Consider the following 71587-nt stretch of genomic DNA (forward strand, 5'->3'; position numbering starts at 1 on the left):
TGTATCTGAGAAACTGGTAACGTAGACTCTGATGTCGGTTTTACATGGAAATCTCTGAAAAGTGAATCCACCTGTTTTTTACACACAAGAGCCCCTAATAAAATATGTAGCAGAGCTTACAAAAATAAGAACAATTAAATAAGTGCATTCACCTTCTCTCTGTCATCCAATGAATGGCCTGCAACTTCCTCTGTGTTTTTCTTGGCCTCTTCTTCATACTTGTATCTGCTGGTCAGGTATTCCTCTGCCAAAATACTTTTACAAGACATTTTAATTCAGATAAAATTAATGTAGGTATATGAATTCACCATACACTAATATACAGTGCCCTCCACTATTATTGGCACCCCTGTTTAAGATGTGGTCGAGGACTTCCAAAAATTCTCCTTTTTTTTTTAAACAACATAGAACCCAAATGCAAAAAAAGAGAAAAATCCAACCTTTTATTTAAGTACATTACTTATTAAAAAAAAACTTGAAATCATGTGTCCCACAATTATTGGCACCCCTAACAATTCCGCTGAAGATTTTAATTGATTTTTTTTTTTAGATATTTTTCTGTAGTTGCTAAAGTTGGTCAGGGTATCTAGGAACTTTTAATTAGTAATTCATGACTTCCTGTTTCCCTGGGGTATAAATATGACGTGACACAGAGGCCTAATTCTCTTACCCATTTGTCAACATGGCAAAGACAAGAGAACACACCATTCAAGTAAGGCAGATTTGTGTCGACCTTCATAAGTCAGGCAATGGCTACAAGAAAATAGCCACTCACCTTAACTTGCCCGTATCTACAGTCAGAGGAATCATTAAGAAGTTTAAAACAACTGGAACAGTGACAAACAAGGCTGGAAGAGGTCCCAAGTTTATCTTACCACAACGCACAGTGAGGAGGATGGTAAGAGAAGTAAAAAAAAGTCCTAAGCTCACTGTCACAGAATTGCACCAAAGAGTGGCATCTTGGGGTCACAAAGTCTCCAAAACAACCATCAGACGCTCTCTACATGCCAACAAGCTGTTTGGGAGGCATGCAAGGAAAAAGCCTTTTCTCACTAACACTCACAAACGTAAACGTCTGGAGTTTGCTAAGCGGCACTGGGACTTCAACTGGGATCGTGTGCTTTGGTCAGATGAGACTAAGATTGAGCTTTTTGGCAACAAACACTCTAAGTGGGTCTGGCGTAAAACAAAAGATGAGTATGCCGAAAAGCACCTCATGCCCACCGTGAAGTATGGTGGAGGATCTGTGATGCTGTGGGCCTGTTTCTCTTCCAAAGGCCCTGGGAACCTTGTTAGGGTGCATGGCATTATGAACGCTTTGAACTACCAGGACATTTTAAATAAAAACCTGATGGCCTCTGCCAGAAAGCTGAAGATGGGTCGTCATTGGGTCTTTCAGCAGGATAATGAACCAAAACATGTGGCAAAATCTACACAAAAATGGTTCAGCAGTCACAAACTCAAGGTCCTCCCATGGCCATCTCAGTCCCCAGACCTCAACCCAATAGAAAACCTGTGGGGCGAGCTAAAGAGGAGAGTGCATAAGAGAGGACCCAGGACACTGGATGATCTAGAAAGATTGTGCAAAGAAGAATGGTCAAAGATCCCTCTCTCTGTGTTCTCCAATCTTGTGAAATGTTATAGGAGGAGATTAAGTGCTGTCTTGTTGGCAAAAGGGGGTTGTACAAAGTATTAACAGCAGGGGTGCCAATAATTGTGGGACACATGATTTCAAGTTTTTTTTTTTCTAAATGTGTGATTTTTTTTTTTACACCAAAGTAATGTACTTAAATAAAAGGTTGGATTTTTCTCATTTTTTGCATTTGGGTTCTATGTTGTTTTAAAAAAAAGAAGAATTTTTGGAAGTCCTCGACCACATCTTAAAAAGGGGTGCCAATAATTGTGGAGGGCACTGTATATAATACACTACTTTCATACTTTTCATTTTTGATTTTAGAATCAGAGTTAACACCATCGTTGTATACAGTGTGGTCATCAAACAACTTGAAGCCAACCTGTCCAGTGGATCTTGGGGTTCAGGAAGGATGAGCTGATGAACTCCATCCACAGCATCCAAGATCTCTGTCACACCCTGGCTCTGGGACTCTATATGTTGAGCCAGGGTGTGTTCATTCTATGTGGTTTATTTCTATGTTGGGGGTTCTAGTTTGTCGTTTTCTATGTTTGCCTTAGTGACTCCCAATCAGAGGCAACGAGTGTCAGCTGTTGGCTGGTTGTCTCTGATTGGGAGCCATATTTAACTGTCTGTTTTTCACTTTGTGTTTGTGGGTTTTTGTTCCGTGTTCGGTCATTGTCACCGTGGACGTTACGAGTCGTTTGTTGTTTTGTTTATTGTGTATATTATCACTGAAGATAATAAATAAACATGTTCGTTCATCACGCTGCGCATTGGTCTACTTCTCTCCCTGACGATCGTGACAGAAAAACCCACCGTACCAGGACCAAGCAGCGTGTCCAGGAACAGGCAGACTGGACATGGGAGGAAGCGCCAGGAAAGGAGATGGAGAGGCTGGCGATGGCCCAGGTGGGCAAATCGTGGTCCTGGGAGGACATGCTCGGGGGCAAAGGGCCATGGGCAAGGATTAAGGCCCTGGCGAGAGAGGAGCAGCGGCGTCAGCAGTGTCATCGTCGGAAGGACGAGAGGCAACCCCAAAAAAATTTTAGGGGGGGGCACACGGCATGGGCGGCTGGGCAGCAGGAGGCTGCCACAGGGCGATTTGGAGAGGAGGCCACCGGGTTTGGGGGCCCAGAAGGCAGGTTGGCGGAGCCTGGAAGGAGAGCGGAACCAACGTCCCGTACTCAGGCATGGGACGGGGCAGGTTCCGCGGTATGCGGAGCGGCGTTCTGTGCCACGAGTTGTCCGGCATAGTCCTGTACGTCCTGTGCGAGCGCCCCGCACGTGTCGTGCGAAGGCGGGTATGCAGCCAGGGCGGAGTGTGCCGGCTCAACGCTCGTGGTCTCCAATGCCTCTCCGCGGTCCCGGATATCCTGCTCCAGTGTCACGTGCTGTTATGCCAGTACGGGTACACAGCCCTGTACGTCCTGTGCGGATGCCTCACACAGAGTGTGTGAGGGTAGGCATTCAGCCAGGACGGGTTGTGGCCGCTCTTCACTCCAGGTCTCCTATCCGTCTCCACAGCCCGGTTCGGCCTGTTCCTGCTCCACGCACCAAGCCTACGGTGTGCGTCGCCAGCCCAGTCCGGCCTGTCCTTGCTCCACGCACCAAGCCTACGGTGTGCGTCGCCAGCCCAGTTCGGCCTGTCCCTGCTCCACGCACCAAGCCTACGGTGTGCGTCGCCAGCCCGGTCCGGCCTGTTCCTGCCCCTCGCACCAAGCCTACGGTGCGAGTCGTCAGCCTGGTCCAGCCTGTTCCTGCCCCTCGCACCAAGCCTACGGTGCGAGTCGTCAGCCTGGTCCAACCTGTTCCTGCCACTCGCACCAAGCCAGGGGTGCGAGTCGTCAGCCTGGTTCAGCTCGTTCCTGCCACTCGCACCAAGCCAGGGGTGCGAGTCGTCAGCCTGGTCCAGCCCGTTCCTGCCACTCGCACCAAGCCAGGGGTGCGAGTCGTCAGTCCGGTGAGGCCCGTTCCGGCTCCACGCACCAAGCCAGGGGTGCGAGTCGTCAGTCCGGTGAGGCCCGTTCCGGCTCCACGCACCAAGCCAGGGGTGCGCATCGTCAGCCCGGTCCGGCCCGTTGCTGCTACACGCACAAAGCCAGGGGTGCGAGTCGTCAGTCCGGCACAACCCGTGCCTGGGTCATCGGTGCCAAATCAGGTACCGCTCAACTGCTCCACTAAGGAGCTGAAGCCTACCGCTCCTGCTACGTCCAGTCCAGCTCCAGCCAGCGGGGCCAGACCGGACCAGGGGCGCTATGGGGGGTTTGTTGGAGGGTGGTGGGCAAGCCCGGAGCCAGAACCGCCGCCGAGGAGGAATGCCCACCCAGCTCTCCCCTATTTTTCTCTGGTTGAGGCGCGGTCGCAGTCCACGCCTTTAGGGGGGGGTACTGTCACACCCTGGCTCTGGGACTCTATATGTTGAGCCAGGGTGTGTTCATTCTATGTGGTTTATTTCTATGTTGGGGGTTCTAGTTTGTCGTTTTCTATGTTTGCCTTAGTGACTCCCAATCAGAGGCAACGAGTGTCAGCTGTTGGCTGGTTGTCTCTGATTGGGAGCCATATTTAACTGTCTGTTTTTCACTTTGTGTTTGTGGGTTTTTGTTCCGTGTTCGGTCATTGTCACCGTGGACGTTACGAGTCGTTTGTTGTTTTGTTTATTGTGTATATTATCACTGAAGATAATAAATAAACATGTTCGTTCATCACGCTGCGCATTGGTCTACTTCTCTCCCTGACGATCGTGACAATCTCTCTCATGGTTATCAAATATGTTGTGGCAGATACAACCCACACTGTTTATGTTACAGTGGTACACCTTTGTCCACATTGAGGATTTTACATAACTGAAAAAAGCATCAATCAACTGGATAGAATTAGAACATGTATGACATAGGCAATAAGAATAAACACTGTCTTCCATGTTTTCATTGTGTAGAAGGATACAGGTGTGACAAAGCGCACAAGTGGAGGTTTGACGGGGTAGTCAGCCCCAAACTGACAGTACAACTCAAAGACTCCATCCTCATAAGGTGTATCAGGAGGGCCTTGCATGAGAATCTTCCAAAAATGCTGAAAGGTATGGAATCAGAGGGGTTCAATGTTTTAGACAATATTGTGCAAAATGATTCAAATAATAACCAACTGGTCATCTGGATGGGAGGTTGATTTGACCACTTTACAGTCAAGCAAACAAACCAATAACTTGAGGCTGTTACTGTCACGGTCCATATAGAGTATATCAAGCATTAACAATGTTATTATAAATCATTATGAAAAGTATATTTATACTAAGCGTTACCAGATCAATAACACTTAAAACAATACCCCAATAATGTTTACTTACTAAAGTCTGACTCTGAAGGCAAAACAGTGCAGAATGGGTGTGGGTCACAGTGCAGGCTCTTCAGCTCTTCCAGAAGGCGTTTGTCCTTCTCTAAAAAGCAGCCGCTCTTGGATTCCTGGATCTTCTTTTTCAATGCACTATTTTGTGACATATTAGTTTTGTTAGAGCAATAAAGTAGTGTACCTCAATTTCAACATTATATAAATGCTTCTTGAATAGTAGTTAGTAGTGGAAGTAAATGACAGTTTGCAATGGAATTGGATCCCAGAATTAAATGCTGATAATGGAATTGCACTTACCTCTCTGTCCCAGTCACTTTATAATTTAGTCGACTTGGCAGAGCAACCTCTGGCTTCTCATCATAACCTCGGTTGGCGAAGAGAGCAACTAGAACTTTCTGTAGAGGCAAATGAGCATTGTTCAGTACAATTTAATATCAATGTTATTAACTTCCATATTTAAATAAAATAAAAATGTATTTGTCACATGCAACTTTACCGTAAAATGCTTGCTTCCCAACGATGCAAAGTTTTAAAAATCATACAAATAGTAACACAAGAGGAATAAAATACACAATAATTAAGCTATATACAGGGAGTACCAGTACCAGATCAATGTGCAGGTGTGAGAGGTATTTGAGGTAGATATGTACATGAAGGCAGGGTAAAGTGACTAGGCATCAGGATAGATAATAATAAGGTATTTGAGGTAGATATGTACATGAAGGCAGGGTAAAGTGACTAGGCATCAGGATAGATAATAATAAGGTATTTGAGGTAGATATGTACATGAAGGCAGGGTAAAGTGACTAGGCATCAGGATAGATAATAATAAGGTATTTGAGGTAGATATGTACATGAAGGCAGGGTAAAGTGACTAGGCATCAGGACAGATAATAATAAGGTATTTGAGGTAGATATGTACATGAAGGCAGGGTAAAGTGACTAGGCATCAGGATAGATAATAATAAGGTATTTGAGGTAGATATGTACATGAAGGCAGGGTAAAGTGACTAGGCATCAGGACAGATAATAATAAGAGTAAAATAAAGTAAAGAGTAAAATAAAGAACAAGAATCGTATTATTTTATATAAAATACATGGAAACATTTGTCCTATTTGAATAGGTTTCATTTAATAGATCATACCTCGCTCCGAATGTAGGATGGGTCCAATTTCTTCTTCAGCTTCCTCATCTCCAAAGACAGAACGGTTTCCATTTCAAAGAGCTTCAGACCAGCTTTACTCATCTCTGGTTTGAAACAACACCCTCCTACCAGACATGGATGGTTTGAAACAACACCCTCCTACCAGAATCTCCAGAGTCTCTGTAAATGTGTGGAGTTTTAACTGATGAGTCAAACTTCACCAAGCCAATGACATTATGAAAATCGTACGCCATGCTTCTAGTTGCGAAGTTATCAAAGAGCTGTTTAACAGCATCCAACCGTGTTATTTTGTCATCAGAATCATAGCATGTCTCGTTCATGGAGGAGCTCGAATCCACTAGCACCTAAAAGGTTGGATGGAGAAGTATTATTTAGCTATAACAAAACGGAGGAGCTAACTATCTGTTATATTGTATACCTTTATTACACCAACATTGATCGTTTTTGGCTAGCATCTTTATCATTCAAGGTATCTATCTGTAAAACCATTGGCTGCTCCTTGGTGTTTGCCAACATCTCATAATTTGAGCCATAGAAGGGGGTCAAACTTGCCAAGTGTCAAAACTGACCTTAGCTTAGATGCAGATATATAAATATATGCAAATATAAATATCATTAATTATATATTGTGGCGTACCGCGGACAAGCCACCAGGCTGAGTCTACATCACGCGGCGGTGGCTCCCTCATGCTGGACGTGCCAGGTCTCAACGGGTCCTCCCGCCAGGACTAATTGGGGCCGATTGAGGCTGGTGAGTAATCAAGGGGCTGATTGCTCACCAGCCGCACGGGGCTGCCAGGAGGGCAACACACGGGAGGGTTGGAGGTAGTGAGAGGTTGCTACCGGATAGATGTCCTCATGGTCTGCTAGAACCGAGGGGATCGGTGTTCTACCCCAGAGGAGACAGCATTCCCAGAAGGCGGTAACCCGGAAGAGGTCTCCTGGAGGGGACCTGTATCTTTTCTTTTCTTTATTGGTTTAAATAAACACCCTTGAAACTGAGGTGTCACACTTGTGTCTGATCTGTGTAGATCAAACCCCCTGGTCTGCCACAATATATATAATTAATTATCATAAATATGTATCATATATATCAGAATATCTTGAATTACCAGTATGGCCTCTTTAGGAGTCCTGGTGGTCATGAAGGTCAGGTCACTTCTGATGTCTCTCATTCTGGTGAAAATTTTAAACATACAATCAGGAATAAAAGTGCCATGGAACATCACGTCTGGCATTATTTTACATTTACATTTGAGTCATTTAGCAGACGCTCTTATCCAGAGCGACTTACAGTTAGTGAGTGAATACATATTTGTATATTTTCCATACTGGCCCCCCGTGGGAATCAAACCCACAACCCTGGCGTTGCAAGCGCCATGCTCTACCAACTGAGCTACACGGGGCCCACAGTGTACATTCAATACAGTGCAGTGTCCACTTATAACCTTAGCTCTCACACCCTCCCTTCCACAAAGATATACGTCAGTACTTTTCCCATCACCCAGGATTTCTCCATGCATATCATAAGACTTCTTATCAGTCAGGAGAGGCTTTGAGTTATTGGGAGCACACATTCCTATAGTTCACTAAATAATTACACTTCTCATTCACAAAGAGCTTGAACCTAACACCACTTTCAATCTCTAAGGATATCAAAACAATCTATTCATACTAAGAGGATATAATGATATAAAACTGTAATGATATAGAACAGTCATTTACAATCTATCAGATGAAAAACACACACACACACGCACCTGGTACACAACGTAGGTGGTCTCCTCCATCCATGAACACTGATCATCATTCAGGATACAACTGGAGCTTTTGAACTGGACCTGTCCCTTGAGGTACTGGAACAGGATAAGGTACTGCAGGAGGATGTGTCGTCTGAAATTACTGTCACTGAGCTGCAGGTCCATCACCTTCTCGCTGGTGAGGAACTTGGCAAAGTAAACGTGGTCTCCTCCTGCCATCCTCAGCTCTTCCAGCTTGCTTTTAGAAGCCTGCATGTCGTCCAGCTTGAAGCTTTTAAACACTGCCAGCGTCTCGTCTGAATACTTGAGGAAAGTCATCCAGGAGAACTTGTCATAACACTGAACAGGGGTTATGCAGAGTCCAGAACTTTCTGTATAGGTTGTAGTCGATAGGGATGGAACATGGAGCAGGTGCACTATGTTCCTCATCTCCCATCTCCCCCTCCTCCACTTCCATCCTATCCTCTTTCTCCTCTCTGGGCTTCTGGCCAAGAGTGCTCTCTTGCTCATTTTTGTTGAATACTGTGATGTTGTCGAAATTAAACTGGCTCTGCAGGTTCAGACCTGATTTCTCAGACAGGGGAAAGAGACGAGCCAGGAACAGCTGGATCCGTCCACAGAAGACTGTGTTCTGAGACTTGGACAACCTCCTCAAAAGATCATTACACATCCTTAACGAGTAGTTCTTCCCAGCAGTGTAAAAGGAGTTAGACTTCCAGGTGGAGACATTCTCTTCAACAAAGGAGAAGATCTTATCACACTGGTCCAGAGGAAGACAGTCCAGAACATCTCCCAACAGTAGGAAAGGAGTGGTGGCGGAGCAGATACCTTCAGTGACTCCATCAATGCTGAGATAGATGAGAGACAGGAAGTCATCGACGAGTGCTTTCTTTTCCACAATCTGCTCCTCCAGGACCTGCCTCAGAGCTTGGTCAAGGGTGGTCTTCTTCTCTGTATCATTTCCAGTGATCTGGTTGAATGCGTTTAACAAAGGTTTGCTGGTTTTGTTGTCCAACGCACTTCTGTATCTTTTGCATCGTTGAAATTGAATAAAGTCAGTAAAGACATCTTAAACATGACGTTGACATCATGAGCTGTAGCTGCAACAATAGTCTACCTATAGAAATATCATTCACTTCTAGGAGTTTCCATAGGTAGAACTATATTATGGACTGGCTTTCAATAGGTACTATATTATGGACTGGCTTTCAATAGGTACAACTATATTATGGACTGGCTTTCAATAGGTAGAACTATATTATGGACTGGCTTTCAATAGGTACTATATTATGGACTGGCTTTCAATAGGTAGAACTATATTATGGACTGGCTTTCAATAGGTACAACTATATTATGGACTGGCTTTCAATAGGTACTATATTATGGACTGGCTTTCAATAGGTACAACTATATTATGGACTGGCTTTCAATAGGTAGAACTATATTATGGACTGGCTTTCAATAGGTAGAACTACATTATGGACTGGCTTTCAATAGGTACAACTATATTATGGACTGGCTTTCAATAGGTAGAACTATATTATGGACTGGCTTTCAATAGGTACAACTATATTATGGACTGGCTTTCAATAGGTACTATATTATGGACTGGCTTTCAATAGGTAGAACTATATTATGGACTGGCTTTCAATAGGTAGAACTATATTATGGACTGGCTTTCAATAGGTACTATATTATGGACTGGCTTTCAATAGGTAGAACTATATTATGGACTGGCTTTCAATAGGTACAACTATATTATGGACTGGCTTTCCATAGGTAGAACTATATTATGGACTGGCTTTCAATAGGTAGAACTATATTATGGACTGGCTTTCAATAGGTAGAACTATATTATGGACTGGCTTTCAATAGGTACAACTATATTATGGACTGGCTTTCAATAGGTACAACTATATTATGGACTGGCTTTCAATAGGTAGAACTATATTATGGACTGGCTTTCAATAGGTACTATATTATGGACTGGCTTTCCATAGGTAGAACTATATTATGGACTGGCTTTCAATAGGTAGAACTATATTATGGACTGGCTTTCAATAGGTAGAACTATATTATGGACTGGCTTTCAATAGGTAGAACTACATTATGGACTGGCTTTCAATAGGTACTATATTATGGACTGGCTTTCAATAGGTACTATATTATGGACTGGCTTTCAATAGGTAGAACTATATTATGGACTGGCTTTCCATAGGTAGAACTATATTATGGACTGGCTTTCAATAGGTACAACTATATTATGGACTGGCTTTCAATAGGTACAACTATATTATGGACTGGCTTTCAATAGGTAGAACTATATTATGGACTGGCTTTCAATAGGTAGAACTATATTATGGACTGGCTTTCAATAGGTAGAACTATATTATGGACTGGCTTTCAATAGGTACAACTATATTATGGACTGGCTTTCAATAGGTAGAACTATATTATGGACTGGCTTTCAATAGGTAGAACTATATTATGGACTGGCTTTCAATAGGTACTATATTATGGACTGGCTTTCAATAGGTAGAACTATATTATGGACTGGCTTTCAATAGGTAGAACTATATTATGGACTGGCTTTCAATAGGTAGAACTATATTATGGACTGGCTTTCCATAGGTAGAACTATATTATGGACTGGCTTTCAATAGGTACTATATTATGGACTGGCTTTCAATAGGTAGAACTATATTATGGACTGGCTTTCAATAGGTAGAACTATATTATGGACTGGCTTTCAATAGGTAGAACTATATTATGGACTGGCTTTCCATAGGTAGAACTATATTATGGACTGGCTTTCCATAGGTAGAACTATATTATGGACTGGCTTTCAATAGGTACAACTATATTATGGACTGGCTTTCAATAGGTAGAACTATATTATGGACTGGCTTTCCATAGGTAGAACTATATTATGGACTGGCTTTCCATAGGTAGAACTATATTATGGACTGGCTTTCAATAGGTACAACTATATTATGGACTGGCTTTCAATAGGTACAACTATATTATGGACTGGCTTTCAATAGGTAGAACTATATTATGGACTGGCTTTCCATAGGTAGAACTATATTATGGACTGGCTTTCCATAGGTAGAACTATATTGTGGACTGGCTTTCAATAGGTAGAACTATATTATGGACTGGCTTTCCATAGGTACAACTATATTATGGACTGGCTTTCAATAGGTACAACTATATTATGGACTGGCTTTCAATAGGTACTATATTATGGACTGGCTTTCAATAGGTACAACTATATTATGGACTGGCTTTCAATAGGTACTATATTATGGACTGGCTTTCAGAAATGTCTAAGTAGTGCATTTAAAATTTTGATTATGAAAGCAATTCAGCCCTGTACCCTACCTTTTAAATAATGAATCTGGTTATGCTGCCAGGTAACCTACATTATACAGCATTTCACAAGTCTGAAGAATAGTTAAGCACATTTAACTTTTCATGTCCATTACAATTTAACAGGATGAGGTAGATCAGGTTTAAAGCTAGAATCCTTAGTTGCTACATCCATTTTTGGACTTATAAATTAATGATATATACCCATTTATTCGTGAAAAATATAACTTATAAATGCCTCATGAGCTTAGTTCAACTGTCGTCATCTCATCAGGACCCAACATATAAACTTGTTTTACTCCAATGTTTGTAAACAAAGTAAATGTAAACAAACACTGTATAGCCTCAAAACATGGTTACAACTATACTTTTCATGTCATGGATGGTCAGTCCTACCATACATAGCGCTCGCTTTGAATTTGAGAATGGTTACATTACTCCAGGCCCATCCCTCAGCTTTGTTATTGTTTCAATTAAGGATTCCAGCTTTAAGGCCAGAAGTTTGATGGAAAAGATAGTTCAGTTCGTTAGTTGATCAAATGTTTTTCTTCATGAACAGCCCAACAGTTATTGTGATGCTTCATGTCATCGCAAACAAAGTATTTGACTCATTTTCAGATGAGGTACTTACGCATTTGCCAATTCGTCCACATTAAACGTTTTGAATTTCATAGCTAAGCAATCAAAAACGTAGATATCCTGAGGAGATCCTTTTTGTTTACAGATGTAAACACCAAGGTTATCTGTCAAGGAGAGGCATTTGTTAAAATACAACAAACAAGTATTTCTCAAAAAACAACCTGCAACCAATCATTAGATGACAATCAAATGACAATAATAGTCCAGCATTTACAATAACTAGACAGCCGCGGCAGAACGTTTCTATTCTCCTAAAATGGATCATAACTCATAAGCAGAGCCTACTCAGAAATGAACATCTAAACACTACTTAAAGTTTCAAATGTTTTTTGTGTGTTTTTGTTCTACTTTACTTTATTTTATAGAACTACTGATATTGATTACTGCATTGTTGGGAAAGAGCTTGCAATTAAGGCATGTCACTGTACTTGTGCACGTGACAATAAAACTTGAAATGACACCAACACAGACTATGTAGCATCCTTCAAGAGGCCTGGGTACAGTCCAAAATATCAACACATTGGACAACTTTAGTTAATTATTTCCCAATCATTATTTTAGATTCTCAAATGTATGCTAACATCCTTCTACCTAAGGACATTTCAATAGATTTCATTGCAGGAATATCTAAAACATTGGTCAGATTCACACGGAATGTCCCTGATGCATTGTACCAAGACTCAAATTATTCTAGTTATCATAACAAATATTTTGGGAAACAAGGCACAGTAGCCTACTTTCTTCCAAGAGAACGAGACGTGGCCCATTCACTCCAACATCCTTCAACTGTAATGCTGGAGTCACCGTGAGATTAACGTATTCTTTCACTTTTTCGTTCATCTTGGCAAATGTGTCATCGAGATCAATCTGAAAGCTTTAATTTTTATTCAACATTTAGCATTATTATCAACACATATATTTATATTGAACTTATTGTGTGATAAAAGCAATGTAAAGAGGAATCATGCTTTTGGCCAGTCACAAGTCCAGATGAAGCCCACTTAGGGAATGTTTTGATGAATGGAGGCAGACTGAGCAAAATCCTTTCAACATCAGAGGCTCTAGACATTGAAGTCTCTGTCAGGATCTCCACAGAGCAGTTTAGGATTTTCTCTCCATCTTAACAATGGGAAAACAGTATATGATGCAATTAGAGATCATGCTACATACAACTATTAAAAAACACTGAAGTTTGCTGATGTTTCATTTTACCTTTGACTTTCTGCAGAACATACTTTCTTTCAAAGACATCTGGTAACCCAGGTACTCGAACTGGGTCGCAGAAGCGCTCTCCTGGTCGAGAGGTCAAGTCTATCGGTACATAGACCTCATGTTGTGAACTCTCTTTCTAGGGTAGATAGAAAGGTCAAAAGTATTTTTCACACACAGTGGTTTGTTTGATATATGTACACAGTGTTATGGCTGTAAAGTCAAGGTGCAGTATCTCAATTCCCCATTTAAGTTATTTATTAACGTGTTTCATTAGGCTACAGCAGGAACAGCTTTAATCAACAGCATCTCAAAACACAATGGGTATACCTTTGCTTCAGATAACAGGTAGGCCCAGCACACTGGTGCATTCTCAAAAACCTCAGTCTTCAATGATCTTGTCACCTCTTCTTTTGTGGAGGCTTGGCAACAGCTCTCTGAAGAGATTGTACAATCCTTCAACGATAGCAACCTAAAACAAATGTAAACATTTTATGAATCCATTTGTGGACGTATTAAATTATATTATATGTGTACGCTTTTGTGACAAAATATATATCACCTTCTGGGTCCTTGTTCCAATCTCATTTCTGCACAACAGCTGATGCAGACTTTGGGCCAAAGGATTGCACCCACTGAGCTTTCGAATGTATGCAGTCACTTTGTTTAATCCATCTCCAGAACGTTGTTCTCTACTGTTCTGTAAAGATTAGGGGGAAAGCATCGAATGTATTATAGCAGGGGTCGAAGTCCATGTCAGAACCAATGAGACAAAGGAACCCCATTGCACGGTTTGCCTGAGCATGGTCAAACATGACAAGACAGTGTAAATATTGGAATATCTCACAATGGTATATAGTGAAGAAAAGAAAGCACTGAGTCCTTTCTGGGTTTGTTCCACTGAGGGTACGACATCATTCAAGTAGAATTCCGTAGTGTCTGGACGCTCATCAGGGAAGGAGGACAAAGAAAATCCCACAGTTGACTCCTCAGTGATTCCACAATCTAGCAAAGTTTGTCCAACTCCACCGAGTTCACTTCTGCAGAAACATCAATACTGACTTAATAATGACGGCTTATCGTGGCTAGTGATGCTGTGTGAGAGAAAAAGTTGTATTGACACTATAGGTAGTCAAAACATTAGATGTGCTGAGGTTTTTAAATGTATGTGTTTTTTATGCTATCAAATGTATAAAAAATTCCTTAACGATTAAATTAATGAATGAACATAAGATTACTTGTAATGGAGGACATGTGCTGGGATTCCACTTTCACCAGAGAGCCTCTGTCTCAGATCTCGTAGTGTGTCACTTACCAAGTCCACCTTGACCTCAAAGTGTCCCTGTTGATGAAAAGTTTTCATATAAAGTATTAAAGGTAGACTCAGCGAGATGACGTAGATGCACAAAGTAAACAGCATAGTGGGTCAAATAAAGAGCGCAAGGCTAAACTTCTCAGCTGTTTTGGTCCCATAGCTAACGCCTTGGTCCTATAGCTAACGCCTTGGTCCCATAGCTAACGCCTTGGTCCTATAGCTAACGCCTTGGTCCCATAGCTAACGCCTTGGTCCTATAGCTAACGCCTTGGTCCTATAGCTAACGCCTTGGTCCCATAGCTAACGCCTTGGTCCTATAGCTAACGCCTTGGTCCGATAGCTAACGCCTTGGTCCTATAGCTAACGCCTTGGTCCTATAGCTAACGCCTTGGTCCTATAGCTAACGCCTTGGTCCCGTAGCTAACGCCTTGTAGCAGCGGGAATAGAACCTGCACACATACGCAGATACTGTGTGTGAGCAACGTCTTGCATCGCGCTCATCGCAATATCTGCGGTGCTGCTCTTGGCAACATCATTTCGCTGAGTCTACCTTTAAATAAGGGACAGCAATGATTTTACGAAGAAATCCTGGTATCACACCCTTTCATACACACAGGCTACAGTAATAGCTGATTTGTGGTTTATCCTGCATTCACAGTGTGTACGCTCACACACACAGAATGTGGCATTGAAAAACACTTCCCCCACTTCACCAGTCAACGTATAACCATCTGTGTATCGAACGCAGACCCAATAGAGTGCACCAATGTAAAGATGAATTCACCTTGAGCATGATGTGGCATCCAACATTATCCTCTCCTGTCATGTCAGTCGTTTCTTGCAGTGTCTCTAGCAGGGCTGGTCTCAAGTTCTCCTTGGGTGTAAACATGGCATAGAGCTCACGTCCATTTTCAATGTGCCTGTCTTTCAAAGACCCTAATGGGTGAAATGTAAGATGGTCCACGTCATTACACAAGTTTATTTTCACTCAATTTTTACTGAAGTAGACAATAATTGCCAACCCTTTCAAATGGACGCATCAGATCTTCCACTGTGTTTTGGACAGGATCCATGTCTGCATTCTAAATTGTACAAAAGGGAGTAAGGAAAGTTAGTGATGTGACGCTTTTGATTTCTCACCTCTTTCCTATAAGGACTACATAAAGATGGTGTATATCTATAAGGACTACATAAAGATGGTGTATGTCTATAAGGACTACATAAAGATGGTGTATGTCTATAAGGACTACATAAAGATGGTGTATGTCTATAAGGACTACATAAAGATGGTGTATGTCTATAAGGACTACATAAAGATGGTGTATGTCTATAAGGACTACATAAAGATGGTGTATGTCTATAAGGACTACATAAAGATGGTGTATGTCTATAAGGACTACATAAAGATGGTGCATGTCTATAAGGACTACATAAAGATGGTGTATGTCTATAAGGACTACATAAAGATGGTGTATGTCTATAAGGACTACATAAAAACGGTGTATGTCTATAAGAACTACATAAAGATGGTGTATGTCTATAAGGACTACATAAAGATGGTGTATGTCTATAAGGACTACATAAAGATGGTGTATATCTATGACTACATAAAGATGGTGTATGTCTATAAGGACTACATAAAGATGGTGTATGTCTATAAGGACTACATAAAGATGGTGTATGTCTATAAGGACTACATAAAGATGGTGTATGTCTATAAGGACTACATAAAGATGGTGTATGTCTATAAGGACTACATAAAGATGGTGTATGTCTATAAGGACTACATAAAGATGGTGTATATCTATGACTACATAAAGATGGTGCATGTCTATAAGGACTACATAAAGATGGTGTATGTCTATAAGGACTACATAAAGATGGTGTATGTCTATAAGGACTACATAAAGATGGTGTATATCTATGACTACATAAAGATGGTGCATGTCTATAAGGACTACATAAAGATGGTGTATGTCTATAAGGACTACATAAAGATGGTGTATGTCTATAAGGACTACATAAAGATGGTGTATGTCTATAAGGACTACATAAAGATGGTGTATGTCTATAAGGACTACATAAAGATGGTGTATGTCTATAAGGACTACATAAAGATGGTGTATGTCTATAAGGACTACATAAAGATGGTGTATGTCTATAAGGACTACATAAAGATGGTGTATGTCTATAAGGACTACATAAAGATGGTGTATATCTATAAGGACTACATAAAGATGGTGTATATCTCACCTGTGATCTCTTTTGGCTCAGGACAGTGAGGGTATGTGTACCGCAGTTGGAAAGCCTCCATTGGTTTTTGTACAGGCATCGCTCGTTGTGAGGCTCTGAGTCTTTGGATCAAATCTTTCATTTTCTCAAAGCGATTCTTCTCTACTTGACTGAAACCTGTTAGCAAATTATGGGCATTGGACAAGTTGAATGCATGTCTATGGTGAGTGAGACAACCTATTTTTGTTTTTTTAAGTGAATGTACATATGACCAAGCAGAACAGTTTACATATGACCAAGCAGAACAGTTTACATATGACCAAGCAGAACAGTTTACATATGACCAAGCAGAACAGTTTACATATGACCAAGCAGAACAGTTTACATATGACCAAGCAGAACAGTTTAAAGTGGAATAATGCAGTTGATGGCATGATGGGATACTTTAAATCACCGAGTCAGTAACCGGTCTGTGACCTTACCCATTTTGTCTAAATCTTCACCATTTACGCCGTCAGTGAAATCGCTCTCATCTTGGACACCCAAAATGAGGAATTTGTGGTAGTAGGTGTCCAGTCTGTGCTGCTGGAGAAGGTTGTATATGGTATCCATCTAGATAGAACAATCAGGTCAGACATCAAATATTTTGAGAACTTGTTTTGGCACAGGACTTTTCCTCTCTGCCAAATAATCCACTGCACCAAGAAGAAGAGATTGCGTTTGTTTGTAATTCACTTGAGAAAAACTAAGAAATAACGGGGATTGTATCATGTCGACGTCTCTTTATTCTCTAGAGAACTGCCGTTTCTTCACAAACTAAAATGTTTTTTTATTAGTGTTATTTTAAATGTTGAGTATGAACATGCCTCCAACCTGCACTGCATACCTTAAATCACTGGATTTGTACTTAGTAATGGCTGTGACAATAGCTTTGACGGTTTGTTGGCCTTTTAAGTCCTCTGGCCTCATGTTCTGGAGTAGCCTTGGAAAACTGAGTTTTTTAAAGACATTACACATATAGGTATGAAGCAGCTCACACACCTGGGGTGTATTCACTAGGAACCAAACAGAACCTAATAGAACCAAACAGAAGTAAATGGAACAAAACGGGGAGGGACCTACCTGAATTGGTCCAATAGAAACTCTTATTTTTCGTTGCAAAACGTTTTGGACTAATGATTACACAACTGATTAAACATATTGCATTCTAAACTGAAGTCCATGATAAGTAGATTTTTGGAGTCAAGTGTGTTAGTAGTGTGTGGGACAAAAGTGTGTCAATCAGACCCCTGGGGACGGTTTTCCAAAAGTTATCAGATCGGATTACCCCTATCGGATAGGATTAGAATAGGTTTTTTTTAAACTGAAAAATAGGATTCTGATCCACCGGAGAGGGATAAGGATTTGGTCATCCAATCTGACCTTTAATCCGGGATTGTAGGTCGTTCTGTGTTTTTCAAAACTCAAAGGTAGTGATTAGGATAGTTTTGATCCCAAAAATCAGGATTATCTTGATTCCACTAGAAGGGTGGATTTAGAAAGGTGAAAGGTACTACAACCAAGAAATGTCAATGTAACTATGGAGAGGTTGAAAAAACCAAAGGTTCATTATGTTAAATTGACCGCAGTATAGGTAGGCCAATGTGGTCAGTTGTTATATTGAGAAGTGTCAAATAAATGCATCTATTTACTTATAAGTGATATGGAGGCTCTATTATTTTTAATCAAGGTACCTTATTCATGTAGTTTACTCATTTCTGTTTCCTTGACAGTGAATAAGTAGTACCACAACCTGTCCAGTAGATGGCAAGGTGTAGGCCTGTTCAAAGCACTGAAAATCTGGATTGTGATCTTGATATTGTGGTATCTGGATCAGAATGCTCCTATCCAATTATTTTCTGGAAAAACGGCTCAAAAACGGACATATCGATCTTGTCCTGGATAGCAAAAATGAGGATTACAGAATCCGGATCATTCTGATCCCCTAAAATGTTTTGAAAAACCAGCCCGAGGACTGGAGTTGCTCATCCCTGGTCTGGAGTATGCCAGGCTATGCCTTAACCAGGCCTTACCTTGGTCTGGTGTGCATTAGTATTACAGGCCTATATTACATGTCATAATTTTTCATGTTGACATTATGAATCAATGATATTAAATGTGTGCATTTTTACAGTGAGTTTAGCTAGATAAATGTGACCACTTTGAGCGCGCGATAACGTTAGCTAGCTGCGCACCGTCAGGCCCGGCCAGGTAATAATGGACAACTTTTTCAGGAACTATGCAATAATACTCACCTTTACACACTGAAGGCCTGCCATTGGGTCTCTATCATAAGTGACAGGAGTTATATAGCTATGCCTACTCAGTCGGCTACGTTTACACTACGGAGACGAAACGTTTGATAGCTGGGTTCAGCAGCTGCTCGTCTTCAACACAGTATCAACGTTTTGGGGGATTTTCTTTTGTAACTACGTTTTCATTTCCGGATTTCTACACTTGTTTTTACTGTTGGAAATCTGTCGGATTGATCACCAGGGAACTCCTGTCATGATTCCAGTGCGTCTTTGCACGGTGCACACAGGCGAGTCGGAGAGCAGTTCTGTCCTAACTGCGCTGCACTGCAACTGAGAAATAGGACGGTCCTTAGGACTAGTTTGCACTTCACGGATGGTGAATTATTCTGCCGAACGTCTATTGAATAGCTATTGTTTTGGTTTTAAGGAAATTCCTTTTTCATTCTATTTTATTTTCTCATAATGTCAGCCGCTGAAGAGAGGTAAGTATTCCTGATATTGTTGATGGTTTAATTTGTGGAGCAGATTGATTTCATGATTTGGACAACATTGAGTAAATATATTAATTAATATTGCAAACATAATTTATGGTAAAATATGCTGCTGTCTAAAAACACGAATATCTTACTTTCTAGAGAGCAACAACACTTTTGCAGCTATTCTGTTGGTGTAGTTCCTACAATAATTCATGCAGTTTTTTGAAGGGTGCGATTGTGCGCTCCTTCAACAGATTCCTCTATTACAGATAGCTAGCTACTTAAAGTGATTGTTATTTGAAGTTTAAAAAAAATGGATCCTGTGACTGGTGTATCTGATAATATTGACTCATGTAGGTCACCAGGTATAATATCCAATTTGTGAAAAGTGCATGCATTCAAAACAGAGATAATGCCAATGTAGACAGACTAGCTGTCTGAAACCCGTGTTGCCCATTGTTCCTCAAAAGAGTGCATCATGCATTCTTCAGTAATCACTTTTATTGACTAATGGCTCAACAGCTTAATTTTAATGATTAATGAACCACTATCCAATGACAAAATACCAATGGCAAATCCAGCTCCATTTTACATCACTGTAACATAATGTTGTCATTTGCATGGAGCAGTTTCTTTGCATAATTTTTTCTTCAACCTCCTTCCAAGCACATAGTAGGGCTATGAGAATCTCTGCCTCAGCACAATTCCTGCCACCTGATCTGTCCCTGTTACACAACCCATGGTTTATGCAGACTCCCCCCAGAGGATTGGATAAGCCACTCGGAAATAGTACCCCTACTTGAATGGATAGTAGACCCTCTTTCTCCCACAGTGCAGCAAACGGAGATGCAGATTATAATAAGTGTGTGGTCAGTAAGGTAGCTAGATGGACCTGAGGCCTACTTTTCTAGAAACAGTTCTATATGTGTCTTGTTGTGATGTGTTCTCAGTATACAGCACAGGAGGTTGGTGGAACCTTAATTGGGGAGGACGGGCTCGTGGTAATGGCTGGAGTGGAGTTAGTGGGATGGTATCAAATACGTTTGTTTGATGCCATACCATTTGCGCCGTTCCAGACATTATCATGAGCCGTCCTCCCCTCAGCAGCCTCCACTGGTATATAGGTCAGGTTAGAGGTGACGTCCACTAGCCCACACTAGGTCATGGTTTCCTACCAAGGCTCTTAATTCCTGACCTAATTCCCTCTCTGCCAGTGAGCTGTAAATAATGAGTTTTTTTAAAGGTTGGTTTAGTACAACAATAGAACCTTGGAACAGTTTTGAGTGTGCGTTCAAATGTGGGGTGTTTTGAGTGAACAAACTCTGCAGACATTTTTCATTAAATGTTTCATTGGAAGTACAATAGGCTACGTAGCTTTAATCACAGCCTGCATATACAGTAAAATAGCACTCTGAGGTGAAAGGCTTTTTCTCAGGCTAGTTCCTCTTAACATGTCTCTACTGATTTTATTTGAACTGGTACCCTATGCTAACTGACCCTCCTATCCAAAGCCACTTATATTACAATAACTTTAGCTTGACTTACCCAACCTCACCTTGTTGCTCTGTGTACCTCCAGTCCCATGTTGGTGTCGTATATGGGCTGCTCCAAACACCAGCCTCCAGGACCTCTGTGTACCTCCAGTCCCATGTTGGTGTCGTTTATGGGCTGCTCCAAACACCAGCCTCCAGGGCCTCTGTGTACCTCCAGTCCCATGTTGGTGTCGTATATGGGCTGCTCTAAGCACCAGGCCCCAGGGCCTCTGTGGTGCTCCTGATGCCCCTCACTCACCGCTGAAGATCCCAGGTGGGCGAGGGACTGGCAGGGATCCCCCTCTCCATGTGCTCCTTCACAAAGTGAGTCCCTATAGGGCCCCATCCCAATAGCCAAACAATGCATTCTTCCTTCATTGAAGTTATCAATCAAAGATCTGAGATAATTGGATTGGTTAAAGCAATGCGGTTGGAAACCTGAATTTCACTTATCCAAACACACAGGTCATAAGGGAAGAAATTAGGAAGGATGTCTGTTTTTATAACCATGAGGACTTTCCGAAGATGAATGGTAAAAATGTGCTAATGTTGTCAAAAGATACATTGCATCTTACTGTTTAGCTTTATAGTCATAAGCCTACAGGCCTTTCATTTGATCTATGCTCCATCTATCATTTGAGAGACTACAGTCTATTTACATGGTTTGTTTAGCTACTTGTTAACATGTTCAGGGATGTGGGTCACTGTGTCAGGCGCCAAAACCCACTCTCATTAACCCAGAAAGCTACTGAACCACAAAATGACACAAGCCCAAATACACTCAACATTCCTGCACATACCCAAAAGCATGCTCTTAAAGTTAGGTTAATCCTTGCTACTTTCATAGTGAAAAGTGACCCTTGTACACAAGGACAAGTTTCACCCAAGACTGCCTGTAATGACTCAACATTTGAGAAAAGGCAGAGAATGGCTTGAATATCGCTATGTGTATAGGTTAATGTCGGTCACTGTATTGATCAAACAGCAATGGTGAAGAGAGTAATTCTGCTGGAGGTCCATTGGTTTGAAAATATTATGCTCATAGGCAAATCATAACAACAGGAATCCCTTATTTAAGATAGATGCTAGATCAGGCTAAAGTGTAACCTACCTAGTTCCTAGATTAATAGCTGACAAAGACCTATGTTATGGGTCGAAACCTTGTCCATCTAATAACTGTGGAAGTTCTGTATCGAACAGTGTGCCAATACGTTTTGCTTTCCTCTCTCAGGATGGAAGGCTGACAGTGACCCAGGTGACCTCTGTTCGTGGAGCTCTCCCCATCCTGCACTTTCACTACCAGCTGAGCGAGCACCGCAATGCATGCTGGGAGACTGTGTTCACCTCAGACAGCCTCTTCCTGGAGATCCCAGAGGGGTCACTCCCTGAGGGCAGCAAAGAGGGGTGAGGAGGAACTGCCGTCTATCCTCGCTGGCTTTATAATCATGCATACATACACCTGTTATAACCATGCATTATGCCATCGGGAAGGCTGGAATTAAGTCTAAAAAATACATTTTTAAGATTGCCAGTGAAGGGAAATATATATATATATATATATATATATATATATATATATAAAAAATCATTTCAAACAACAACAAATTCTTATTTACAATGACGGCCTACGAAGAGACAGAAGGCCTCCTGCAGGGACTGGGGCTGGGATTTAAAATAAAAATGTAGGACAAAACACACATCATGACAAGAGAGACACCACAACACTACATAAAGAGAGACCTAAGACAACAACACAGCATGGCAGCAACACATGACAACACAGCATGGTAGCAACACAACATGACAACAACATGGTAGCAACACAACGTGACAACAACACGGTAGCAACACAACATGACAACAACATGGTAGCAACACAACATGACAACAGCATGGTAGCAGCACAAACATGGTACAAACATTGTTGGGCATAGACAACAGCACAAAGGGCAAAAAGGTAGACAGCAATACATCACATGAAGCAGCCACAAGTGCCTGTAAGAGTGTCCATGATTGAGTCTTTGAATGTAGCGATGGAGATAAAACTGTCCAGTTTGAGAGTTTTTTGCAGCTCGTTCCAGTCGCTAGCTGCAGCGAACTGAAAAGAGGAGCGACCCAGAGATGTGTGTGCTTTGGGGACCTTTAACAGAATGTGACTGGCAGAACGGGTGTTGTATGTGGAGGATGAGGGTTGCAGTAGGTATCTCAGATAGGGGGGAGTGAGGCCTAAGAGGGTTTTATAAATAAGCGTCGGGTATACAGAGATGACCAGTTTACAGAGGAGTGTAGAGTGCAGTGATGTGTCCTATAAGGAGCATTGGTGGCAAATCTGATGGCCGAATGGTAAAGAACATCTAGCCCAGGGTTCTTCAATTCCGGTCCTGGAGGGCCGAAACACCTCTGTTTTTCATCCTCTCCTTCTAATCAGGGGCTAATTCAGACCTGGGACACCAGGTGAGTGCAATTAACTACCAGGTAGAAATAAAAAACAGAAGTGTTTCGGCCCTCCAGGACCGGAATTGAAGAACCCTGATCTAGCCGCTCGAGAGCACCCTTACTGCTGATCTATAAATCTCCGTAATCTAGCATGGGTAGGATGGTCATCTGAATCAGTTTTAGTTTGGCAGCTGGGGTGAAAGAGGAGCGATTACGATAGAGGAAAGCAAATCTAGATTTAACATTATCTTGGATATGCACTGTATTGGGTGGAGCTCCAGAGGACTACTTTGGGAGAATCCTGCATATTACAGTGTGCATGAATATGTAAGGGAATACAAAGGAGCAACACTTACATTATTTGAGATACCCCCCTCTCTTCTTTCCTCTCTTCTCTTTTATCAGACTCACCAGTCTCCTCATGTTCTCCGAAGAAAAGTTAGGAGTCAGCCATGTGTTTCTGTGGTTCTCCAAAAGCAGAGGGGATCAAGGTATGTCTAAGTCTAGACGTGTTCTTTCATGCGCTTTATATTAGACAAATTATTAAATTAGTTGAATTATTTGTTTATTGATCAAATTAATGTCACTTTAGTAACCTCTAACCGTACTGGTGTTAAAAAAAACAATCAGGAATAATGCAAAGTGCACACTAAAATTGAAAAAGGGAAACATAATTTAGATACTGTCTGAACAGTCACGTTAACAATCCTACGTTTTCTACATCTTTCCAGCGCTCCTTACCAGGACTTTCCACTACATAGGCTTTGAGATTATGAAACCAGGCCACCCTCTGATACCGCCCCGAGCAGATCTTGTGTTTTTGGGCTACTCCATGAGTCCAACATGTCCGGAGTCAGAAGATTAATGCCCTCCTGATCAAACCAAACATCACTAATCTATTGCTCTGGCCCAATAGTCTCTTTTCCATGCCCACCTGACCTTTGTTGTTTTTTTTCTATGGTGGGGATAGGAAACAAGGAAAGGAAGCTATTTAAGCATATTGGGACAAGACCCATCTCTCTCTTCCCATATGTAGTGCTGTAGTCGTGACGGAGAGCAAGCCCTTCATTCTGTAGACCTCTTTGGTGATTGAACCTTCAAGGATAGAACTAAAAAGATTGATCCTGTTAGGTGGCTGCGTTCTTGACCTCTTGCATGTTGTGTCGCCAGTTGCCACAGCTTCTACTGCAAGTGGGACACTCAGTGCTAAAAATACTAACTTATTATTTTAAACTCCACAGTGCAGCTAAAGGTGAGGGACTCTAATAAAACTACAGTGTACCGGAAGAGGGGGCTAAGGGCAATATGGCACATAACATTGGAATCTAGATGTCTGGATAATGAAATCATGGGTATGCGTTCAGGACTCATTAACCCTGGTAGATCTTTTTGTTTTACTGAAGCGCTGCAACAAATGTTACAAATTTTACAATGCAAATGTCTCCGTTGTCTTGAATTGAGTGAATGATCGATGTAAACTCCCATTATTGACATGCAGACTTCAAAGACTCGTTAAGTCAGTGACAATACATCGCTTAACTGTAATGTTGCTCACACTTAAGAGGTTTATCTTAGGTCAGGGGAGCACTAAATACATACATACTGTGTACTAGACTCACTTGACATTCTTCTTGTGCATTCAGTTGAGAAGATTAGGCTGCATGTGTGAAAGCAAGCGCCTACATTCCCCTGTAGCTGATCCAACATACTATACACACATCCCCTTCCTACTTTCTAAACTATTGTGTTCTAGAATTTCTATATACACACACATTTCAGATTTCCATTTTCATGTAATGACACTACAGATGGAATAAAAGTCCTGTTATACCTCTGTTCTTGTCGGTATTGTGTTTTGGCACCAGTTAACAGCCCATGTGTAATGATGTGAATCAAATTATATTGCCTACAAGTATATTGGTTCTTCTTAAGAGAAACAAGGAGATACTAGCTGAACTTAATTTACATTTTAGTCATTTAGCAGACGCTTAATAACAAGTGTTTTGCTACGGTGTACGCTACTGAACATGACCCAGTTCACAACACATTGAAATTCTGTAAACAATCAGGACATACCCTGTGGCCTTAATCTTTCCCTTGCCTTGGCGGGTTACTGAAGTCTTCAAAGTATTTCTGAGAAGTCTGCCTGGATACACAATAATGGTTATCACAACATAATGAAAATAGAGATTCTATCAGTACATTTGGTTTCAATGTTTTAATAAAGAAAAAGACTAACAAGAGCGTAACACGTTACGGGTGTTTTAGGAAAGTATGAATTTGAAACGAGTGTTTATTTGTCCTTCTCCTTCTGTTCTTTGTCTTTCTTGTCTTTCTCTGCCTTGGCCTCTTCGGCCTCGTGTCGTTTGATCAGCTCCTCCACCTCTTTCTGTTTCAGCACCTTGATCTTGGTCTTTCCGTCTTCTCGCGTCAGGGTGGCTATTTCCACTGGGGAGGTCAAGATATCCATGAGTCATAACGTCTATGTTCATATCTCAGGGTGCATTACAGACGTATAGCTTACTATATACATCTCTATACAACATATTTATTATATACAGTATTGTGTGTATAATGTACAACAGCTGATAATGTCTAATGTTTTAGACATCATCATCTTCATCATTTCTAGCCTACTCTCCATAGAACAGCTGTGGATTAGGATAACACCGTCCCACTCTACACAAGACCATCTACAGTCTGGGTTTACTCAGTGTGTTCCAAGGCAGGAGAGGCTCAGTAGTTGTTTAGAATGGTGATGTCCGGTGTGGATCTTACCTTTCTCCGCCGAGAGCTTGCTGACGTCCATGGTCTTGTTCAGGACTTTGACGGCCAACGCCAGGGCAGAGGACAGTGACATCTCGCCCTCTTTGAAATCCTGCTTCAACATGGACACTGCAGCCTGGGGAGGAGAAGATACAACATGATGATTTAGACAACAGGTGGGTCTAATCCTGAATGCTGATTGGTTAAAACCGCATTCCAGCCGGTGTCTATTCCACAGTTAACACCGGCTAAATCTATGACGTTAATGATATAACACCTCAGTACCACTCAATGAGATAATTGTGTCTATTTTCATTGAGATGTAGTATGCCAGTTAGGCAGCCATAAGTCTGATATCCAGCCAAGGGCTGAATTGTTGAAATTTTATGCCACAAAAGTGTATATTTTCAATTCCCAGTCAACACCGTAGCACCATCTACTGTGACGTTTCACGTCTTTACTTTGTGGCAATGCTACTGCCAAAACAATGAATGTGCATTGTGCCAACGTTGACGACAGCAGGCTTACCGCGCTGTTGTTGCCGATGCAAGTAGCCTTCCATCCTCCATAGTTTCCACTGGGGTCACTCTGGTAGAGCTGGAAGCCGTAGTGTTTGTCCCAGCCCATGTAGAGCAGAGACACTCCAAACGGCCTCTTCCCTGAAGACACACAACACATCAAACACAATCAAAAACGTGTGCTGACCCTAACTGTACTCTGTTGCCTCTGGTATGTTCTTTTCACACAGCCCTTTGGTCCAGTATGGTTCCAGCAACTATGGTGGAAGTGTAACCAGGGTGGCGTTTACTAGAGAACCCAACGGAGGTGTTTGTGGCCTCTGTCTATTAGCTAACCTCCAAACTGTGTGTAGGCCTGTTTGATGTCACACAACGCGGTCACCAACTGCTCACAGGGGATTGGCTCCTGGTACTGCAGTAGATATCTGTGTGAATTAAATAACACATACACATTATCTGTCAGATAGACACAGTGATAGATTACTAGGGGTGCCTTGTTGGTCTTGCACTAACACAAACTAACACCATACATGGCTTTGTATATGAATTAATGAACAAATGTGTCACAGGTAGAGACCGTGGACTTTACTACCCTACATACCTCTGTGCTATTAGCCTCAGCTCATTGGTTAGCACGTTAGCATCGGAGGTGATACCGGCAACACTGCAAGCCATGTCTCTGAAACGATATGACACCAAATCAAATCACAGAGCAGTCCATGGGTATAATGTAGCAGCATGGCTGACATCTACTAACAACTGGATTGTGATGGAGCAAAGCATCCCAGCTTCAGAGTAGGAGTGCTGATCTAGGATCAGTTTAGCCTTTTAGATCATAATGAATACGATTACAGGGACAGGGCAGACCTGATCTTAGATCAGCACTCCTAGTCTTGAGACGCTTTATGAGCAGGTCCTGATCTGTCTTGTTGGCATGCTTATAGTAGTGCTACATATAAGCCTGGCAAGGGAGACTATTGTCATACTCACTCATTGAGCTTGTAGATCTTCTCCGAGAAGAAAACCTCATCAAGCAGCTTGTGGATGTTCCGCCTCTCTGCAGCCAACAGTACACCGTCATTTGCTAAAATCCCAAGACATGAGCCGGCGTGGCCAATAGCCTCCATGGCATACTCCACCTGATATAAGCGTCCTGTAAAGCAGCAACTAGAAATTGTTGTGTCTGACATGGTTGGTCAGAGAACACTTGACAGTATAGTCTTGAATGTGATGATAACATTCATTATGGACAGTAACTCGTTATTGGAAAGATAACACTTGCCTTCAGGTGAGAAAATGGTAGTCCGGGAATCATATCTACGAGACTACAAAAATAAATAAGTGTTATCAATTTCTGAAGAAAGCACCCAAGTAAAGGCTGAAAGGTAGTCAACTGCATCATATTAAACATGTACAGGTAACTGCCAAAATAAAGGAAACACATGAGTAAATGAGGGATATAAGATATATTGAAAGGAGGTGCTTCCACACATTTGTAGTTCCCGAGTTAATTAAGCAATTAACATTCCAGCATGCTTTGGGTCGTTTATAAAAAGTACCCAGTTGCCAATTTTTTTGGCTACCATGGCTTGAAGAATAGATCTCAGGTGACTTTGAAAGAGGGATCTCAAAGGAACATACGGGGTTTAAAGGGTGTGTGTCTCAGTCACCAGATCTCAACCCAATTGAACACATATGGGAGATTCTGGAGAAGTGCCTGAGACAGCGTTTTCCACCACCATCAAACAAAACACCAAATGATAGAAGTTCTCGTGGAAGAATGGTGTCACATCCCTCCATTAGAGCTCCAGACACTTGTAGAATATATGCCATGGCGCATTGCAGCTGTTCTGGCGGCTCACCGCCCTATCAAAGTTGCACTTTACCGAAACCGTTCCGCCATTTCCTGTTTGGTAAAACTCTAATAGTTTGCCTAATTTCAGTTTGTGACAAAATAAGCTAGTATAGTGTAGAGAATCATTGTATCATCTAAACCGCTGTGAAATATATTTTCCATAACCACATTTTTTTTTTTTTTTTCAGCTGTTTGAAGCTGGTGTACAAAACAGAAAGTAAAAGATGCAAAAACAAAACTTAACAGGGAGCATAGAAATAGCGCACATAGAACATATATACCGCTTCTTAGTCTTGCGTTCACGTAGAATTATAGATCTATAACTACATTTATGTGAATTTTGTCGGGTCGCCCAAAAAGTGACATATTGCCACTTTAAGACACTATGTTGGTGTTTCCTTTATTTTGGAAGTTACCTGTACATTACAGATAATAACATTAACGTAGCTAGCTACTTACCATGATTCAGCCTGCCTGTAAAATAAAACCTGCGAAACCAACACTTCCAATAATATTAATGAAGGTCCATAATACAAATCTCAAAACAATAAGAACTGCTGGTTAATTCGCTAACGTGAGCTATATTATTTGATTACAAAGAATATCTAGCTAGCCAATTAGAAAGTTAACATATAGCTACAGTAGTAGCTGAATTAGCTAGAGTAGTGAGAAAACGTTAGCGAAGTCACGTTAGTTAATTCATACAAGGCAAATGTGTTACAAACAGAAATATGCTAGCTAGCCAGCCAGCATGCTAACCTTAGCTAGCTAACTTTACAATGCCTGGAGAGGCTAGCTGACTTTTGGGGCCGTTTTAACAACAGGTCACGTATATGCAATTTATAAGATATGCCCCCAATGTTTTACTTTTATAGTAAACGTGTGGCTAAACAGACAGTAATATAAAACATCGCTATTTACCTTAGCTAGCCTGATGTAGTAGTTTGTTGCTGACACACACTGCTGCGAAGCAGACAAGAATAACTAAGCACTTCCGGGTCCCGGTTTTTTGGACTCCTTCAGAATAAAAGTTCCGTCCTGTATACATTGTAAATTAATAATTAGGGTTTAAAATGTTGTAAATGTTCACAATTATCAATATATTTTATACTAGTTATCATACAAAGAATAATTAAAAGTATTTCTATACGAGATGCCCCATGTAGCTCAGTTGGTAGAGCATGGCGCTTGCAACGCCAGGGTTGTGGGTTCGTTTCCCACTGAGGCCAGTATGAAAATGTATGCACTCACTAACTGTAAGTCGTTCTGGATAAGAGCGTCTGCTAAATGACTTAAATGTCATTTATTGGTTTATTTTTTCAAGCCTAAATGGTCAACAATATTTTTTGTGTGTGTACTATCATTTATTGCACCATTCAACATTATCTGTACTTTATGTTGCAGTAAAAGGGGGGTCCATTCTACTCAGGAGCCCTTTTAGTTTCCAAATCCACAGAGTTTAAACCCAGAGGAGCGCCACTGCTCATTTGGCGGCCCCTATAGTGTGGCCCATCAACTTAAATCCAATTTAAGAGCGTCAGATAAATGACGTAAATGTTTTTTTAAAATGTAAATGTAAATTTTCATATTGTACATATATATATTGCACCATACAACATTATCTGTAGGTTGTGTCGCAGTAAAAGGGGGGTCCATTCTAGTCAGGAACACTTCTAGTTTCCTCTGGGTGTAAACCAGTGGAGGCTCTTCAGAGGAGGAAGGGAAGGACCATCCTCCTCAGTGAATTTCATTAAAATAAAAATAGTGAAACATTAAAAAAGTTATCCTTTTTAGATATTAATGGGTTAAGACTGGGGATAACCAGGAGAAAGAGATTAGCTCATCTCGTTGGAATGTTGCCTAGGGCTAGGGGAGCAGTAGTGAAGTTAGGCAGTATTTAGGTCATAAAAGTGAGCTACCAAATTAAGGCCTGGCTATTTGTGGTTGTTTTTCAAATTGGGTTTTTCAAACAAAAAACAACACACCTAGTATGATGTTTATAAAGCCTTGTTGTTTCAATTTTGGGGGGGTTTCAGCAGCTCAAGGGTGATAGGTCTTAGAGGAGCACACACACAGTGAATTTTATGGAGTTTTTTAGCTTTTGGCTGAGTTTGGGGTATATATGATTTCTTATGAGAATGAATGTCATGAGGACTTAATGAACACTTGGGATAACTAACATTTATGAAATATTTAGAATAATGGTAATGTTTAGTATACTATGGGATTAAACAGTTCGTTAAATGATTTCAATTGCCTCTGAACTCTGTTTTAACCTTCTGGTGTTATTTTAATCATCCACACTAGTAAATTCTAAAGGCATGAGAGGAGGACTTTAAGATAGTTTATTTTACTAAGTTGAGGGTAATTTGTAATACTGTGCAAATTGTGAAGAAGATTATAGTTTGGTAATAGTATATTTGATTTGAACCATAAAATAACAGAAGAGAGAGTGGAGGAATGGCAATTGGATAATGAATTACCAATATTAACTAAAGTGATTGTTTAGGTAGGTGGTAATATTGACACATGGCCAAATCATGTGTCAAAAAGGTGGATGGTTGGATTAAATATTAAATAAATACGAAGGAGAGGACAAAATACTTTAAAAAAACAAAACAAAAAAACAAGTATGATAGTTTATTAACCACACCTGTATGTCAGAGGTTTTGTGCCCCACAGGTGAACTAAAGGAGAAGGTGACCCACTCTATCTAACCAGGAGACTGAATCAGGCCTGGCGGGAAGGGCCCTACCAAGTACTGCCTTTGCCAGCAGAATAGCTGAGAGATCCATCTGGGTGCATGTCACTCACTGCAAAAAGGTAAACCCAGCTACACCTGACGAATAAACACAGAGTTAGGAGAAAGATCCGATCACCACTAGGGCTCGGGGGTTGGCTCCTTAACGAAGATTCCCTTACCCTGTCTGATCATCCCTGTGTGAGTTCGATAGAAGGTGAAGCAATGGGTTGGCCTCTGGCGTCTGACATGTTCTCAGGGCGAGGGTGGGGATTCACAGGTCTCCCGACGGTAGGTAGCTGTCTGATTGTGGGGGCCATATTCCTAACACACACGGACCCTCCTGTTTCAGCCAGAAGTGGTAGTTAACCTAACACAAGTTGAAAAGGCATAGGAGACAGCTAGACGTAGGGAAAGGGGAAATACTAGGGACTTTAGGGAAGGACATCACCAATCTCCATACACAGTTTAGGGTTGTGAAAGTAGGGAGTTATCAGAAATGGCAGTGCGACCCATATAAGGGTAGGTACTGTCTGAAAGTCTGAATTATGCTAAAACAGATTACAGACCTGACAGGTGAGATATCTTCTTCAACTGGGGCACCCTATAGAGTAAACCTCTCTGAGGGAGGTAGTGAGACAGTGCAAACTATAGACCTGAAGGAAGTAGTACAGATGGAGACGGAGTAAATAGATTTTAACCTGTGGTTGGAATGGATTCAGTATATGGTCTAAAGAGGACTGTTATGCCTGTAGGACAGCCAAACCAAGGTTAACAACTACTCCGTTCCCCTTGACAGGCTTTGACTCTCTGTCAGGTTTATCCTCCATGCAAGCCACCTGGGGATGTGGTGAAAGAGTCTTATGGTAACTTGCACTATCTGTATCCCCCAATAACAAAGTCATCCCGACCTGGGTTGCCTCAGTTTGAAATCACAGGGGATTCTAATTGTTTTTCTAGGACTAGTAAGATAGGATACAGGGTAGGGCCTCTTAGCTCCTGCTCCCACACAGAGAATATCACAACTAAAAGAGACCATGACTAATCTCTCCTCTTTGTTGCAGCCAGAGGATTTTAGGAACCAATACCAGGCCCGAGCTGACATCTGATGGTTGTGTGGTGATAACTGATTGTGAACTCACCTACATACGCAAACAATCAAACGTGTCAGAGACTGGTGAGTTGTCACATAGAAAGTAGGACCTCCTCCTGGGATCCTTTGATGAAAGGATATATATTGATGGGATAGCAGTACCCCGAGGGGTTCCAGAACAATTCAAAGCTAGGAATCAGATCGCAGCTGGGTTTGAATCAAGTATTTTCTGGTGGTCAACAATTAATAAAAATGTAGATTGGATAAATTATATTTAATATAACCAGCAAAAGATTTATAAACCACACTCGTGATGCAATAAAGGGATTAGCTGAGCAGACAGCGGCAACTAGCTTAATGGCATGGCAGAATATAATAGCTTTAGATATGCTTTTGGCTGAGCGGGACGGGGTTTGTGTTCTGTTTGGATATATGTGCTGTACTTTCATCTCCAACAACATAGCACCGGACGGGCCCGTGACCAAAGCGCTTGAGTGACCATCACCACGCTGGCGAACGAACTGGTTGAGAACTCTGGTATTGATAGCTCCATAAACGGTTGGTTTGATAACATATTTGGTAAATGGAAAACTATTGTTGTGACTATTCTGGGTGAAGTTATAGCTTCTATGGGTAGACTTGTTCTTTGTGGATGTTGTTTTATTTCCTGTGTCTGAGGGTTGGTGAGAAAAGGAGATGGAGAAGGTGGTTTCCAAACAGATGGTGAGATACGGCCCAATCCCGGACTCCGACCTAAGGAATGAAGGATATGACCTACCAGGCTTGGTGGAGTGACACTCTAGAGGGTGTCTAAAGGGGGCCAAAATTTACTTCCCTGTTGGTGTTTTATGTTTTAATAATCTTATGTTTTGTGTTCTATTAATCCTGTGTTTTATGCTTTATTAATCAAGTTAACCATTGAGAATGTTTGTCTTTCCTTATGTGAAGGTTTGAAGTGCCTGGGTGACTTGTGGCCAACCGTTTGCAAGTTGGGTGTAGATGGAAGGACTGAAGGACTTTTATTATCAAATTGTCTATTAATAAAAGTGTTTATTTTTGTTTGTATTGTATTTTAATGAGTGACACCCTAGAGGGCGTCAAAAGGGGGAATTGTTGGGTTCTATTTTTATCATAATTGGATCTGTATGTGATGGATAGCTTGGAAGGAATGCATTAATGAACTGTACTGATATAGATTGTTTCACATAACAGGCTGTTATTCATGTGGGGAACGTTGGGGGTAGGACAGATAAGACTTGTGTTTCTTGCAGATGCGAACACTCTCTCTTTGTAGTCTGTGAAACTGTCCTTGAACATGGAGTACAGTGGAATGGTGTCTTTTCGGTGCTGACTCCGCAGGTTATTATCATAGCAACTATGCCTGGCAACAAATGGAGTGCCGAGGAGTTGGGACCAACCCCTGCGCCAACGGATTGGCTGAATGGAGTCTGGACCACACTCAGTCCTTTGCTCTGGTTGGCCAACAGAAGAGGTGGAGGCTTTCTGTCAGAGTGTTTGAGAAAGAATCTGTAAACAATAATTCTAGTTAACTGAGTGCCCTGCGTGGTATTTCAGTGGACCCGCATATACGAACCTTCATACTTATCATACATACATTTTGCATATAATAAATTGAGCTTGGATTGAAGATCTCTTGATTCTTATTCCAATACCAGATTTGAATTACGCAATTTCTAACAGTAAGCTTTTGGTTTTAGTAATTTATTGCGACCGGGCCCGCCTGTGTAACTGCTAAACAGCTTGCTGTACACTGTGCTGCATGATTGGGTTAAACATGCGTTGTAGTAGCTATGTTGACTATGACGTTAATATGGTGAAAAGGATGTAGCCTGTGTGTAGCCGTTAGCGGTTTTGATATGAAAGTTTAGCTTGGGAAAGGTTTTTTCGGCTGGTCACAGACAGCTGTTGTATTGTGCACTGAAGTCCACAAGCGAAGAGAAAAGGTGAGAGGAGGAGAGAGCGTAGATGCGAGAAGGAATTATATATACAATGAGAAAAGTGATAATGTGGTTTATATGTGGCTGGTAGTTTGTGTGTGTGTGTGTGTGATCAGGGGTGTATTCATTCCGCCGATTCGGTTGAAGAACGTTTCTTAAACGGAAGCAAACGGAACAAACATACCTGAATTTGTCCAATAGAATCTCGTTTGCAACTGTTGGACTAATGATTACAACCTAGATCAGCTAGATGCAGGCAAGAATGTGCAAGGCGGTATTGAATGTGTAACTGTCTGTCACCTAGATTACGCAAATTTCTCTCGACCTGTGCACTTACGTTGTAAAATTTCATTCGTAGACCAGGTTGTAGCAACCTCATGATGGGTATAGGGAAACTTTGAGTATCATGTAGTAACCTAAACCTATCGATGTTACATTGAGCTGGGTGAATGGAATATGAATGACAGTCATCCAATATGCTGTAATAGAAATAAAGCCATGCTCATAAAATAAAATTAAAAAACGTCCTCCCTCATCTTAAAGGCACCGACCACACTGCACTGTAAAGTCTGTGGATGGGGAAACTAGAAGTGCCCCTGAGTAGAATGGACCTCCTTTTTACTGCAACACAACGTACAGATAGTTGTGTACGGTGCAATATGTATTTCCAGTATGAAAAAAACGATTGGATTTAAGATGATTGGCCACTTTAAGGGCCAAATTAGCAGTGACGCTCCTCTGGGTGTGATGCTGCGTTCAGAACAACTGGGAACTCTGAAAAAAACTTGGTCAAATCATGAAGTCAGTGATCTTCAGATTGGAAAGTCGGAGATCTAGAAAGAGGCCCGAATTCCCGAGTTGGAATTCTGAGTTGGATGACTGTTTAAAACGATTTTTCCCAGTCTGAGCAATTTTTTTCCCGAGTTCCATTTATTTTGAACGCTCGGAAGTCGGAGATTTCCGAGTTTCCAGTTGTTTTGAACGCGGCACAAACGGTGGATTTGGAAACTAAAAGTGCTCCTGAGTAGAATGGACCCCCCTCCCTTTTACTGCGACACAATGTACATGAAGTTGTGTACTACGGTGCAGAATGTTCAATATGAAAAACATACTGAACATCATGCAATACAAATAGGCTAATTAACAATGGGATTTTAAAGTGTTTTCTAAAGTTGATTATTATTATTATACAAAAATTATTAACATTTCCTCATAAAATGTTACGAATTTCGACCATTTGTATTATTTTTCATTGCGGGACTTTCATTTTGAAGGAAAATCGTCGAGGTCACGGCCTTATTCTTGCTTAGTCTTGCTTATTCTTGGTCTGACACACGGGCCATAGAGTTTAGAAAATGCTTTCTCATTGGCAAAGAACTGGTCTAAGAAAATACTGTAGCGCCATCTATCGTCAAGGTGGTGTCTCTCTGTGGTAGCGCAGTACAGTGGAGGAGAAAAGTTGAATTATTACAAAACCCCCTCGCTTGGTGAGCTAAAAAAAACTAAAAAACGCCACCTGCTGGAGCAGACAAATGTTTTGCTCAGTTATCCCTCTCGCTTCGCCTCTTCCTCTCTGGTTTAGTTTGACAACATAAAATCGAATCATAACCCGGACAGATATCTCTAAATTCGTTATCGCTTTACTCACTTGCGGATATGACATTACTATGTCTGACTATGGACATAATATTTTGATAGACATTTGTCCAACGAGGTAAGTTAACGTTTGCTTGTTTAAAATAGTTCACTGTTAGCCTGCTTGCTAGCAAGGACATCAACCAACGCATAGCTGGCTAGCTGCATTATTATTAGCTAACTAGCTAATTTGTGACTACCTACAGTCTAACCTACTGTTTACACATGCACAAGTATTCAACCTATGCATTGTTAGTTAGCATTGTTATTTCCGGATTGCGCGATTGACAATAGGCTTTGGCGTAGGGAACATTGTGTCCTGTGACCTGCAACTAGCAGTATCTTGTAATGTTAGCGCATAGCATAGCTACTTCAGCTGTATAGAACACATTGAAGCTCCCCCCATCAATGTACGACCTGTTTTTACCTTGTCAGGCATTTGATAACATGGTCATGACTGCTACGAAGCAGTACAGTGTATGTTTGACCTTTGATCCTTCCTAACACAAACCCAGTCAGTTTAGACATCGCTCAGGCCTTGTTTTCTGATGTAGTAGTTTGTGAACCATTGTCATGATACTGGTACAGACTTCAGACATTTTACATTTTAGTCATTTAGCAGACGCTCTTATCCAGAGCGACTTACAGTTAGTGAGTGCATACATTTTCATACTGGCCCCCCGTGGGAAACGAACCCACAACCATGGCGTTGCAAGCGCCATACTCTACCAACTGAGCTACAGGGGACTAGTGCCATCTAGAATTCATTACAAGTCGATGCACATTCAATATATAAAATGTATTGGGTATATGTTGTGAAATTATTGGGTATATGTATTGGGTAAATGTTGTGAAATGGTTAGATATTACTTGTTAGATATTACTGCTCTGTCGGAGCTAGAAGCACAAGCATTTCGCTACACCCGCAATAACATCTACTAAACACGCATATGTGACAAATAACATTTGATGTTGTACTACGTTGTGGAGAAACGGTTGACAAATTGGAGTACATTCAAGACTTCCAATGTTGTGCAACCTCGTGGAAGAAAACCTTTGACAGTGTTGTGTGGTCTGTATTTCCCCAGGTAGAGGCTAGTCTGATGAGGGGGCTCTCCAGAGAGGTAGAATGCAACAGAAGAGGAACATCCAGATCATTGAATGGGAGGACCTGGACAAGAGGAAGTTCTACTCCTTCGGGGTATTCATGACCATGACCATCCGGGCCACCGTCTATCCGGCCACCCTCATCCGCACCAGACTGCAAGTGCAGAAGGGCAAGTCGCTCTACAACGGGACCTTCGATGCCTTCTTCAAGATCCTGCGGACCGAGGGCGTGCGGGGCCTCTACCGTGGCTTCATGGTCAACACCTTCACCCTCATATCGGGCCAGGCTTACATCACCACCTACGAGCTGGTGAGGAAATATGTCTCCAACTATTCCAAGGACAATACCGTCAAGTCTCTGGTGGCGGGTGGCACGGCGTCCCTGGTCGCCCAAACCATCACTGTCCCCATAGACGTGATTTCCCAACAGCTGATGATGCAGGGCCAAGGGAAGCACCTGACTCGCTTCCGGGTCAAGCTGAAAACGGAGGCCGACGGGAAGACCAAAATGGCGTTTGGCCAAACCAGGAACATGATTGCTCAGATCTTTGCGGCCGACGGCTTCCGAGGCTTCTACAGGGGATATGTGGCCTCCCTTCTAACATACATCCCAAATAGTGCGGTCTGGTGGCCTTTTTATCACTTTTACGCAGGTATAAAGGAGTGTTTGTTTACAAGGATATTTATCCCAGGACCGGTTTCCCGGACACAGATTAAGCCTAGTCCTGGACAAAAGCACTTCATTGAGCATGCTTTGAGTCCTGGAGGAGGCTTAATCCGGGAAACCTGTCCTTAATGTTATTATTACTATTTTCTTCAAGAAGGGTTGGAGATTAATCATCTCTTATAATAATTATAGTCCATATACAGTCCATATAGTCAACATACATTGTCTATAAGGAGCATTTCAAAGCACAAATCTTCCACAACGTTTCACAGAACAGCTATCCAAAATGGCGCCCAGTGACTGCCCTCATCTACTACTCCAAGCCATGGCCGGACCACTAGCTGCTGCGACTGCATCCACTGTCACCAACCCCATGGATGTGGTCAGAGCTAGAGTGCAGGTAGAGTGCAACTTCAGCTAAATGTACTGGTGGAATGTAAAGGGTCTGTTTGGATAGCCACGTGTGGCCATCATTGGGTCCACTGTTTTCTCTAATAGATTTTAGTGGCACACTGGCACAGTGTATAATCAGGGATAGGCAACCCTGGTCTTGGAGTGCCACAGGCACATTATATATTTTTTTGATTCAATAAAATCCTTCAGTGTCTGTTGCACTCCACGACCAGAATTGCCTACCCAGGGTCTAAATCCTGGAATAGAAAATAGAATTTTACAAAAAAAAAATGTACATGGATAAATACCTTTGTAACAACAGCCTTGTATGTGTGTGACAGGTTGAAGGCAGGACCTCCGTCATCGAGACGTTCAAACACCTGCTGGCAGAGGAGGGATTCTGGGGGATGACCAAAGGGCTGTCTGCACGCATCATATCCTCCATTCCCACCGCCATCGTTATGGTCGTGGGCTACGAAACCCTCAAGAGAGTGAGCTTGCGACCGGAGCTGGTCGACTCTAGACACTGGTAGAGGACATTAGCACCCAATCCCAAACCGACCCCTAACCCATACCCTCTATGCCCTGGTGAGGGGATTAGGGGATAGGTGTTAACAATATGGTAATAGCTACACATTTCCCACTTGAATTTTCACCGCATTATATATACAATCATAGGGGGTAAGGGACACGGATTGATTTGGGATTGGACATGGTTGCTGCGGCCCTGGTTCCAATTCGGCCTCTTGACCTCCCCTGACCTCACCACTGCATAGGTGATAGCAATAGAGCACAATATTGGCCCAGGGACTGAAATGGAACTGGGCCGATAAGATCTGCCTGCTCCTATTCCTTAATGGCTTCCTTGTCCTAATTATTTTGTTTGCCTTTTAAACTACTGTTGCCTTTTAGTGTGAATTGGTGGGGATTTTTATCTTACGTTGTGAGTGAATGAAGGAACAGTAGTTTGAGATTTGATGTCATTAGAATGTGTAATTTGTGACTGGTACACCCTCATGTTGGTTCTAGTGCCGAGCGATTAACCGAAATGTCGGTTATTTTTCGTTTTTTAAACAACTAATTGATCGATGTCTGTTCAATTATTTGAATTCCATTTTGTTCGTTTTTGTCTGAGCGCTATATGCAGTTTCTCTAGAGATAAATCAGATCAAGCCCAAACTGTGCGATTTTTGCAGTATCCAACAGGCCAATATTCTACATAGTTTAGCGCAGAAAACATGGTAATTAACTACAGTGACCATAATCCATTGCGCGCCTACTTGTCCGGTGTGAGAGGGAGAGAAGAGACAGAAGAACGTGATTGGGAGGAATAGAGAGCAGTTGCGTAGTGAGGCATCTACCTGGAAATACATCATCTAAGATTTATAGTTGGTATTCAGCAGTCATAAAAGTATGCCTTATTTACTTTGAAGAACTACTGAAATAGTGATTTAGTCAGACAGCATAGGCAGCAGCTCTATAGAGATGAGATTACTTGGAATGAAATAATAAAGTCATCAAATAAAACAAATGAAATATACACAACAACTGAAATATTTCATTAAAGTAATGTGAATAAATGATGGTTAATACGTGATAAGCAGTAATGGGCAGTCACTACCATCATGGGACTTTTAATTGTTTTATTCTGTGGTAAAGCATTCAACACACATAATGCATAGATTTTTTTATTATTGAACCGACCTCAAAAAGCACTAATCGCTCAGCACTAGTTGGTTCCTTCAGGGATTCGTTGTCATTTGTTTTTCAACAGGCATAAACACTGAACTGATCCATCACTCCTAATGTATTTCTACTGTCTTAGTAATAGGATAGATCAACTTAAATCTGTTTAAAGCTGCCCTCTAGCCTTTATCAGGTTTAGTCCTAGGAGGTAGCAACAGCAAATTGCATACACAATTTCAGCTCAAACACACATGACAAAACAACCAATTAGGGCACATGTTCCTCTTCTTTGACTTTGCACTTGCGAAGACCCTCCCCTTTAGTCCTGCCAACCTAATCTCGTCCACCCAGCCAGCTCTCTAGCAATTGAGCCTGGGGTCGGACAAGGTTACTCCGAGTACAAAATAAAGAAGTTGGTAGAGTCACACTATTTAACAGAAATCCAGGCTATGGAGGGTAGATTTAAATGATAAAATGATGATATTAGTAGTACATGTAACTGTGCTGTGTTTAGGGCAGCCATCTTATTGTGAATAAAAAAAGACGTGATGCTGTAAATTATACTGTTAAAGCACATTGTTTCCAATTAATGTCTTCACCTCAACTCCAGTATTCAATAGTTTGAACCCTGGTATTTAGCATTGCTGCTGTGACAATATTAGCAATATTCAACTAATATTGTACTGAACAATCAAGGTTGTTGGCCAATTGTGAAATGCTAACTGTTGTAGTTTTAAAATATTCAGTAAATTAATTTTTTGATGGTTTCAGGGCTGGTACTTTGGGAGGGATTTGTTTTTAGTGTGCAGGACCAGCAGTAAACTGCTCTTTAAAGGAAGTGATGTGAGATGAGGACTCCAGGCAGAGAACAAGACAAGGCATGTCACTTTGTGTATTGTGGTAGTAAACCTCTGAGTGTAATCTGTGTATTAACTTCATCACTTCCAGCTCAAACGTGTAGTTGCACAATGTACATTTCTTTGAATTTCTCAATATTATTGTCTTAAAAGAAAATGTTCTGATGTTATTTATTGAAAAAAGATTTTCACATTCATATTTCTCTGGACAATAGCAAAGCAAAGGTTCAAACTATACTGAAGAAAAATATAAACTCAACAATTTCAAAGATTTTACTGAGTTACAGTTCATATAAGGAAATCAATCAATTGAAATAAATTCATAAGGCCCTAATCTATGGAGGCCAATTGGAGATACTGCCAAATTCTCTAAAACGATGTTGGAGGCTTATGGTAGAGAAATTAACATTAAATTATCTGGCAACAGCTCTGGTGGACATTCCTGCAGTCAGCATGCCAATTGCGCGCTCCCTCAAAACTAGAGACATCTGTGGCATTGTGTTGTGTGACAAAACGGCACATTTTAGAGTGGCCTTTTATTGTAATGATCATGCTGTTTAATCAGCTTCTTGATATGACACACCTGTCAGGTGGATTGATTATCTTGGCAAAGGAGAAATGCTCCGTAACAGGGATGTAAAGAAATTTGTGCACAACATTTTAAAGAAATACACTTTTTGTGTGTATGAAACATTTCTGGGATATTTTATTTCAGCTCATGAAACATTGGACCAACACTTTACATGTTGCGTTTATATTTTTGTTCAGTGTAGTTTAGATCTTGCCTTCTAGGTTAATTTATGTACATTGTAGGCCTCCTGTAGCTCAGTTGGTAGAGCATGGCGCTTGCAACGCCAGGGTTGTGGGTTCGATTCCCACGGGGGCCAGTATGAAAAAATTTATGCACTCACTAACTGTAAGTCGCTCTGGATAAGAGCGTCTGCTAAATGACTAAAATGTCAAATGTACATTAGTATTTCTGTCTCAAATACTCTGTCATGTATTGGACGGCAGGTGGTTAAGAGCGTTGTGCCAGTAATCGAAAGGTCACTGGTTCTAATCCCCGAGCCGACTAGGTGAAAAATCTGTCGATGTGCCCTTGAGCAAGGCACTTAACCCTAATTGCTCATGTAAGTCGCTCTGGATAAGAGCGTCTGCTAAATGACAAAAAAAATAAAAAATGTATTGGAAAGGGCACTTCATATGGGAAATAAGGCTACCCTCTTTAGAGGCTTGTTTTGTAAATCCATACCCCCCTAGGGTGAGTAGGGACTGTCATCGGACTTCAAAGAAGGCAATAAGCAAGCACATTCAAAATATATAGGCTACTGCCTGGAATGTTAATATCCAACTTTATCAGAAAAACTATAAAAAAGGAATCCAGGTAGCACACAGGCTTGCTGTTTAACAAAGTGTGTTCTGTTGTCTACACAGTGACAGCCGAGTGGCTCGTTTAAAACATCAGCTATGGTCACATCACATGGCTCCAACATAATGGACATTCACTTGAAACCAAATGGAAGGAAAAAGGACAGAAATATGGAGAGACTACTTGCATTAATGAATACGACCCAAGTTTCTTTGATGGTTTTATGTGGCAGTGTTTCACTAACTTGGGTAATTACAACATCCCGATTGGATGCCACTCACCTTGCGTTGTTCTGCCATGACTAAGGTTACGCATGAGAAATTACCATTAAGAGAATGATGGAGGGGGTCTTTAAGATAGTCCTTTAGGAGTCCGTAGAAAAAGCCCCAGGGTTTTGAAAGGGTCCACGTTGGGCTAGCAGACATTTTGGGAGAGGACAATGCGATTCACTGCTCTGAATGGCTAATGTCTCCTAGATGTTCTTATGACTGGGGGGCCTTAGCATGTCTATTTGGAGGTGACGTTCTGACACACAAGGTCATGTATCTTTGTTGCTAGTTGGTCGGTGAGATGGATAGGGTCCATTTCGTTTAAATCCAATATACAGTCTTAGGGAAAAAAAGGTTCTATATAGAACCAAAAAGGGTTCTATTGCGCCCCTAAAGGTGAAGCAAGTGATATAACCCTTTTGGGTTCTTAACCTTTTTTCTTTTTTTAAGAGTGTGGTTAACTACTTCATAGTCCAAAGTGTGCAACATGGCTAGCGTATCTGTAACAGTGAGGCAGATATGAAAGTGATACAGATTTCAGAGGGGATGAACATCTTGACTAAACTGTCACCCATACATTTAAAAAATATATTTTGTCATTCAAATGTCTATGGATTGTCTCGTCACGACCAGCAGAGTACTTTCAAAGTTAGAAAATGTTTATCAAAGAATGGAAAATCAGTTAACTATCCCTTTAATGTGTATTTTTCCCCTCACAGCATGATAGTAATAATGAAATAAGTTCACTCACTAAAAAAACTAAAACAAAGCTGCATCACGAACCTCGTGAAAGGATCATTCATTCAACGCTTAACACAAAATCAAACCATCTCTGTTTTTCTTTCCCCTACCGCTCTCTGTGTGTTCAAAGAAAAACACCACCCAAAGACTAAAGACAAATCTATTGATTGATGAGACAAACTGTGGTGGACGAGCATGCATAGGGAACTAGATGGGAGCCTTTTTAACGCGACACTTCCTGGAGGGATGACAGAGTGCTCCCTGCTCTGCTCTATACATTAATTATCCACCGCTGTCTGGAAGCCACTTTGTCAAAGAGATTGATGAAGAGCCATCAGAAAGAGAACAAATCAGACGTGATGGGAGGGGGTGTGAGTGAAGCTATCGGGGCCTCTCATTCTGTGTTGGGGGGCTGTTTCAGTGAGTTTCTTGCTTGGGATGAATTGAATGCATGTTTAGTCTGATCCTTAGCTGTAGCCAGGGAGAGAGAGGGCTTGTCAATGGGATGAACGTCTATATCCACCCTCAAAGAGACGGTTCCCTAGGAATCCCATCTTTAGATGGACATTGACTCCCATCGTTTATCGAAGAAAGATCTTAGATCTTATCCCAACTACAATATTGGTTTATATTGGAAACCATAATTGCATTCAACACATTATTGTATTGCTGTGATGGTGACATCCATGGTTCTCTTCTATGGAGTTGTTCCATTTAAATGCCCTATTTGTCCTATTTATTTTGCAGGCTTGAAACTGGACCACCTGAACCCCTGTCCATCTGTCATTTACAATGGTCATTAAGAGGAGGACATTTCACTGACTCTCTTTCAGGACTTGAGAGAGAGAGAGGAGCATGCTGTGATGGGTTATTACAGAGAGAGAGAGAAAAGGAGGGAGGGTGAAAGGGAGAGTGTAGGGGAGGGATAGTGGGACAGGGAACTGAGGAGAAACAGAGGAGACAGAGCATATCAAGAGGCAGAGAGAGACCGGTACACGCCGAGCCTTCCCAAGAAAATGACCAATTTCGCAGGCACTTGGAAAATGAGAAGCAGTGAGAATTTTGACGAACTACTCAAAGCCCTTGGTAAGACATCTATAGTTCTTACCTGCTATCATTAAGAGCTATTTGATAGAATAAATACTTCAAAATCCTAACTGTTGTTTCCCTATTGTGTCTCACCACCAAACCCATCATTATTTTGATCTGTGATCTATTATTTGGGGAAATATTTGAGAAAACAATTATTGGGAAAGGCCACAGGGTGTGACACATCTTGATCATCTTTGAGTTTTGCATATATCCTCAGTTTTAGGATAATTCCATCATGTATTTTTGCCATGTACCTTGTTCATTTGAGCTGCATTTTATGTTGTCGTGGGTTGATATTCCCGAAAGTCATTTTCACATCAGTTTTCAAAAACATATATATACAAAAAAATGGAGTTGGGCATGTATAAAACATAATAGAAAATGTACACCAGGTGCACATGTAATACATATTACAAATCACTTATTGCATGTAAGCTTGATCTTGCGTGTAGCTTCCTGCCTTAGAATAGTCCTATTTCCAGTGAAAGCAGTGTGGGTGGATCAGCCCAATGCTGCACAGTTGAGCCCAGCTGCTGTGGAACAGATGAGACAATTCACTGTGTTTGTTTTCTCAAATACGTCTCCTGTGACTGCACTGAGATCTCACTTAATCTGAGGTCTAGATATTGGCTTGGACAGAACTTTGCCATTGTTTTGTTTTTTCATCGTGGAACAAAGAGATGAGAGGAGGAAAAAGGAGGAATGATTGACCTCTCCTCTGGGAAACGCAAGTACACAGATTGTAATTTAAATGAGAGCAATCAGACTCATAGTACTGAAGGATACAGTATTTGAGAAAGAGAGAGAGAGCAGCTCGGAAAACATATGCATGTTGGGAATGAATGGAAACAGCCAGACATTTTCTCATCCAACTGTTTGTACTGTAACACTGGGACAGAAGAGCCAACTAGCTCCACAAAATTTTCTCGGAGGAATCCATCAGTCTGCAGGAGAGCTAAACAAAGCTAATGACTCCAGCATTCCTTGTTTTCATCACCTTGTCATAGCGTCCCCCCATATTTGCAACATCTGCTGATAACCATCTCATTTGCGGTTGCTTGCCTTGAGAACTCTGTATATAAAAACCTGAATACCTACAGCGCACTATTGATATCTTCTCTCACTCCAATAACTTCCAGTCTACCATGACTTTGCCACAAATAGGTAACACTGCCACTATTCATTCCTCTTGTAAATAAGCACCACATACACCTTTGCAAGTGGAATTCATGATTGTTTTCCTTCTCCTATTAATGGCGCCAGGAGGAGACAGAAATTTAACTGTACTCATCCTTGAATTAAAGAAATGGGAGATGAGGATCTTATGAAATCTGCTAACATGACATACCAGATGTCAGTAAAAGTCAAACGGTAGCCCTGTGAAGCCGTATTGTCACCATGGGTTCAACCCAGTGGCATGTCATGGTTGTGTCCAGTCAGTTGCCGTAACCTGACAAAGTTAAAACTGATCAATGACACATTCTGACATGCAATTGGTTATGCAGCGCTTATGACCGTTAAAGTAAGCGTAATGACAGGTGTTATTTGCCCACAGGCGTCAATGCTATGTTGAGGAAGGTCGCTGGCGCCGCGGCGTCCAAACCTCACGTGGAGATCAGGCAGAATGATGAGCAGTTCTACATCAAGACCTCCACCACCGTGCGCACCACCGAGATCAACTTCCTCATTGGCCAGGAGTTCAACGAGGAGACAGTAGATGGCAGGAAGTGCAAGGTAAAGTCTCTGAGTCTGCCCCAATACAATGTAAAGGGAGTGTCTCTGCCCCAATACAATGTAAAGGGAGTGTCTGCCCTTATACAATGTAAAGGTAGTCTCTGCCCCTATACAATGTAAAGGTAATGTCTCTACCCTTATACAATGTAAAGGTAGTCTTTGCCCCTATACAATGTAAAGGTAGTCTACCCTCATACAATGTAAAGGTAGTCTCTGCCCCTATACAATGTAAAGGTGGTCTGCCCCCATACAATGTAAAGATAGTCTCTGCCCCCATACAATGTAAAGGTAGTCTCTGCCCCTATACAATGTAAAGGTAGTGTGCCCCCATACAATGTAAAGGTAGTCTCTGCCCCCATACCATGTAAAGGTAATCTGCCCCTATACAATGTAAAGGTAGTCTCTTCCCCCATACCATGTAAAGGTAGTCTGCCCCTATACAATGTAAAGGTAGTCTCTGCCCCCATACAATGTAAAGGTAGTCTTTGCCCCTATACAATGTAAAGGTAGTCTGCCCCCATACAATGTAAAGGTGTTCTGCCCACATACAATGTAAAGGTAGTCTGCCCCTATACAATGTAAAGGTAAAGATGGCCAGGACAGGAAAGTACATGGCTGTATTGACATGGACCCTCTTCATTTGCATCCTATCAACAGAGCCTGGTCACATGGGAGACTGAGAGCAAAATGTACTGCAGGCAGACTCTCCTGGATGGCAACGGCCCAAGAACCTTCTGGACCAGAGAGCTGAGGGGAGATGAACTCATACTGGTGAGGATCAATACCAACAAGTTTGGGACTAGAGAAAGGTAGTAGGCAAGGCTGTCATGTCAGGCCCCCCTCAGTTTGATCTATTTGTATACTGAAAATATAGATTGTTCCTTTCACAAAGAATTCATTCAAAGATCTCAAATTTGTCTATCAAATTAGTTTTATGACGTTCATGTTAGAATGTATACAGATCAAATATTATTTGTCACATGCTTCGTAAACAGGTGTAGATTTTAATGGTAGGTTTATTTGAACAGTGAGAGACAGAATAACAACAAAAAATCCAGAAAAATGCATGTCAAAAATGTTATAAATTGATTTGCATTTTAATGAGGGAAATACGTATTTGACCCCCTCTCAATCAGAAAGATTTCTGGCTCCCAGGTGTCTTTTATACAGGTAACGAGCTGAGATTAGGAGCACACTCTTAAAGGGAGTGCTCCTAATCTCAGTTTGTTACCTGCATAAAAGACACCTGTCCACAGAAGCAATCAATCAATCAGATTCCAAACTCTCCACCATGGCCAAGACCAAAGAGCTCTCCAAGGATGTCAGGGACAAGATTGTAGACCTACACAAGGCTGGAATGGTCTACAAGACCATAGCCAAGCAGCTTGGTGAGAAGGTGACAACAGTTGGTGCGATTATTCGCAAATGGAAGAAACACAAAAGAACTGTCAATCTCCCTCGGCCTGGGGCTCCATGCAAGATCTCACCTCGTGGAGTTGCAATGATCATGAGAACGGTGAGGAATCAGCCCAGAACTACACAGGAGGATCTTGTCAATGATCTCAAGGCAGCTGGGACCATAGTCACCAAGAAAACAATTGGTAACACACTACGCCGTGAAGGACTGAAATCCTGCAGCGCCCGCAAGATCCCCCTGCTCAAGAAAGCACATATACAGGCCCGTCTGAAGTTTGCCAATGAACATCTGAATGATTCAGAGGAGAACTGGGTGAAAGTGTTGTGGTCAGATGAGACTAAAATCGAGCTCTTTGGCATCAACTCAACTCGCTGTGTTTGGAGGAGGAGGAATGCTGCCTATGACCCCAAGAACACCATCCCCACTGTCAAACATGGAGGTGGAAACATTATGCTTTGGGGGTGTTTTTCTGCTAAGGGGACAGGACAACTTCACCGCATCAAAGGGACGATAGACAGGGCCATGTACCGTCAAATCTTGGGTGAGAACCTCCTTCCCTCAGTCAGGGCATTGAAAATGGGTCGTGGATTGGTATTCCAGCATGACAATGACCCAAAACACACAGCCAAGGCAACAAAGGAGTGGCTCAAGAAGAAGCACATTAAGGTCCTGGAGTGGCCTAGCCAGTCTCCAGACCTTAATCCCATAGAAAATCTGTGGAGGGAGCTGAAGGTTCGAGTTGCCAAACGTCAGCCTCGAAACCTTAATGACTTGGAGAAGATCTGCGAAGAGGAGTGGGACAAAATCCCTCCTGAGATGTGTGCAAACCTGGTGGCCAACTACAAGAAATGTCTGACCTCTGTGATTGCCAACAAGGGTTTTGCCACCAAGTACTAAGTCATGTTTTGCAGAGGGGTCAAATACTTATTTCCATCATTAAAATGCAAATCAATTCATAAAATTTTTGACATGCGTTTTTCTGGATTTTGTTGTTGTTATTCTGTCTCTCACTGTTCAAATAAACCTACCATTAAAATTATAGACTAATCATGTCTTTGTCAGTGGGCAAACGTACAAAATCAGCAGGGGATCAAATACTTTTTTCCCTCACTGTATGTGGTGAGTGTGAAAGTGTGTGTGTATGTGTATGTGTGTGTTGGGGTGTCAGTGTAAGTATGTGTGAGTGTGTGATAGAGTCCAGTGTGTGTGCATAGAGTCAGTGCAAGAGAGTTGGTGCAAAACATAACAAATGGGTCAATGCAGGTAGTCTGGGTAGCCATTCGATTAGCTATTTAGCAGTCGATTGGCTTGGGGGTAGAAGCGGCGTCCTGTTGGTTCCAGACTTGGTGCACTGGTACCCCACACTGTTAGTGATAACACTTCATTCTGAACCCAAAAGAGAGTAGGCCTGCAACTCATACTATGCCCCAAGAGATTATACTGTAAATTCAAACAGACGCTTGATGTCAAAGCTAAGATAAGCTTTTCCACCAGAGCACTCCATATGATGAATTTAGCTCTGCACAGCCCAACTCAGAAACTATTGTCACTGTTATGAACACTTCTGAAAGGGTTCCTAAGGGATTTCAAAGCTTTCTCTTTGATGTATTGCTACTGGCTGATATTATACTGCACAAACATACGTTTGTTGTTAAGCTCCTCACATACCAGGTCCTTACATCCGTCCAAAACACTTCTTGATGACTTCACGACACTGACTTTCATATTAAAAAGAAAAATGTGCTTTCTGTAAACTTCTGGCCTGTTTTAATTTTATAGACCAGATTGACAACAATAAATGGCACCAATAACCTTAGATTCCAGTTTATAAGTGATGAGGATAACCTCTTTATTGACTCGTACAAAGCCCAGAGGGAAATCAAGGGGAAAACCTCTAAGTAAGGGACTCATTTCTGGATAGCATGCTTGGACTTTGCAACAGGAGATGCTTTGAGCAAACATGAAATGTGTGTGTTTCAACTCAAGGGTTTGTAGTTCTGTGCATATTGAACCGATAAGCCATATGATAGGTCTGTGAGGCTGTTGTTGGACAACTGTCTGATTGTTTAAAGATGGGATCATGAGGTTGGCTCAGATTTTGGGCCAATATTGGTAAAGAGGGAGAGGTCAGTGAGACACGTGTGTTTTTTAAAAAGTCAAACATATTTCCCGCTAGGCACACATCATCTTGTGTTTTACTGTGGAGGAAAAGACTTTTCGCTATGGCGTGGTGTTGTCAACAAATGCTCAACTTGGTAGGGTCTCAAAGGTGGGAACCATGACTTTTTCTTATTGAATTACCGCAATATGGAGAAAGCCACCAATGCACTGCATCTGCCCATCCATATGCGGCAAAACCTATTGATGACAAACAAGGTGCCACGATACACTTCTTCCCAGGTCCCACAAATCGAAACACAAACCTCTTGAAAGGTTGATCCCCCACATACCTCCAGAATGTTGTACTCACAGGCTAAGTTAGAGTTTTTTCCATCATCAATGGATCTACATTTCAGACTACGTCACCCGTGAACAATTTGTTTATTAACTCCAGGGAGCTAATGGGCAGCACCTCATCCTCCACTAAAACAAGCCTGCTCTCCTTCCGGTGACAAAGGAATCTGGACCTGGCCAGTAAAACGGAAATGCAGGTGGCTCACGTCAAAGCATCTATGAGCAGATGAAGAAATTAAGCTTTCAATGAGGGGGGAAGGAGGGATGGAGGGGAGGAGAGGGATGGAGGGGAGGAGAGGGATGGAGGGGAGGAGAGGGATGGAGGAGAGGAGAGGGATGGAGGAGAGGAGAGTGTTGGAGGGGGGGAGGAGGGATGGAGGGGAGGAGAGGGTTGTTGGGGGAAAGAAAGTAATGAAGACCGTATGTTCTGGCTTTACTGTATCCAGTGATGTAAGACGGATGGAGTCCAGGATGGGTTCATTAGCTTGGCGAAATCTCGGGGGGCTAGTTTAGTTTAATAGGACGGGCAGCAGGGAATGTGCCTTCAGTTATTCTGATACTGCATGTGTTCGTGACTGACACACTGAACTCTTATCTACCCTGCTGTTGTACTGAAGAGTATCCCCTAGGTAAGAGGGGGGCTTTTCCTTCTCCAGTGCAGGCCTTTACCGCCAGAGAGGTGTGTGTGTGGAGGGGGGTTAAATGCTACTGGCTGTCTGCCTGCTCCTGCTCGCAATAATGTGCCTCATTGATCATGTTGTGTTGGAAAACGCCAATGGTCCCTGACGCATCACACGTTAATGTCTCCCTGGACACTCGCTGCACACGGCAGATGGCCCCATCTTAACGCCATTCTTTAAACCCGAATGATACTTACTTTCCTCCCTCCCTCCCTGGGTGCTGGGGTAATGATGATCTGTGGTGCTGACACAAGTTCGGTTGCAGTCTTGCTGCACCTCTGAAAGTACCATAAATCTTTGGGGCTCGATGCGCCTCCGCCACCCACACAGCTCTATCATTTCCCCCCATTCATTCACTGATACTGTAGCAGCTGCCACGTGCCAAAATGACTAAAGTCTTTGGACAGGAAATCTCAGCCAGTTGTGTGCTAAAGCAGTCTTCCATTCTGTCACAATGAGAGTTTGAACAATAAATATTTTTTTTATCCCACTTCTGGACACCAGTTGTCGTATTTGAGATTAACATAAAATCGTCCTGTGTTCTTATCTGAAGGTTCAAACACTGATCTACAACAGCAAGAAACACTTGTGTTGAGATAATTGGAGTGTTTTTCCCTCTCCCTTCTTTTTCAGACCTTTGGGGCAGACGACGTGGTTTGCACACGGATTTACGTACGAGAAATTAAATAGAACGTAGCATCAGGACCGACCAGGACCATCATAATGGGCTGCACCCTCCTTGGTACAGCTGCACTTTCAGATCAATATTTCCTAACATAGCATCATATATCAGATTAAACAGACACTAGAGATTTACCATGCTTCATGTAACTAGACCAAACACGCAATTGTATCTAGACAACATTGTTTCTCACGCCAACTGCCTCTTTAATAAAACAAATGTTTTTCATCATCCATCCTCCTTTTTGTATTTACAGTGTTTTGTCAGTATTGTCAATAAAAGAGCAAGACAATATACGTATAATTTATTTCAACATTTGTATAATTTGTCTGGTGACAAAGAAATGTCTAAAGAAACATCTGCTTGTATCAAGACAAACATCAGGTAGGAAAATTATTAAACTTAATTGTAAGTTTAGGTGACCTATCGCTTTAATATGCAGAAATGCCACAGCCAGGATGCAGAAACGGGCATCAGATTTGACCAATCAAAACAGATGCAGACCATATTTCTCGTGTTCAAGCAACTTGAACGCCACCTAGAGGATTAAAAGGAAACTACGGACAAGGCTTCAGTCTATTCAAATGAGAGTTTAATGCCAAACACCATTACTACACAACATCATAGAAGTCAAAGAAGAGGTGACAAAGGGACACAGAAAATGGACTACAAATGTAGTCTTTGTAGTTTGTATGTACAATTCAGCTGCCCGGTAGTCCTCCTGTACTCCATGTTCAACACAGTAAATAGAAAAATGAAAATCAGTCCAAAGATAGAAACAGTCCAAAGATTGTCTTTAGCTGGTTACAGCACTGACAGAGTAGCCTTGTTGGGACAAATGTTGATGGGGAAACTTTTCCTGTTTGGGTTGTTAAAATGTCCTCCTTCCAGATAAATTGGTGGCAGTTCAACTTCACACACACTCCCACGACTTACAACCCCCCTCAAAGTATTGCCTGCTGTAGCTGCGTCAATATATTCCAGGAGATGGTTCCATTGGTAGTGTAGGAGCGATACGTCAGTCAGGTGGATCTGAGTATCATTCATGCTCTGGTTGATGTCCATATCCAAAGTGTCTTTGTTGTTTAAATCTTTTCATGTAAATCGGAATGCCCAGTTTCTCATGTAAGATCAGAATTAACATCCAGAATCTACAGGCTTTGCTGGACAGAAACAGAACCGGATGAGAAGGTTCTGGTCAGGGGTGAAGAGGTACCGAGTGGTGCAACATGTGGTTAGACAAAATGAAACTCAAATTCATACAGTGGGGAAAACAAGTATTTAGGTCAGCCACCAATTGTGCAAGTTCTCCCACTTAAAAAGATGAGAGGCCTGTAATTTCATCATAGGTACACGTCAACTATGACAGACAAATTGAGAGAGAATCCAGACAAAAAATCCAGAAAATCACATTGTAGGATTCTTTATGAATTTATTTGCAAATTATGGTGGAAAATAAGTATTTGGTCACCTACAAACAAGCAAGATTTCTGGCTCTCACAGACCTGTAACTTCTTCTTTAAGAGGCTCCTCTGTCCTCCACTCTTTACCTGTATTAATGGCACCTGTTTGAACTTGTTATCAGTATAGAAGACACCTGTCCACAACCTCAAACAGTCACACTCCAAACTCCACTATGGCCAAGACCAAAGAGCTGTCAAAGGACACCAGAAACAAAATTGTAGACCTGCACCAGGCTGGGAAGACTGAATCTGCAATAGGTAAGCAGCTTGGTTTGAAGAAATCAACTGGGGGAGCAATTATTAGGAAATGGAAGACATACAAGACCACTGATAATCTCCCTCGATCTGGGGCTCCACGCAAGATCTCACCCCGTGGGGTCAAAATGATCACAAGAACGGTGAGCAAAAATCCCAGAACCACACGGGGGGACCTAGTGAATGACCTGCAGAGAGCTGGGACCAAAGTAACAAAGCCTACCATTAGTAACACACTACGCCGCCAGGGACTCAAATCCTGCAGTGCCAGACATGTCCCCCTGCTTAAGCCAGTACATGTCCAGGCCCGTCTGAAGTTTGCTAGAGTGCATTTGGATGATCCAGAAGAGGATTGGGAGAATGTCATATGGTCAGATGAAACCAAAATAGAACTTTTTGGTAAAAACTCAACTCGTTGTGTTTGGAGGACAAAGAATGCTGAGTTGCATTCAAAGAACACCATACCTACTGTGAAGCATGGGGGTGGAAACATCATCCTTTGGGGCAGTTTTTCTGCAAAGGGACCAGGACGACTGATCCGTGTAAAGGAAAGAATGAATGGGGCCATGTATCGTGAGATTTTGAGTGAAAACCTCCTTCCATCAGCAAGGGCATTGAAGATGAAACGTGGCTGGGTCTTTCAGCATGACAATGATCTCAAACACACCGCCCGGGCAACGAAGGAGTGGCTTCGTAAGAAGCATTTCAAGGTCCTGGAGTGGCCTAGCCAGTCTCCAGATCTCAACCCCATAGAAAATCTTTGGAGGGAGTTGAAAGTCTGTGTTGCCCAGCGACAGCCCCAAAACATCACTGCTCTAGAGGAGATCTGCATGGAGGAATGGGCCAAAATACCAGCAACAGTGTGTGAAAACCTTGTGAAGACTTACAGAAAACATTTGACCTGTGTCATTGCCAACAAAGGGTATATAACAAAGCATTGAGAAACATTTGTTATTGACCAAATACTTATTTTCCACCATAATTAGCAAATAAATTCATTTAAAAAAAATCTCATTTTGTCTGTCATAGTTGACGTGTACCTATGATGAAAATTACAGGCCTCTCTCATCTTTTTAAGTGGGAGAACTTGCACAATTGGTGGCTGACTAAATACTTTTTTCCCCCACTGTATACAATGATGATGGAACACTATGGGAAAAGTGAAGTATTACCACCAACCCTAAAAAACTAGAGGCTCAACTTTTCTGGGGACAGTATTTCTCAACAACAAAAAAGAAAAACATTTATCTTCTGTATTTGAAAAAAATATAAACTAATAGCTTGTCAAATGCAGTGTGCTTGTTGCTTGGTTGTTGATGATAAAACTGTAGCGGTTGAATGATATACATTCACATATACTCATATGGTTGTCAATGTTTATCTTATTATGGACATGGACCAGATTTGGGGATCATAATACAATTTCACAAATCATTGTATTTGTGTCTACACCTTCACCTTCTGAAAGTGTACAACATGCCACTATAAAACAGTACTGTTTATGTTTGGGGGCCAATACCGTTCTCTTTTATATTGAGACATTATCAATACCTTGTAAAGGAGGCAGAACTACATCTCATCTGGACTGGTTTTAATGGAGCATGATTGTGCATCAGAAACGGACTCAGGAGTCTTAGTCTGAGTCATCTTTAAAGTGACATTTGGCAGAAAGTTGAGATGGGGATGATGCATGTGGCTGATTGGTCCTGTGGAGGTGCCATGACTGATCCCTCTACTTTAGCCCTGGAGAGGAAACTATGATCAAGTGGGAATCTTAACGCGCAACAACATGACCGCTACAAAATGGCAACTATCATCATGACCACAATAAGATTACATGGGATTTATGGGATTAGCTGTTCCATACTTCATGACTGATCCAGAAATTCTGATGGATATATTAAATGGAGAATTGGTCTAGGGGAAACAAACCGTTTACATTATGTACAGGGAAAGCGTAAATAGTTTCTAGGCTACATTCATTGTTCAGAAATTCCGAATGGGAACTGGTGCCAATGACTTGAGTGAAAAACCAGATAGACAATACTGTCTTGAAACATTTTGTATAAAATTGTCACATTTTAAGACAATGAAAAAGTTATATTTTGCTAAATGAAGGCTTACATGACATAACACGAAAAAAACAGAACACAAAGGAAAAAGGCTCTAATAAAGTTCCTTTGGTAAAAACAGTTGTTAAAATTTTTAGCATTTTCAATATAGGCTATTTCTCTTCAGCAACGTTTGACCGAGGTCTATACTAAGTTTGTTAGGGTACACATCAATGCACATCTCTGACAAAAAGGACGACTATCAACAAGCTATTTACAAATCAGCAGTATGTGGGTAGTCTGATGTTACTATACTTGACTGACTGGGAAAAACCTGCTATATTAGCATTTATCTGCCCAATATCTACACCATGGTTGCCAGAGATGTTTGTGGACACACGGCATACATTCCTGTACCACTGAAAAAAGAAACATTCACAGGCTATACAATTATACAAAATCCAAAACCCATCTTGTGGCCTGGATGAAATACATGTTCATAGTCCATACCTGTATGCTAATCTTCCTACTCACAGTGGTTGTGAGAGACTTCTGTGGTTCCCCTTAGCAGTTCTGTACACCGGGATGTGTGGTGCACCTCAACCACTTCAATGGGTGTATATTGCTTCATTCTGTATGGCGTGCTCTTTCTGCGTGGCTCTCAACAGTATCCTTCAGTCTGAGGATCGGTCCAGCCAAGGATCAATAGCTGTTTAACTACAATGACACGTCTTGCTTCCTTTCTTGCAGTCATAGCATATTCGGTCGCAGCATATCTTTTCTGCTGTATTCAAAGGTGACATAAGACAGGCTGTCTGGGTGGGTGGGGGTTTAGGGGACTGATGGACAACTGGCCGGTGGCCACCTAAGAAATTTGGCTTTTTTTGTGCTGCAAAAATAGGGAGGGTCCATTTTAAAAGTCCTTATAAAAACAAATCTAAAGTAATCTCCGGAAGTTTCCGGAATCCAGCAATTTGCTGCCACGCTGATTTAGTAAAATGACGATAAGTAATACCCTCCCATCATCTCTTCACCCGGTTGAGCTAAGGTGCCCCTGACGAGGTGCCATGATACTTCACGTGGTATCTGTTGATGTTCAGGTAATGGAGGACCTGGGGATCCCGGGTGGTGGTGCACGGCAACAGACCCTCGCGACGCTCTCCCATCAGCCACTTGCGCGTATCAGTGGCCATGTCGCTGGTCACGTGTTCCTTGGCCCAGGTGTCCACCAAGCCTTGGAAGCGGCGGTGCAGGCGAGTGTGGACTCTCTGGTGGGACTGGGGAAAAGAGGGACAACGGGGTTAGCTGTAGTGAAAGCTTTTTGCACAGAACACCCCACATCACGATCATATCAGCACTCTAACCAAGACTATGTTGGTTGAAACGTCAGTAAGCGGCCATTATGTTTCTTTTTTTTTCGCAGAAGGAACTCTATTTAGGTGGCCTATGGTACATTCTAATGCCTTGATTCCATCTGAAATACACAGCTAAATTATTGAATACTTTATCGAGTTTACCCCCCCAAATTGGAAAAAAAGTGTTGTAGAAAGACATTACTGAACATGTATGAATTCAGTGTATTGTCAGTTGTTTTGGATATTGTCTACGTCTAGGCCTATATGATCAGGATCATTTTCTAAGAGAACATTAAACCCTTTAACATATACCCTGTCTTCTTTTGAGATTAAAGTCTTATTTACAGTTTTACTGCAAGATATGAATTGCCACGGTTTGTGTTCTTCAAATTATGTATTTTATTAAAACAGAAAAATGAAGTAAATAGCCTACATTATCTAGAAAAATAAAATGTTTCGTTTTTTCAGGTTTTCGCTCTCAAAACCACACTTTTTTTAAAATAGAAAAACAACATTGGATGCTATAAGTCCTCAACAATGCTTAAAACTACATCAGGGGACCACTCAATGTCTGGGAAAAATCTGAGAAATGTAGATTTGTGGGTGTAGTTACCCTTTAATTCATGTGTGCACCTAGCAAGAGCCAGTTGTTTAGCAGCGTTTTTGTACCGCACATGTGATGGTAGAGTTTGCAAAACAAATACCCACTGGAAAGATGAAAAATAATCATGATATCATTCTGCCAGGTAAGCATAGGCTACTTTGTAGTTAACGTTTAATTGAGAGCAGGGGTGCAACTTTAGTTTTAGAAGTGAGGGGGGACATAACTTTTTTTTTGTTGTCAGATAAACACTCCAAACAGCCTACCCGACCGCTCAGAGGCGTCCGCATGGTCCTAAAGCACACTGTTGCCTCGTTTTGTATCACATTCCAATGATAAAACTGGGCGGGACAAAAATGCAATTTCAGAATGTGGGTTTTTGAGTATGCCTTTCCATATACCAGAAGACTGTTTTTATTAGCATAATCGCTAACGGCTACACAAAGTGGTAGACTGCACACACACAGACAGGGGCATTCTCCTTGCCTCTTCAGAAAGTTACAGGAAATGCGAATCAATGCTGCATTATGTTCATGTCTTATGATAAACTTGGGGTAATTAATTAATTTGATACATGTAGTTGATTCCCTACTAAGGTTAATACATTTTAGAATATTGTTGAATTCCGTTTTAATGCCTGGATTCCGTGAGGGTCCTAATGATCATATTTAGACCCGAATGAGGAGCTCCACTACCTACTGTTCCTGCAGTGATGATTCACCATCCTCATCCAATGTTTTCATCATTTATCTACAGATAATAGCCAAAAAGCCTACCAAAATTAGGGTGCCAAATGAAAGGCTCTCTCACCGATGCGATTCGGTAGGCTACACTGACTGACGAGACCCACTCACTTTAGCGTCACTGTCTGGCAAGCCCCGACATCCTAGGAAAGGAAACCCTTTGGTTTTCTTGTCCCGATGCGATGCCATGAACATATAACCACGTTGCATGATTTATTAATGGCAAAGGGATATAGCAGTCAGTTTGACACCTTTTATAAAGTAGTCAACACTTGCTGTTCAGTTGTCAATCAATGCACAGTAAATATCCTACTATACACCACAAGTCGTGGCTGGCTATGTGAAACACGCAAAACAAAATAAATGAATGTGCCAGAAAACAAATTAGACTAAGTCGTGGATTTCGACTCATTGTTACCACAATTCACGAGCATCATGCGCTCTCCCGTCCCTCCTCTGAGTAAATACATTTGACTTCAACCAACCACAGCGCACACAAATTGTACCAGACAGACAGCAGACTGCGATTCCTTGTCAACGCTCGCTTTGAGACTGACATCCTATAAATTTATATTTTTTACCTTTATTTAACTAGGCAAGTCAGTTAAGAACAAATTCTTATGTACAATGACGGCCTACACCGGCCAAACCCGGACGACGCTGGGCCAATTGTGCGCCGCCTTATGTGACTCCCAATCACGGCCGGTTGTGATACAGCCTGGAATCGAACCAGGGGGTCTGTAGTGACGCCTCAAGCACAGATGCAGTGCCTTAGACCGCTGCGCCACTCGGGAGCCCCAATAGATCGCTAGAAGATGCATATCGTTCATTTAAATGAAAAAGTAGCCTAGTGGAAAAAGTTGCTGGCTGAAAATGAGTCTGTAACCTAATGGAAAACACTATCTTTACATATTTGGATATCTTTACATATTCCTATATCTTTACAGATTTTTCAACAATTTCCTACATATCATCAAGTGGTAAAGTCAGTGAGGTAATACAATATCATTGAATGTCATTTAAACAATGTCTGAGCAGTTGGTGGCAATGTTCCCCTCTAAACTCCCCCAGGACTGCTGTGCAGAAGAAATATCAACCCACAGAGAGAAGCACGAGATTGAACTTCACTCAACTTTCTAGAGCAGTGGTCACCAACCGGTCGATGGCGATCGACTGTTGGATCTCCAAGGCATTCCTAGTCGATCGCCAAACATTTCTGTAAAAAAACAACGATAAAGCCTTGTGCTCCTCATTTATTTTATTGGTCTCGGGCTGTTCACGGTAGGGGCACCCGATTCATCTGCCCTGCGAGCCAACTGTTGCCATTTTGAACCGCTTCATGTGTCTGAAGGTACAAACTCTGCCTTACCGGTGGGCCCGGAGTGCAAATCAAGTGCACTATAGGCCTACCGCTGGCCAATCGGATGGCTCAGATGACCGTGTCTGCAGTAACGTAGCAGGCATAAAATAAAGCTACAGCAAAGTTGATACTGTGAGATTTCAAAACATTTAGAACCATGACTAGAGAGAGACTGTCAACGAATACAGCTAAGAGATGCTGCTTTTATGAGTGAGTTCATGTTTAAGTTCTTACACTTTGTATTCAACACTTTTATCAGCCATAAAATGCGGGTTCTTCCTATTTCCACTCAGCGCTACAACAAGCACTGCAGCAGTAATGAATGAGTAGGAAAGTGTATCTATAGGCTTGTGTTATTATTATTACCAGTTTGGGTCTTTCTTAATGTCGAGGAATATTTCACTTTCTCTGTTCATAGGAGTAACAACATGAATTTGTGCATGAGAACAGAAATAATGCGGTGCGCATTATGAGTTTCGCCATCAGCTGGAAGACGATGTCCCTTTTTGGTCAGTGTCAGTGGAGGAAAGGGAGAGCAGAGGGATGTTGAGAGGCAGTGGAGGAAAGGGAGAGCAGAGGGATGTTGAGAGGCAGTGGAGGAAAGGGAGAGCGGAGGGATGTTGAGAGGCAGTGGAGGAAAGGGAGAGCAGAGGGATGTTGAGAGGCAGTGGAGGAAAGGGAGAGCAGAGGGATGTTGAGAGGCAGTGGAGGAAAGGGAGAGCAGAGGGATGTTGAGAGGCAGTGGAGGAAAGGGAGAGCAGAGGGATGTTGAGAGGCAGTGGAGGAAAGGGAGAGCAGAGGGATGTTGAGAGGCAGTGGAGGAAAGGGAGAGCAGAGGGATGTTGAGGTGGCAGTGGAGGAAAGGGAGAGCAGAGGGATGTTGAGAGGCAGTGGAGGAAAGGGAGAGCAGAGGGATGTTGAGAGGCAGTGGAGGAAAGGGAGAGCAGAGGGATGTTGAGAGGCAGTGGAGGAAAGGGAGAGCAGAGGGATGTTGAGAGGCAGTGGAGGAAAGGGAGAGCAGAGGGATGTTGAGAGGCAGTGGAGGAAAGGGAGAGCAGAGGGATGTTGAGAGGCAGTGGAGGAAAGGGAGAGCAGAGGGATGTTGAGAGGCAGTGGAGGAAAGGGAGAGCAGAGGGATGTTGAGAGGCAGTGGAGGAAAGGGAGAGCAGAGGGATGTTGAGAGGCAGTGGAGGAAAGGGAGAGCAGAGGGATGTTGAGGTGGCAGTGGAGGAAAGGGAGAGCAGAGGGATGTTGAGAGGCAGTGGAGGAAAGGGAGAGCAGAGGGATGTTGAGAGGCAGTGGAGGAAAGGGAGAGCAGAGGGATGTTGAGAGGCAGTGGAGGAAAGGGAGAGCAGAGGGATGTTGAGAGGCAGTGGAGGAAAGGGAGAGCAGAGGGATGTTGAGAGGCAGTGGAGGAAAGGGAGAGCAGAGGGATGTTGAGAGGCAGTGGAGGAAAGGGAGAGCAGAGGGATGTTGAGAGGCAGTGGAGGAAAGGGAGAGCAGAGGGATGTTGAGAGGCAGTGGAGGAAAGGGAGAGCAGAGGGATGTTGAGGTGGCAGTGGAGGAAAGGGAGAGCAGAGGGATGTTGAGAGGCAGTGGAGGAAAGGGAGAGCAGAGGGATGTTGAGAGGCAGTGGAGGAAAGGGAGAGCAGAGGGATGTTGAGAGGCAGTGGAGGAAAGGGAGAGCAGAGGGATGTTGAGAGGCAGTGGAGGAAAGGGAGAGCAGAGGGATGTTGAGAGGCAGTGGAGGAAAGGGAGAGCGGAGGGATGTTGAGGTGGACTCTCAGTCTGCTGCTCTCTCCCTCCGCTGAGACTGACCATCAGATGCAGGCACAATCAGCCCAGTACAATAAAAAGCAAATGATTTCAATGTATGTTCACTCAGCTGTGCCTCACAAGTAATACAACAACGCATCTATTAGCGGTGTGGTCATATAGCCTACCTCAAATTTTGAAATGTATATATTTTTTAAATGGCCCGAACAACAATGCATTGGCAGGGCAATTCAAGCAAAGCCAATATGCGGTGATATAGCTTACTGGACAAACCTCATTGCTACAGTCCTGTTTTTCATTGGTTAATGTTGCATAGGCTTACGTTTTTTAAGTCCTGCTAAAAATAAATCTGAGCGGTAGATCTCGGCTTGCATTTAGACTCAGAAAGTGATCTTGGCTCAGAAAAGGTTGGTGACCACCGTTCTAGAGTATTCCCTGCATGTAGCCAGGTGTGCACATTTTGTTCATACCCTTTGCTAGTTAGTGAGTTATTAGTCCAGTTACACATCATTTGTAGTCTTCAATAGGGGAGTGATTGCTTCCTACAAGAGCACAAAACGTGTACATTTCTAGACATCTTTGAAAAGCCAGTCAAGTAAATACTTTTTATTTGGTCTTAAAGAGGCAGTGTTGTATTTTGAGACAGGCTTGAATAAGCTAAGTAGCCAATAGGCAGAGGGTAGCATAATTTGTCTGATTCTCTGTAATAATGGTATGGGAATAATAACGCATTTTATTTTGTAAAGTGGTTTCTTGCATCAAACAACAACGTTTTCAGTCACCTACTTGTCTGAAGGACAATTGTATAAACAGGTTAATGTCAAGCCCTGCATGTTTTTTTCAAAAGTCTCATGGAATGTAGGCCTACATTGAACACACATTGGCTGCTACTGAAGGCTGAATGATAGAACAGCTATTTCCATGTTAAAATGTTATGGGATCCATTCTATCCATTGTTTTTGATGAAAAAGCCACAGTCACCTACTCAGTGTTCACAGTAAACGTGCACTGGAAGTTGCACAGAATTTTCACAACGTTCAAGTTTGCACTCAGCAGACCTGAAATTTGCTCAGTGACAATTTTTTTTTGAGGGAACGTTGGTTGGTGGTGTTGCCTACCTGGTGAGCCCGGGTCAACGCAGTGCGTCTGTACATGTAGTCCTCCGACTTGAAGACGTACACCATCTTGTACGAGTTGAGCTTGAACATGCACTCCATCTTCAGGTCCTCAGCGCTGTGGGACTTCTCCGATATCCCCGTAGCCGCCTTCGCCTGCTGCAGCTGCTCCCACCCTCTCTGGCACTTACGTATCCGCCGGAGGTTCCTGATTGGAAGAGGAGAGAGATTGGCATTAGACCAGAGCCAGTAACGACGCCTTGCTTACTTGTGCCCTCTACCCACATAGCAATTCAGTTTACAAGGACAGTTCACGCAAATTTCGGTCAAATCGAGAGTAGTTTGACTGCAATGCACTACATCCATACCATTTGTAACATTGGTTGAGCACAAGATGTCTAACTTATGGCTAAATGACAGGACACATGGTTCCCAAAAATAACAGACAAATGCTAATGCTATTTAGAGGTCAAAATACTCAGTCATTTAGGCCAATGTTTTCCATTTCTGACTCCAAGTTGTAACAAGTCTAATAAATCAGAAAATGTGTGAAATTTGAGCGGGCCGTCCCTGTAAAGCCTTGTCTTGATAAACCCACGCGTAGCAACTCACCCAATAATAAGAGTTGAACTGGGACACAAATGATTAGGGGAAGGGTAGCTCTATTGCAGTAGCAGCAGTCTTCCTGTACAGTGCACTTCCGTTTGACATTCATATGATGATTCTCTTGTTAGTCTTTAATATCCTTGGCAAACAATATTTTGGTCAATCAAATTGAATCCAGATTTAAATTTAATTTTGCAAGCATTAAAAATGCAATTATTCACCCCGCTTTAATGAAAGGTTTAAATGTGTACTTACCACACAGGGTAGAGGTGAGCGAGGACTGAAACCGTGAAGCATATTTTGTCAATGCCACTTAAAAGACATTGCCGTTAGAGTAGCCAATTTCCAATAGAATGGGAGAAAGGGCACTTTTTTTTTTTTTTTTCTCTCACATTGCCGCCAAAAGGGTTAACAAGCCAGGATATGTGTTGAAAGATACTTTGATGTGCACATACAGTACTTCCACTGACAATGTACAGAGCAGTTATGACCATGCAATGAGGATAACATTTAACTGAAAAGAAAACCTGCTGGTTGCCACTGCTGTTGAAGGTACTTGTTTGGGTGGAAAATAAGAGAATCATGCCTATTGACTTTTGTACCAACCTCTCATATTCTTAATATGAGAAACAGACTAAATGTGGGTGAGAGCACTGATAAATCATATCCAGTCAAGACAAGTACCAAATATATGCAATGGGTAAAAAAAAGTGAGGGGGGGAACTGAGGCCAATTTTTTGTCCTGTTTTGCATAGGTCCTTCCAGCCCATTGAAATGTATATGATACATTATGGACAGCCATTTAGAGAAATGGCAACAAGCACTGAAAACCAAAGACAGACAGGCTTGATGTGCAACACTCATCTCAGGGCTTAATAGAGGACCCAACCACCCTTCCATGCAATGCTCAGAGACGTCTGGAAAGAAATACACCAACATTTGAGCATACAATTCAGACCATTTTATTCACAAGCCCCTCTCTTTTGTACAAGTGTTGCAGATGCTGTGCTTGACCAGGTTTTCATGAGTTATTAGCACTAGTCTTGGTCAACTCGTATAAAAACCTCACCCACAACAAAAAGATTGCAACGGGAGTGCACTGTATCCTTAAATAGTTTTACACATTATAATAGGAGTATGCTGAACACCCCAAATCTCAATTGGTACAACATTTACATGTATCTAAACAGGGATTAGAAGAAGTCACATACAGAATGTTTTTCGTATGAATACAATTACAGGAAACACAGGGTAGCTGATAAGGTTGATAAAAAATAAATCATTTTCTCTAGACCGACAAAAGGGGCCTTTAGCCTCTCACCAATGCCACAACAAAAAAAATGGCCATCGTGACAATGCAATTAAAGACACTGTACATATAGAATGTCTGCTCAACCAAATGGTTATCCTCCAACAGAGAAAATTATTGTACAACAGAACACTAATATATGCGCGATGGTATAAAAATACTTCCTTCCCTTAGATACATTAGCACTGTGAAAAGTAAACTCATGTTCTTGGCTTTTTTTTTTCCTCCTTTCAGTTTATATCAAACTGCTATTGTAGCCTTATTCTCATAATAAAAAAAGCAAACTAAATGCTTTTTTTTTTAACCCAATGATTTGATGACTAGTCTGTTGAGTGGGAAAGTTGAAATAAATACTAGCCTACTAATATAATCTAAAAATTGCAATATTCATAAATAAAAAGGGCCCCGTTTTTAAAAAAGAGACTGAATAAATGCATAAATAATTAGTCCCCTCTATTTAAAAAGACGGCAGGGTAAAGTGCAATCTTTGTGAGATAAAGGCAGGGGGGCAGAAAGGGAGAGAAACAAGTTGCTTTTCGAGTGGACAGCCAATTACATTTTCTCCAACAAAAACAAGACAGGCACTGTCAGCATTTCTACTAAACATCTGATTTTGTTGCACTTAGGCCTACCTTTCTGAGGAAAGCAAACACAAAAATGACCTAGCGCACTTACAGTTCAACTGGTGTGTGTATTCATCACTATTGGCAGAGCTTTTTGAAACAAGTGCTTCATGGATAAGACTCGGGACCCATTTAGTTTGAGACTACGGGGAGAAAGCCCTGAAAGTTTGGTTTGTGCAAAAAACACTGACCTGGAACTTTTCTCAAAATGAGCCGTTTTTGTCAGCTGGTTTTGGCTTGTGAAACAGTGCCATGGCCTGTCTTAGAGCGAGCCTTTAGGGGGTAGATGCTTTTAGCTGTGCAGACAGGGGGGGACACAGCCAGAGGCCTCACCTGGGGAGGAACACAGGCTTTTGGGCCAGGTGCTCACGCAGCTCTGGAGACGCAGAGTCTGAGTTCAGGTAGCGTCCCACGTAGTCGGACCACCGCTGTTTAAAGAACCAGGAGGGAACAACCGTCACCACACAAGAATCTGACTAATCTGAATCTGTTCTAATGTAATGTGGCGATGCATTAGACTGGTGTCACCACCGGCCCGCCTGCCATATACACTAACACACACCTCTGCGGGTTCGTCTGAGTTCTCCTCCTCCGTGTCAAGCAGCTCCAGGCTCAGGGTCACGCTGCCTTGGCTCTTCACAAACATCAGCTGGACCACAAACAAACCAGTCAAACCAGGAGACAACCAACAAGACAGACAGCAAAGGTCAGAGAGAACGTACCATAATGAGAGAAAGGGGACATAAGAAGAGAAAAATGAAAGCCAGAGAGCTAGACAGAGAGAGAGAGCACACATGAAAGTTCAAATGCAACTCAAAGTATTTTGCTGAGACACCATAACATCCCAGGTGGGACAGTCATCCACCCCACCCACACACGCTATACCTTGAAGCAGTTCTCGTCGGACATGAGCTGCTCCGCCTTGCGCTGGTATGCCCCCTCGGCGGTGGCTCTGGAGGCCTGGGTGGACAGAGCGCCGCCGGTGGCCTTGTTGGTGCTCTGGCTCAGGTAGAGGTCTGTCACGCGCACGCAGAGCTCATCACTCACAATGTGCTGGAGCTGGTGATACAGACAACGCCAGGTGTGAACACAGTCATTAAGTCAGCCATCAAAGTTACCATTGTTTAAGCAGGATGGGCCCGCATCTAGCCCTGTTGCTGCCCCCCCCCCCCCCCGCCTGAAAGAGATTGGCCTCAACGGATTTCAATCGACAATTTTGGTGCTAAGGTGCCTAGATGTTCCTCAAGGTTTGCTTTTTTCTCGCCGTCTGGAACCTAACGGAGGGAAAAGACTGTACTGACCTGTCTGACAATGCTCTGGATGAGCTTGTCCATGGTGAAGGCAGTGTAGGCATGGATGGTGAACATCTCCCTGAGGGAGTCCTCGTACTGGGTCGGCTCCATGTTGCCGTCCAGGAGGTTCCGCACCATCTCCAGGAAGGCAGAGTAGTAGTCCTCCACTTCAATGTCCACTGTAAAAGGTAAATGCGAGGATTTAAAGTGATATTACAGAGGTTTTGTATAATTTCAGCAAGTCGTTTTTGAAAGCAGTGTTCACGAGCCAAAACGGATCTTGGAAAATTGTGTACGTTACGTGTGTATCAGTTAATTGTTCTGGTGCCCTGATCCCGCCTCCCACTTTTACCTTGCAACCTCATTGGACATCATTCCACCTGCCAATCAATATTGTCCATCAGGGGCACGTTCAGCAAGATGCAACGTTTTGAAACGTTCAGATACATATAATCTATGTGGAACAAACATGCCTTTTCTGACACGTAGCCTAGATTAGAATAAGGATGCAACGGACTATTCGTGGCATTTTTTCGGCAACATTTGGCTACTGAACGTGGCCCAGGTAAGATTTTTGTAGGCTACTAAATGTATATCCCTTGTAGCACAGTGTGATCAGATCATTATGGCAAAATATAACCTACTGAAATGAGAGGAAGAGAGTGTGTGCAACAACCTCATAGTATGACACTATGGGCTATAAGGAATTTATATTTTTAGTTTTAAAATGTTTTTTATTGTTATTTATGTAACGAATGTCTCACCCTCATTTGTCATTAGATTGTAACTTCTGATCTGATGCATCGATTTGACCGATGTATTAGATTTATTCTCACAGTTATCAAAATAACTAAGCATTTACAGGTAATCCGTGTTGCTTCACAAGTGCCCGTTCACTATGAAAGAGACGATCAAAGCTCACATGCATGAAATATTTGAAGCATTAAAATGTAAGGATTGTGTGGCTTTGATTACAGATGGTATCCTGTGCATGAATGAGCCATACATTGGCAAAACATTGTTGAAATCGATCCCGGTTAGCCTATTTAAGTGATTAGGAAAACATTTGGAGGGAAAATCTCCCCCTGGTTGTGGTATAAATGATAGGAAGGGAATCTATGTGCAATTGGAGCACCCCAAGGGCCTGTGTTGGAACCATTGACATTATCAAAAAACACATGCTCCTGGAGATGTTTGCATGTGCATGTCATATTTTTGAGCAGCTATGAAAGTTAAAAACAATGTGACCGACCAGACTTTTTCAGAGGAAGAGCTTTGCCGATATAAATTGCATGATGAAGGTAAAGTACATTTGCTCCATAGAATTTTTTAAAAACAGGGTGCAAAACAAATGGTGATCCTTTGATCTAAACCTTAAAATGGTCAGTGGGTACACAGTTTAATGGAGTTTGGTTTCAAAGGATGTCTGGACTTACTGGGCTCCTTCAGTCTCAGCTGGACGGCAGGATTCTCATTCTTTTCCCGTTTGACGCCCAGAACCTCCCTCTCCCACTCCCGTTCCCTGCAGTCCTCCTCGATCTGCCTCTCCGCCTGCCCGTAAATGCGCAACAACCGCAAACAGAGGATCTGGTGCAGGCGCTGGAAGATGTACCAGTTGTTGTTGACGTAGTAGAGGTTGTAGGCGTCGTCTAGGCCACGCAGTTTCTGCGCCCCCGTGTTGCCGTAGAGCAGCTTGGACTTAGCGGAGCCGCCACTGCCGGCCAATCCGTTGTGCTTCTTTGACCCGTCTTCATCTGGCCCGGTTTCGTCTTCCTCCTCCTCCTCATCGTCTTCCTCTTCCTCCACATCTGACAGCTCCCCGCGCCGAGCGAACAGCATGTCCGGGATGAAGTGGTGGATGACCTGTTTGATCTTGTACTTGTCCTCCTTCTGGATGCCGGCCTGCCTCTTGACGTGGTGGATGATGAGCGCGGCGGCGTCCTCCAGAATCTGGCTGTCCTGGTAGGTCAGGGTCATGTGGGGCCCGCCAGGCACGATGGCCGCGTCCTCGGAAGCCTGCTCCTGTCGCTAAAGGGAGGCAAAAAAACCACAGGCTAGAGTTTCTTTTTTTATGCCTTTAAATCAATACTGGGAGACGTTAACACATAGATCAGATCAAGTAAGTGGTGTGTATATATACACACACACCACTGCCTCTTACCTCATCGTATATGGTCTCAATCTCATTGAGCAAGTTCTTTGAGCGGAACACCTTGGTGTCATTCTGCTTGAAGTTGATGCCTTGGTGGTCCAGGGACTTCAGGTAGTACTTCTCATTTTGCTCCCTCCAGATCTTGTTGAATCCTCTCTGGGCTTCCCTCCACTCTTCCTCTTTCATCTTTAACCTGAAACGAGGCCATTCAGAACACACACTGTGGTTAACATGGGAAAAGCAACATGTTTTCTGGAAGCTGTTTGCTTAGACCGCTTTACATTTCTCAAATTTACATTTATTTCCCCATCATATAACCTCTTCATATCACACCTCTTGAGTACTATGGGGACGGACACAGACGGGTTCCTCTTGAGCCCGTCGATGATGTCAGCGGCCTTGTCGCCGTATATCCTCTGGATGGCCTTGCGGTGGATGACCTCGGAGCAGCCGCCCATGGTGTTGTCCAGCCGGAACTTGACCTGCTCCTCGGCCGTCATGCGCGACAGCCTCCTCTGTACCGCCTCCAGGGCTCTTATGGTGGCCAGGTTGGTCTCCAGCACCACATCCAGCTGCAAGGGGAAGGAGAGTATGGAACATGTCAGTACATCACTTCAGGCATATTTTGGTTTGTACTATTAGAATACAACTACCATGAGAGGGGGACAGTCTCACCTCAAAGCGCTCGTCCTCGCATCTGTAAATATGCTCTTCATACTGGGTCTTCTTGGAGCTGACAAAGGTAGAATCCTCCGACCACGAAGGGAACGATACCCACGTGTCATTCAGTACCTGAAATGGACCATACTGTTAGCTCTGCTCGACTTGATTCACTTGCCAAGATGAGCACTTGAACAACAACCACGCTTCAATATCTCAGTACTAACTAATTAAACCCCTGTGATCGACTTTACTGGCTGGATGATGCATGCAAAAGTGACTTAAAATTGTATTTTCATTGCTCTTTACTTTTCCTGTACACAAACATGTATTTCAGTAATTCCTCAGATTTGTATTGATCCTCTATGTCAATTTGGTTGACTTTGAAGGGTAACATTTTACTGTCAATAACTGCTGCTCTCACCTCTTTACACAGTGGGGTCCTCCCTGTACACTTGGGCTGTGTGTAGCTCTTGGGTAGCGCCCTGTAGCTGGATCCCAACCTCTTACAGGAAGCGTAGTCAATCTCCATGGCCATGCCCTCGGTGGTCCTCTCCTTGGGAAAGCTCTCAATGTGGCTGGACTCTCTGTAGCCCAGGAAGTTTTTGAACCAGGAGAACAGTTCTGGGAATTTTCTGCGGATCACATTCCAGAATGGGTGTTAGATGGGCGGCAAAATATCAGGATGAATAACAAAGAAAAAAGCTTTTATTTTCACATGCCGTTAACAAACAACCTGTAGCAAGGCCATCTATGCATAGGAGGCCAATATTACGAATAGAGAAGAATGCTTGACCGGTAGTCTGGCTGATAAATTGTGAAAAGTTTTTAACTGGTTGTTTGTCGCAGGTGATAGCTGCTTAAAGCTTACCCCAGGAACGGTAGCACTAGCTGCACAAGCTCTGCACGAGAAATCACTTCCTGGTTAAAGATGAGCAGACATCGCAGGAAGTTGTCATAGGCCTCGGAGCTCCGGAGGGCTTTCCTCACCTGTGATTAGAAAGCAGCTCTGTAAATACACACTACTTGGTGTCCACATCACCAACAAACTAACATGGTCCAAGCACACCAAGAAAGTCGTGAAGAGGGCACGACAAAACCTATTCCCCCTAAGGAGACTGAAAAGATTTGGCATGGGTCCTCAGATCCTCAAAAGGTTCTACAGCTGCACCAAAGACTCCAGCCACTCTAGTCATAGACTGTTCTCTCTGCTACCGCACGGCAAGCGGTACCGGAGTGCCAAGTCTAGGTCCAAGAGGCTTCTAAACAGCTTCTACCCCCAAGCCATAAGACTCCTGAACATCTAATCAAATGGCTACCCAGACTATTTGCATTGCCCCCCCCACCCCTCTTTTACGCTGCTGCTACTCTCTGTCTATTATCTATGCATAGTCACTTTAATAACTCTACCCACATGTACATATTACCCCAATTACCTCGACTAACCTGTACCCCCGCACATTGACTCGGTACCAGTACCCCCTGTATATAGCCTCGCTATTGTCATTTTTACTGCTGCTCTTTAATTACTTGTTACTTTTATTTTTCGTATTATTTTATATTGTGTTTTTTGTGTTTTTTGTTGGTATTCATTCTTAAAACTGCATTGTTGGTTAAGGGCTTGTAAGTAAGAATTTCACTGTATTTGTATTCGGAGCATGTAAGAAATAAAATTTGATTTGATTTGAATGACTTTACAATTGGGTTAGGGGGACAGCGTCTCATCACAACCAGGCAATTATTTAATTCAAATCATGTTCAGTTGGAACGGAATAAATTATTTCTATAGGCGTCATTTGTATAGATCACATTAGGTTTAACATTCACATTAGGTTTAAAAAAAAAAAAAATGTAGACTGACCTTTTCAAAGAAAAGAGATTCTGTGCCGATGCTATGTTTGCTGGCCTCAGCCATGGCATGGTCTTTCCCCAACATCTTGGGTTTCTTCTGCAAGGGTGGGAAAGAGAGAGGAATTGAGCGTAAATAAGTACTCCATTACCACTGACATGGTAGACCAATGAACTGATCCAGGGACAGAGGTTTCAGCAGTATATTACAGTTCTACATTACCACTGACATGGTAGACCAATGAACTGATCCAGGGACAGAGGTTTCAGCAGTATATTACAGTTCTACATTACCACTGACATGGTAGACCAATGAACTGATCCAGGGACAGAGGTTTCAGCAGTACATTACAGTTCTAGGGTTAGTAAATACGGTACAAATCCCACATTTAAAGAGTTTACAGATCTATAGGATGCTCTAGTCAAACATATACCATTCTAAGCTGTATGAACAGTACTACAACTGTTACTGTTACTACTGATAAATCGTTTCTTAATAGCCGCATGTCTGACAAATATGGTTGCAAAACTACCGGTAATTTACCAAAGTTACCGGAATCTTCTATAATTTTGGTAATTAACAGGTAATCTATGATCATTTTGGTAATTTATACTTGAATAACTTCTTTTTTTTTTTTTAAGCATTAATATATAGTATTCATTTCTTATATCTGTATCCATATTGTCCATGAGTCTCTAGTGGATAGATCATATGGTTCAAGAGAAAATATAATTATTTTCAATCAACTCTTCCAACTATTGACTTTTTCACAACTGCCATCAGTTTGGCGGCAAAACATTTACATACAAAGACTTATTGACACTGTCAACGACAGGGCGCTAGTTTACCTTGACGGGAGGCGTGGCGCCCGCTCCGGAATGCCTCCGGATTGGACAGCCATTCTGGTTGAGCCGCTGCTTGTTGTTCATCAGGGGCCTCTTGACCGTGGTGCCGTGGTCGTTGCGTACCGACTCCGCCCGGTCGGCTGTGGTCTTGCTCAGCAGCTGGAGAAAAGGGGGACAACTCTGGATCAGAGATAAACGTGAGTGTTTAAGATAGGCAAGGTCTGAGTAGATCTGCACAGAATATACAGTTATTACATCAAACTGAAAGGCATTATCAGTGCATCTTGACCATGAACCCTGTTGTCTGAGTCATATGATGTAGTAAATAAAAAAACAGGTGGTATTAGTCATATCAAAACAATAATATGATATGACAGCGGTCAAGTTTGTATTTCAATGTCCTCACA

General features: G+C 42.3%; 4 protein-coding genes and 2 pseudogenes across 7 annotated transcripts in view; 3 read left to right on the forward strand and 3 right to left on the reverse strand.

Moving 5' to 3' along the window:
* Positions 1-4979: 4979 nt before the first annotated feature.
* Positions 4980-8975, reverse strand: LOC311120084 (THO complex subunit 1-like; annotated as a pseudogene). The gene is made up of 3 exons: positions 7908-8975; positions 5279-5376; positions 4980-5116 (listed from the first exon to the last, which is right to left on the reverse strand). The product of its transcript is annotated as a THO complex subunit 1-like (transcript).
* A 10455-nt stretch (positions 8976-19430) lies between these two features.
* Positions 19431-24277, forward strand: LOC311120087 (ornithine decarboxylase antizyme 2-like; annotated as a pseudogene). Its single transcript has 5 exons — positions 19431-19450; positions 21023-21300; positions 22208-22380; positions 23818-23903; positions 24144-24277. The product of its transcript is annotated as an ornithine decarboxylase antizyme 2-like (transcript).
* A 1334-nt stretch (positions 24278-25611) lies between these two features.
* LOC311120086 (proteasome subunit alpha type-4-like) lies at positions 25612-29548 on the reverse strand. Of its 2 annotated transcripts, none has more exons than XM_084194700.1 (9): positions 29473-29548; positions 29011-29039; positions 27979-28021; positions 27687-27849; positions 27298-27375; positions 27033-27121; positions 26707-26837; positions 26191-26314; positions 25612-25860 (listed from the first exon to the last, which is right to left on the reverse strand). In XM_084194700.1, exons 2-9 carry the CDS (start codon positions 29011-29013, stop codon positions 25706-25708), a joined length of 786 nt encoding a protein of 261 aa, XP_084050826.1. In that variant the 5' UTR covers positions 29014-29039; positions 29473-29548; the 3' UTR covers positions 25612-25705. The 2 variants fall into 2 exon arrangements, with proteins under 2 accessions (XP_084050826.1, XP_084050827.1); XM_084194701.1 differs by having other exon boundaries at positions 29011-29053; positions 29473-29518.
* A 6201-nt stretch (positions 29549-35749) lies between these two features.
* LOC311120090 (solute carrier family 25 member 44-like) lies at positions 35750-40406 on the forward strand. The gene is made up of 4 exons (XM_084194704.1): positions 35750-36056; positions 37066-37737; positions 38024-38151; positions 38486-40406. The coding sequence occupies exons 2-4, from the start codon at positions 37107-37109 to the stop codon at positions 38675-38677; spliced, it is 951 nt and encodes a 316-aa protein (XP_084050830.1). The 5' UTR covers positions 35750-36056; positions 37066-37106; the 3' UTR covers positions 38678-40406.
* Positions 40407-44082: 3676 nt separating this feature from the next.
* LOC311120089 (cellular retinoic acid-binding protein 1-like) lies at positions 44083-51140 on the forward strand (the record flags this gene model as incomplete). Its single annotated transcript, XM_084194703.1, has 4 exons — positions 44083-44152; positions 45714-45892; positions 46550-46663; positions 51077-51140. 4 exons carry the CDS (start codon positions 44083-44085, stop codon positions 51131-51133), a joined length of 420 nt encoding a protein of 139 aa, XP_084050829.1. The 3' UTR covers positions 51134-51140.
* Positions 51141-54069: 2929 nt separating this feature from the next.
* LOC311120088 (paired amphipathic helix protein Sin3a-like) overlaps positions 54070-71587 on the reverse strand; it is a gene marked incomplete at its 5' end in the record, with an annotated part of 18483 nt that continues 965 nt past the window's right edge. The window contains 14 exons of the mRNA XM_084194702.1: positions 54070-56171; positions 61848-62052; positions 64716-64810; positions 64945-65031; positions 65268-65441; positions 65684-65853; positions 67111-67702; positions 67836-68019; positions 68160-68398; positions 68502-68618; positions 68911-69121; positions 69358-69476; positions 70348-70434; positions 71184-71339. Of these exons, the coding sequence (XP_084050828.1) occupies positions 55938-56171; positions 61848-62052; positions 64716-64810; positions 64945-65031; positions 65268-65441; positions 65684-65853; positions 67111-67702; positions 67836-68019; positions 68160-68398; positions 68502-68618; positions 68911-69121; positions 69358-69476; positions 70348-70434; positions 71184-71339 (2670 nt within the window). The remainder of the gene's footprint in view (positions 56172-61847; positions 62053-64715; positions 64811-64944; positions 65032-65267; positions 65442-65683; positions 65854-67110; positions 67703-67835; positions 68020-68159; positions 68399-68501; positions 68619-68910; positions 69122-69357; positions 69477-70347; positions 70435-71183; positions 71340-71587) is intronic.

Source organism: Coregonus lavaretus (genome assembly GCF_964263955.1).
Source record: "Coregonus lavaretus genome assembly, contig: HAP1_SCAFFOLD_2849, whole genome shotgun sequence".
NCBI classification, from domain to species: domain Eukaryota; kingdom Metazoa; phylum Chordata; class Actinopteri; order Salmoniformes; family Salmonidae; genus Coregonus; species Coregonus lavaretus.

Bases quoted from the DNA above. Each gene is read 5' to 3' on its own strand.
- LOC311120086 (XM_084194700.1), bottom strand. The intron at 27,850-27,978 runs GCAAGTGTTATC...GCTGCTTTACAG, and splicing joins TACCATTTTCTCACCTGAAG to GACGCTTATATCAGGTGGAG. The intron at 27,122-27,297 runs GTATGTAGGGTA...TAATTCACACAG, and splicing joins CTGAGGCTAATAGCACAGAG to ATATCTACTGCAGTACCAGG.
- LOC311120090 (XM_084194704.1), top strand. From the start codon at position 37,107: ATGCAACAGAAGAGGAACATCCAGATCATTGAATGGGAGGACCTGGAC. The intron at 37,738-38,023 runs GTATAAAGGAGT...AACGTTTCACAG, and splicing joins TTTTTATCACTTTTACGCAG to AACAGCTATCCAAAATGGCG. The intron at 38,152-38,485 runs GTAGAGTGCAAC...TGTGTGTGACAG, and splicing joins TGGTCAGAGCTAGAGTGCAG to GTTGAAGGCAGGACCTCCGT.